Source organism: Castor canadensis, chromosome 4 (assembly GCF_047511655.1).
Source record: "Castor canadensis chromosome 4, mCasCan1.hap1v2, whole genome shotgun sequence".
Taxonomy (NCBI): domain Eukaryota; kingdom Metazoa; phylum Chordata; class Mammalia; order Rodentia; family Castoridae; genus Castor; species Castor canadensis.
The window spans coordinates 145,269,590-145,341,678 of record NC_133389.1 but is presented as its reverse complement, the minus strand read 5'-3'; positions in this window follow the sequence as shown (position 1 = coordinate 145,341,678).

The window sequence follows — 72,089 nt, the reverse complement described above, 5'->3', positions numbered from 1 at the left end:
AGATGGATTAAGAAGCAAGATCTGACAATTTGTTGCCTACAAGAAATGCATCTTACTGACCAAAACAAACATTGGCTTAGGGTAAAGGGTGGAAAGAGATTTTCCAAACTAATGGATCCTGAAAACAAGCAGAAGTAGTTACATTTATATTTGATAAAGCAGACTTCAAACCCAAATTAATCAGGAGAGACAATGGTCACTCCATACTAATAAAAGGAACAAAATCAAGAGAAAAATAACTATCATAAACTTAAATGAACCCAATGTTAGCACACCCAGCTTTACTAAGCAAATATTACTGGACTTAAAAGCACAGATAGACCCTAACACCATGACAGTGATGATAGTGGGAGACTTCAATACACCAGTGTCACAAATAGATAGGTTGTGCATTCAAAAAAATCAACAAAGAAACCTCAGAATTAAAGGACATCATAGACCAAATGGACTTAATAGATATCGACAAAGTATTTCATCCAGCAACAGGAAAATGCATAGTTTTCTCAGCAGCTCAATAAACTTTCTCCCAAATAGATCATAACTGAAAACACAAAACAAGTCTAAATAAATATAAGAAAATTAAAATAACTCCTTGTATCCTGTCAGATCACAATGCATAAAATAGAACTCAACAATCAAAGAAACTATACAAAATAATAAGACACTTGAAGACTGAACAATCCTTTGTTAATAACTAATGGGTCATCAAAAATATAAAGGATGAAATAAAAAAATTCCTGGAATCTAATGAAAATGAAATCAAAACCTATCAGAGTCTGTCTATATAACAAAGTCAGTGGTAAGGGGAAAGTTTATAACTATGAATGTCTACATTAAAATCACAAAGGTCTGAGATAAATGATCCAAGGCTGCATTCAAGCTCTAAGAAAAACAAGAACAAGCTAAACCCAAAATTGTCAGGAGAGAAATAATAAAAATAATGGCCAAAATCAATGAAACAGAACCAAAAAAGATACAAAAAGTCTAGGAAATGAAAAGTTTGCTCTTCAAGAATTAAATAAATTTGATAAACCCTTTACCAATCTAACCAGAAGGAGGAGAGAAAAGAAACAGATTTTTAAAATTAGAGATGGATGACAAGTCAGTGATATCCAGAGGATCATTAAGGAATACTTTGAAAACCCATACTCAAATCAACTGGAAAATCTAGAAGAAATTGATAAATTTCTAGATGAATTTAACCAACTCAAATTGATCCAAGAGGCTATAAACCACCTAAATAGATATATTACAGACAATGAGATTGAAGCAGCAATAAAGAGTCTCCCAACAGGGGAGATCCAAGATGGCAACTAGAGTGCAGAAGCAGACAGTGTGAGATCCATAAATCAAAAATCTTGCTGAGACACTGGAGACACACATGGCAGAAAAAAAGCACCAAGAAGAATCAAAACTTCAACACCCTGAACCCCCAGCCTGTACAAAGCTTCTCCACACCACATTAGACTGAGAAAATAGGACGACTCCCCTGCCACCAGACACCAGCTCCAAAGCTGCTTGGGAGACATCCGGCAGACCAACAGGTATCATGTGGTATTCCACAGCTACCCCTAGGATAAACCAGCATAGCACCTTGGGCAAACTGATCCCTCACCATGCAAAAAAAAAAAAAAAAAAAAGTGAATAATAAGCAAGGAAATGAGAAGGAACATGCAGCAGAGGGGAGAGAGTTCTGTAAGCATACCAGAGAAGAGGGGAGAGGCAAGGAGCTGATCTCTGTGGGAACTTTCAGTAAATAAATGGCTGGAAAAGCAGAAGGGCTGACACTAGGCGGGTGAGGAGCCCCTGCCTTAAATAGGGCAGATAGCAGTCTACAAAGTTCATCTCCTGAGCCTGTGAGCAACATCCAAAGTCAAACAATACTGCAAAATTGAAAAACAATCAGCAAAGCAGCATAACATGCTGACAGCAGGGAGCTGCTTGACCTTGCCCCAGAGAAAGGGGGTGAGGCAAAGAAACAAGCTCCCAATAAATCAACACAGAGAATATCCAACTCCAAAGCAGGATGGCTGGTGAACCACAGAGCTGATCTCCAGAAACTGAGGACAAGCCACCCTCTCTGAGGGAGGAGCTGACTAAGCAGCTTAAAGACAGGAAAAAAAAGCTGGTGAGATTCTCCAACCACATGGCAAGACCAAGACAGAGCTTCTGCTTAAATACCAACACAAGGACTGGATGCTGAAGGAGTAACACCAGAACTACTAAGACTGAAATTCTGTTGTTCCTGAACCTGGAATTTTTTTATGTGTTTGTTTTGTTCCCTGTTTGTTTCTCTGTGTGGGTTTGTCCACCTCTCCCTGTTGATTTCTTTGGTTTTATTTATTTTTTCTTTCTTTGTTTTGTTAGTTTTACTCTTATGAGTTAGCTAATACAAAATTGCACACAGACCAGGGACAGAAATAGCATACATACACTAACTTAAAACCCAACACACCCACAAAACAAAATTAAACCAAGGGAAAGAAAACAGGTTACTGAAACCACTAATGGCCTATCAAGAACATAGTTACATAGTAACAAGTGGAGCAATGGGATGATGAAAAAGGGATGTAAACCATTCTCCCCACCAAAATAATTTAATACAGGATTCAGAGGGAAATGAAGAAAACAGATGCCCAGTTCCAGACTCCAAAAAAACAAAGATAAACTATGCCAAGGAACCCAAGGAAGCCCACAAGAACATTCTGAAAGAAGAAATCCTGCAAGTAATCACTAAGAATCTCATGGAGATGTTGCTAGATGTGGTCAACCAAAATGTACAAGAGGCACTCAAGAAATTTCAAGACACCAAAAAAAAAAAAGAATACGAAAAGACACAGAAGCAAGTAAGTGAACTCATAGAGGTGTAAATAAACACCAAAGTGAAACAGAGAACACTATAAATAAAGAAATAAATGAGTTAAAGGTGAAAATTAACAATATTAAAGAGGAAGTGACCCATGATATGGAAAACCTCAGAAAAAAGAATGAAACAGAAATACAAAACACAATGGAAGGCTACTGCAGCAGACTAGAACAAGCAGAAGACAGAATCTCAGAACTTGAAGATGAAATGGAAATTAAAGGAAAAACTGAAGAGCTATTAATCAAATAACTTGAGACCTGTGAAGGGAATATGCAAGAACTCACTGACTCCATCAAAAGACCACACGTGAGAATCATGGGCATTGAAGAACAAGAGGTGCAAGCAAAAGTCATTTGTAACATATTCAACAAAATAATAACAGAAAATCCCCAAATCTAGAGAAAGCTATGCCCATTCAGGGACAGGAAGCCACCAAGACACCAAACAGTCTTGACTAAAATAGAACTACCTGAATCTAGTTTCAGTTTTTTGTAGACTTCTAACCAGTTTTCCCACAGTTTTTGTTGAACAGGCTGTCTTTTCTCCATCGTATATTTTTAGCACCTTTGTCAAAGACAAATTGGTTATAGTTGTGTGGCTTCATATCCAGGTCCTCTATTCTGTTCCACTGGTCTTCATGTCTGCTTTTGTGCCAGTACCATGCTGTTTTTATTGTTATTGCTTTGTAATATAGTTTGAAGTCAGGTATCATGATACCTTCAGAGTTGTTTTTTTACTGAGTATTGCCTGGGCTATTTGTGGCCTCTTGTGTTTCCATATAAATTTAATGATAGATTTTTCAATCTCCTTAATGAATGTCATTGGAATTTTGATGGGAATTGCATTAAACATGTAGATTACTTTTGGGAGTATAGACATTTTTACTATGTTGACTCTACCAATCCATGAGCATGGGAGATCTCTCCACTTTCACTAGATCCATATTTATCACCCTATACCAATATTAACTCAAAATGGATCAAGGATCTAATATCAGACCCCAAATTCTGAAGTTGGTACAGGAAAGAGTAGTAAATACTCTGGAATTAATAGGTATAGGTAAGAACTTTCTCAATGAAACCCCAGCAGCACAGCAACTAAGAGATAGCATAGATAAATGGGACTTCATAAAACTAAAACACTTCTGTTCATCAAAAGAAATGGTCTCTAAACTGAAGAGAACACCCACAGAGTGGTAGAAAGTATTTGCCAGCTACACATCAGACAAAGGACTGATAACCAGAATATATAGGGAACTCAAAAAACTAAATTCTCCCAAAATTAATGAACCAATAAAGAAATGGGCAAGTGAACTAAACAGAACTTTCTCAAAAGAAGAAATTCAAATAGCCAAAAAACACATGAAAAAATGCTCACCATCTCTAGTAATAAAGGAAATGTAAATTAAAACCACACTAAGATTCTCCCTCACCCCTGTTAGAATAGTCATCATTAGCAACACCACTAACAACAGATGTTGGTGAGGATGCAGGAAAAAGGAGCCCTCTTACACTGCTGGTGGGACTGTAAACTAGTACAACCACTCTGGAAAAATATTTGGAGGCTACTTAAAAAGCTACACATTGACCTACCATATGATCCAGCAATACCACTCTTGGGGATATACCCAAAAGACTGTGACACAGGTTACTCCAGAAGCATCTGCACACCCATATTTATTGCGGCACTATTCACAATAGCCAAGTTATGGAAACAGCCAAGATGCCCCACCACTGACAAATGGATTAAGAAAATGTGGTATTTATACATAATGGAATTTTATGCAGCATGAAGAAGAACGAAATGTTATCATTCACAGGTAAATGGGTGGAATTGGAGAACATCATTCTGAGTGAGGTTAGCCTGGCCCAAAAGACCAAAAATCATATGTTCTACCTCATATGAGGACATTAGATCAAGGGCAAACACAACAATGGGATTGGACTTTGATCACATGATAAAGCCAGAGCATGCAAGGAAGGTATGAGGATAGGCAAGACACCCAAAAAACTAGATAGCATTTGTTGCTCTTAACACAGAGAAACTAAAGCAGATACTTTAAAGCAACTGAGGCCAATAGGAGAAGGGGACCTGGAACTAGAGAAAAGGTTAGTCCAAGAAGAATTAACTTAGAAGGTAACACACATGTACAGGAAATCTGTGCATGTCAACTCTCTGTATAGCTATCCTTATCTCAAGTAGCAAAAACCCTTGGTCCTTCCTATTATTGTTTATACTCTCTCTTCAACAAAATTAGAGATAAGGGCAGAATAGTTTCTGCCTGGTAGTGAGGGGTAAGGGAGGATAAGGGAGGGCATGGTGGGGGGTAAGGGAGCGGGTGGGAGAAGGGGGGAGAAATGACCCAAACATTGTATGCACATATGAATAAAATAAAAATTAAAATATTAAAATAGAACTATCCCATGAAATATTATCATTAAAATAACAAGCACAGAGAATCGCGAAAGAATATTGAAGCCTCTAAGGAAGAAAAAACAATAACATACAAAGGTAAACCCATCAAAATCACAGCAAATTTCTCAATGGAAACCTTATAAGCAAGAAGAGCATGGAATGAGGTCTCTCAGGCATTGAATGAAAATAACTTCAACCATAGGATACTCTACTCAGCAAAACTATCATTCAAAATAGATGGAGCAATAAAAGCCTTCTATGATAAGCACAAACTAAAGGAATATATGACCACCAAGCCACCACTACAAAAGATTCTTCAATGAATTCTGCACAGAGAAAATGAAAGCAAACAAAACCATGAAAGGACAGGCAGTAGCAAACCACAGGAGAAGAAAGGACAAGGAAGTTGAGAGTAACAACAAAAACAACTAAATGGTAGGAATTACCACATACCTATCAATACTAACACTGAATGTTAACGGACTTAACTCCACCATCAAAAGACACTGTTTGGTGAACTGGATTAAAAAGGAAGATCCAACAGTCTGTTGCTTACAGTAGACCTATCTTATTGACAGAAATAAGTACTGGCTTAGGGTAAAAGGCTGCAAGAAGATTTACCAAACCAATGGCCCCCCCAAAACAGGCAAGGATAGCAATACTTATCTCGGACAAAGTAGACTTCAAACTTACAATGCTCAAACGAGATAAAGGACAGTCCATACTAATAAAAGGGAACTACACCAAAAGGAAATAGCAGTTATATGCACCCAGGTCAATGCATCCAATTTCATCAAACATACTCATAAGGACCTAAAAACATATGTAGTAGTGGGATACTTTAATGCCTCCCATCACCAATAGATAGGTCATCCAAAAAAAATCAATAAAGAAATTCTTGAACTAAATCACATCATAAGTCAAATGGACCTAGCCAATGTCTATAGAATATTTCATCCAACTTCTGCACAATATACATCTTCCCAGCAGCCCATGGAATGTTCTCTAAAACTGATCATATCTTAGGGCACAAAGCAAGCCTCAGCAAATATAAGAAAATAAAAATAATCCTATGCATTCTCTCTGATTGCAATGCACTAAAACTAGAACTCAACAACAAAATCAACAGTAAAAAAACATGCAAACAATTGGAAGCTGAAAAACACATTGCTCAATGATCAATGGGTCATTGATGAAATAAAAGAGGAAATTAAAATGTTCCTGGAAGTTAATGAAATGAAAACACAACCTACTGGAACCTATGGGACACAGCAAAGGCAGTCCTAAGAGGAAAGTTTATAGCCAGGAGTGCATATATTAAAAGGACAGAAAGATCTCAAAAAATGACCTATTGCTACATCTCAAACTCAGTCATTGTTCACAACAATATTCTTCAGCCATGGCTAGAATTTTAAATACTGCAGTAATGTTTTTGGTTTTGGTTCACTTGTTAAGGGGAGAGCACATATGGGAGCTATGGGGACAGGTAGGAAACCCAAAACATGAAAGTGTTTCATGTCCCCACAGCAGAGGAGCTAATGCAGAAACCTTAAAGTGACAGAGGTCAACTTGGGATGGTGATCAGGAACTAGTGAAAAGTTCAGGTAGAGATAACTCAATTTGGGTTGCAACACACTTGTGCATGGAAGCAATGCTAGAAATCTCTCTGAATAGCTAGCCTTATCTCAACTAGCAAAAACGCTTTGTCTTTCTTATTATTGCTTATATCTTCTCTTAAACAAAATTAGAGATAAGGGCAGAACAGGTTCTGCTTTGAAGCGAGGGGGTATGGAGGGGAGACAGAAGGGGCTGGGGGCAGGAGGGAGAAATGGCCCGAACAATGTATGCACATATGAATAAATAAGAAGAAGAGGGAGGAGGAGGAGGAGGAGGAGGAGGAGGAGGAGGAGGAGGAGGAGGAGGAGGAAGAAGAAGAAGAAGAAGAAGAAGAAGAAGAAATCTCTCAACAAAGAAAAGCCCAGGACCCTATAGATTCACTGCTAAGTTCTACTAGACCTTAAAGAACTAACGCCAATACTCCTCAAACTTTTCCAAGTAGAAAGGGAAGGAAGAACAAAATCAATATACAAAACTAGCAGCTTTTCCATATACCAACAACAAAAAGATTGAGAAAGAATTAAGAAAAAAATCCCATTTGTAGTACCCTCAGAAAGAATACCAAGGAATAAATTTTACAAAGTGAAAGACCTCCACCATGAAAACTGTAAATCATAGAAGAAAGAAATTGAGGAAGACATCAGAAAATGGAAAGATTTCCCATGATTATGGATTGGAATATTTAGCAGTGTGAAAATGGTTGTAACTACCATAAGCAATCAACATGCTCAATGCAATCTCCATCAAAATTCTAATAAATTTCCTTACAGAGACAGAAAAATCAGTCCTAAAGTTCATATGGAAGGGCAAAAGACCTCAAATAGCTAAGGCAATACTGACCAAAATAGCACCTCTAGAGGTATCATAATAGCAACACAAACAACATAGTACTGGTATAAAATGCACACAAAGATCAATGGAAGAGATAGAAGACTGAGATATAGTTCCACATTGCTATAGTCATCTGATTTTTGACAAAGTAGCCCAAAACATACTTTAGAGAAAAGATAGCCTCTTCAACAAATTGTGCTGGGAAAGCTGGATATTTGCATACAGAAGACCAAAAGTAGATCTCTGTCTTTATTCCATACTAATATGCATTCAAAGTAGATCAAAGACCTTATTGTAAGGCCTAAAATTTGAAGTGACTACAGAAAAGAATGGGGAATATACTGAAATATATATGTACAGGCAATAACTTCCTAAATTGAACCCCAGTAGTTCAGCAATTAAGATGAAGTATTGACAAATGGGACTGCATGAAACTAAAAAGCTTGTACAAGCAAAGGAACCAGTAACCAGACTGAAGAAGCAATGACAGAATGAGAGAAAATCTTTGCCAGATATATAACTGACAAGGGCTTAATAACCAGAATTTACAGGGAGCTCAAAAAGCTAAGCTCCCAAAGAATCAATGACCCAATGGAGAAATGGACAAATGAATTGAACAGAAATTTTTCAAAGGAAGAAGTATATATGGCCAAAAAACACATTAAAGAATTCCTCTACTTTACTGGCCATAAAGGAAATGCAAATCAAAACTACACTAAGATTTCACTTACTCTAGTTAGAATGGCTATCATTAAGAATATAAACAGCAAAAGGTGATGAGGATATGGGGAGAAAGAAACCCTCATACACTTATGGTGGGAATGTAAATACTACAACCATTATGAAAAGCAATATGGAGGTTCCTCATAAAAGTAAAAATCCAATTATTTATTTTATTAAACATTATATAATCATCAACACCAGATGGGAGTACTTTATTGATGGAAAGATGGTGCCAATCAAAAAGATAAACCCCTTATGTCATTATTGTTTGGTTATTACATGCACAGGAAAGTTTATAAAACTTTAATTATGATCTCCAGATGGTTAAAGGCATTTGTTTTGAAGACTGGAGAAAGAGTGAGAGAGAGAGAGAGAGAGAGAGAGAGAGAGAGAGAGAGAGAGACAGTAGGAGGGAGAGAGATTAGGAAGTTGGTAGGAAAGAAAGAAGCAAAAAGGAAGAAAGGAAGGAAGGATGGAAGTAGTCAGTCCCTCTCTGGCTAATGTTAAAATGCTTATTACCTCAGAGGAAATATGTGTGTTAGTTTCTCCACTAAGACACTTTGGAGAAACTGTGACTAAAGTACTGTATAAAATTTAGTCATTCACTTTCTTACTCTATTTAAAAGCTTCCCCTCTATAAAGTCTCCCCAAATGTCCTTAATCTCTTCTTCTGAATATGCCAAGGACATATTTGCTATTTGTTTCAATATAAAATAAAACTCTCCAAGCTTTAAGGATTAAGTCTTCTAATTCTTAGAGGCCTGAGTTTGTACCTAAAAATAATGCAGTGATTTTTGTCTCATCAAAATTGATTGAACAAAAACTGCTCTTCATGCAGAGTTTACTTGACTGTCCAAACTTAATTTCTCCATTGCCCAAATTTTCAACTATGATGTGCTAATGAGGAAGATTAATAATTTTATTTTTAAATATATAATTTTTATTTAACTAGGAATACTGAATTGATAATGAAATTTATCTATGCAGGAGTATAAACAACTGTTTTATATGGTAAAAACATTTGACACCTTAAAAAACACATGGAAAAATAAAAGTTTTACAAGTTTCTTGAATTTAAATTTTTGCTCAGAGGTAAAAGGTATTGTGAGATAATATAGCCTACACACACATGTGTACCTATGTATTTCCACATCTGAAATGATGTCATTTCTGGAGTGTTGTTATAGACATACATATAAAAAGAAAAAGTTGGAGTGAAATACATGAGATAAATTTTTTGATAGAATAATTAAATAATGTCCACATTCAAATAGTTATAATAACTAATTGTTTCACTTAGAATAGCAGTTTGTGGTTTTTTTTTTTTCTGTTTAAAAATTCTGTCCAAAATCAGGTTAATTTGTGACTATAAGCAAAAAAAAAAAAAAAAAAAAAAAACACAAGCCAAGCAACTTAAATAAAGGTTACCAAACCAAACCAACCCAAACCAAAACAATAGCAGCAACAACAACAAAGAACTTGGAACTGAGGCAAGTATCTTTAACTTGCCTCAAAAAGACTAAATCACAGAAAATAGGCAGGAATGGGTAGAGAGACCAAACTGCTCTCTTCTCTTAAAAAAACACTTGTTTTTGAATATCATTGCTTTTTCTGCCAAAGTACTTTAATTCACTATCAAATTTTTTCTTAAAAATCATATCTTAAAAATTCAAAAGGAGATATATGAACATATTATAAAGAAAGCATGTTATATTGCTAGGAAAGCAGAGACAGCACTACAACCCTGTGCTTGCCACAAAGGTGGGGTAAGCGCTAGGACTCTCTCTCTCTGTGTAGCTATCTTTACCTCAAATTAGCAAAAACACTATGTCTTTCTTATTATCTCTCATGTTTTCTTTTCAACAAAATCAGGGCACAAGAGAGTGGAACAGGTTCTGCCCAGAAGCAGGTGGGCGGGGGTGGAGGAAGGTGGCCCAAACAATTTATACATATATAAGTAAATGTAAAAACAATAAAATAAAAGAAAGAAAAAAAAACCCCAATAAATTGGAGAGTGCTTGCTTTATTTTAAATTTATTTTATAGATGAGCATATGGTAACTTGAGACATTAAAGAAATTTGTTAGGCCTACAAAATCATTCAGTGTTGGCTATCCTTTTTGTGTTCAGTCTATTAATTCCAGTGCTTACATAAGTATGACATTATAATAGTTTTTTCCCCAGTTGTGCTTATAATAGGACTGCAGCAGGGAGCATGGAGAAGAAACTGAATAAAAAAAAATGAACATAAGTCACATAGAGTGGTAATGGATAGTCCCCAGATCATAATGATAACTGTTTAGCTGAAGAAGCAGTCCAGAAGATTTTGAATTTTCTCTATAAATTAAAGCTGTGATATCTGATGAATTCTCTGATAAGGTACACTCAGATTCATATAGATGTATCATAAGCTATATTCTCATTCTGCTAGAGGGAACTGGAGTTTGGTAAAACTTAGCTTCCAGTCACCTAATCTGCTCTTTTTCTTCCCCCACCTTCTGATATAGCTAGTATTACCTGTTTGAATAAGGTTACTTACAGAAGTTCTATAAATTGAATTGAAAGTACTTTTTTTCCTTTTACTTAATTTATAGTTGTTTGATTGGTACTTTGTCCTCTCATGTAATCCAATACCATTTTTAAAAACAAATCCTTCAAAGCAAATAACTTCAGCTCTGACAGATAACTAAATGTTCTTATGTAAATTATTGCCCACCTTACCTACAAATCACCAGGAAAAGTCCAAATCCAGCCTTTGCACTAGAAAGAGCTTCCAAACATCCATCAATTCTCCACTGAACATATCACTTGGGTTTTCTCTTCCCATCTTTGATTTCTTTGTGAATTTAAAATTTACTCTCATGTAGATTTGCTGCATAGTCCATCATATGGTATTGAGTTTTAATATATTCATTTACTCTGGAAAGGTTACGGTTTTATATTCAGTCATCTATGAAATGTAATTATTCTGGCTATGTACCCCTCCAACAGCAAAACTGCAAGTTAGCATGATAAACTGTGGAATGATCTTGGAGCAGAGAGAAGATAAAATCAAGTGAAACATATTTGAATAGAAACATCTCAAGGGTAATTTTTGAAATCACAAACAAAGCATAGAACCTCAGTCATCTGTATTGATTTTCTCCTTTACCTGATTTAGTCAAGCATCTCTTCTTTGAAATAGTGTACGTTGTGCTCCATCCTGCAAATAATTATTTTTTGGTTAAAAAAATGCATGATTCTCATGGCTATCTTTCTTCCAGGTATAATCACTGGTAAACTTAAGGAGCAATACACTGTAACTCTGTGAAATGGATTAGTGGCAGATCTGTGAAATAATGTATTCTGAGATACTGTTGTGCAGTGATGGTGTGTGTGTGTGTGTGTGTGCACGCACTATTGTATGACACTAACCTAAACTATGATGTCCACACATTAATTTTTTATTGATTATGTTCAATACTAGAGAATCACTACAAGGTTATAGTTACTCTATTTTCTTAACCTAAATGCTAGTTATGAGAGTTTGCTGTTAATTCTGTTATGATCCTATCAAGGACTACTGAAGAGAAACTCCTGAAGGCTGTTCCAATCGTGACTTAGTCAATCTACAATCACATCTATATCTAAGAAAAATATAATTATGTTAAAATTAAATAGTATTATTAAATCTTATATCAAAATCGATATTGAAATAGTCTTGGTAAAGGTTCTCATCAGGGGCAAAAAAGAGGAATTATATCACTATCACTGTCCCCATAGTTCATTACTCAAATGTCACCCACTAGATGTCTTCTCTCATACACTTTCCAAACACACTATTCACTCTTTCTGGCAGCTGCTGGGGAAAATGGATTCTATGCACCAGCACTAGAGGCTTCCACAGCATAAGCTCTGGAGCAGAGGACAATCAGGATGAATGTAAGAATCAGATGTCCTCCTTCCTACTTCTAGCTTTAAGTTTGCAACCCACTAATCTAGCAGTGACAGCATGTGGTCATTAAGAATACGTGTACTATTTCATGCCTCATAAGGGACAAAGAATTCTCTGGAACTAGGCATGTTGCAAGGTGAGTGGTATAAAACCTGACAGCAGAAATGACTGGGCTATCCCTTGATGCTGTGGAACAAGCAGGCAGAGACCCCCACAGCCCTGGGGAACCTTCATGAAAGTGTTGTTTGAGCTTAGATTTTTCTTCACAGAATCAGACCCTTCCCTGTGTGGCTTACGCAGATGTGGTTGATATCAGGGAATCATTAGTTGTAAAATTAGAACACTACGGGTTGAATGAATCTAAGAAATGAGTAAGTTGGTTACACTTTAGCAATGTGAAGGATCCATGGTAGGTAGACTTACTTCACTTGATGGAGTGAGAAGGAAAAGTGAAGCTGAATATAATTCCCTTACTTGAACAACTACATGGGATAAATTATTGAGCACAATGGAGAGGAATATGAAATCTCTGATTTTAAACATGATGCATTTGAGGTCCTTGATAGTGGAAGGACAACACACATAGAGAGATGTTTTGAAATGAAAACTCAAGAACACCTTTAGGTTTTGTGGGGGAAGGGGGGGAGAAGGTGGGGGAGGGGGCCAGGGGAGAGAAATGACCCAATGTATGCACATGTGAATAAATGAATAATTATATATATATATATATAACATTATAGACAAACAAATAAACAAAATAAATTAATATACATTTTCTATTTGGGTCTTGTAACATCCTAAGGCCAGGGAATTAGGGATGAAAGTTGGTATGGTCCATGACACTGTGGGAGGAACAACCCATCCTGAAACAGCCGTGAAGAGTGTTCCTGAGACAGATCTGTATTCCAAAGGGTGCCAGCTAGGTCATAGTTACTCCCAACATCTTGCTATAATAAAGCCACTTTCACATAAAAAGTGAGCCACTGTTATGACCATTACCTAAAACAAAAGAAAAACACTGTTTTTATTAGGGACATTGACTTACAATCCATGTGGTATTGAAAAAGAAGTAGTGATCCCTAAGAAAAGAGGCAGTAAGGACTTGTATATAGACTCACTAAGGAGATAGAATGCTTTGGTTTAACAGCCAAATTCAGACTTTATTAGCCATGATCACACAGAATTTGGATCCATCACATCTACTTTCTGTTCTTTCCTTAGGGAATTCTTCTATTTTAGGGGTTTTGTTTAGTTAGAATTCTTGTTCTTACTCCTCAAGATATCTTAAGGTAACTCTACCTCTAGGAGGTGCAGATGTTAGATGGTGTAATGTTAATGAAATGTTGTTTCATTAACATGTTGGCAAGCTCCTCGTGACTACTTAAACAGGAGTTTTTCTTTTTTTGGTGGGGATGGAGGGCACTTCTGGAGTTTAAACTCAGGGCCTGTGCTTACTAGGTAGGAGCTCTGCCAAACTATTTTTTTTTTTTGGTGGTGGTGGTACTGGGATTTCAATTAAGAACCTCTAGCCTTCTAGCAAAGGGTTATGACATTAAGCTTTGCTTCCAGCCCTAAGAGGTATTCTAACAGTAAACTGTGCATTTGGACCACCTCAGCATGATTGTCAGTAGCAGAAAGGTGAAGAATCAAATGGAGCATCTTATAAAGACTACTACTTTGCAAGAACTCTATTCCTACCTAACACTGCACATTACTACCTGGGGCCTGAGTTCTGAATGATGACAAGCTAAGGAGGGATGTGTGCTGACAATCTGAATTACAAACATAAGTATTCTTTACCAATGGGGTAAGCAGAAATGTTGAGGAAATTGAGTCAAAGTGCCAATAGCCTTACACCATCATTCTCCTGGTTTCATCTACTGATTTACTAACATTATCAAACCTAAAAACCTGGTCCCATATATCTCCCATATAGAGATCATGATATGCAGCTAACTATAAGGACATTCTCGTATAGATACCCAAAGGTGATCTCAAACTTAGCATGTCTGTGACTTAACATACCATCTTTCTGCCAAAATGTTACTCTTTCTATTATATCCATTTCTTCTCAAATGATATCACTATTAAAGGGGCAAACCAACCTTGTGCTTCTACCCCAATTCATCACATATATTTAACCACAAGACCTTTAGGTTCTGCTTCATGGGTATGTTGTAGGTTTTTTTTTCACTATTTTTCCAATTGTACTGTCATTAACAATTCTATATTTCTGTACTTTAGGAGACACCTAATTGGTATCTATTTAAAATGTGATTTATTTCCTACCTGGTTGTTAAAATAATTTCCCTGAAATACCAATGTGAGCTTGCCATTTCTGTTTCTCATTTTCTTCACTGTCTTCCCATTGTTTACCAATAACTTCTCAAGCTGTGGTTATTACATAGATGACCTTTTCATTGATAGATTCTTGTTTACATTTCTTCCGTTATTAACTACTTATTAAATTAACAAATATTTAATGTGCTCTTATTAGAGAGTATAGCAAGCATTTTGTACACATTAGTGAATAAAACAGTCAAGATTTCTGCTATATAGTATGGGCATGCCTGAATGCAGTATCTTATTACCTTCAGACCTTTGAACAAACATTTTTCTCCTTGAAATTACTTTTCTGTATTTTCTTAGATAAAGTATTCTCCTCATTTGTGCCCTACTGCAAGAGGCCATGTGCTTCAGAAAACCTTCTCTGATATACACCCCTTACTCTGACCTCCATTTCGTAGCTTCAGACTGGTCCTCCCCTCCTGAGCTGACTTGTCTCACAATACTTATCTGACTGTTAGTGGCCTTTTGTTTTATTTTATTATTTTATTATATATTTAATATTTCACTATTTATATTAAAGTAAGACCTGAAGTAATTAAAACTTTAAAAAAATTTTATACCTCTATTATCTGCAATATTTAACATATACTCATCTTGAAGTATTTGTGAATGAAATTTTATCTGTTTTTGTCATTTCTTCTATTAATAGCTAGTCACATATGTATGCTTATGCTATGTTGCCCCTCAAAGCCATATGCTATTAAAAATTTGACCTCTAAAAGTATATAGTTATATTCCTTTAAAATAACATATAATCTATTAGAAAATTATTTCTAACCTTGAATTTAATAAATCTACTGTGCAAAATAAATGAGATAAACCATATTACTTGAGTTTTTTACATTCAGGAAAAATATTTTTAAATCAGGAAAAAACTGCACAATTAATTATAAATTCTAAAGTGGAAAAATATCTTCATCCACATTTAAGATATCTCAATTGTTTTTTCAGTACTTCCTTAACTCGGCTCTTATTTTCACATTGATTGATCAGAAATGGGAGTTATGGGTAAGAGAAGCTGCACCAAGCTTAGAAGACCAACTTAGAAATTTGCTAGTGAGGTAATTATCCATGTTATGTATGTTGATATCTTCTTCCTTTAGAAATACATAATTAATGACTTCATTAATGTGATTAAATTATAAGCTTCATAAAATGAGTTTTGCAAGATTAAAATCATTACGTCTTCCCACATTTGTAATAATATATTACATCAAATTTTTTATCAGCATTATGAATTAAATATTTAACAAGCAGAACAACCATTTTCTGGAACTGCCACTGATAATTTTGAACTTAACAGTAACGGTTTTATTTTCAAGATATTAATTAAAGCTTTTTGAAAAAGAATTGTCCTACTTTGGAAGCATCCTCTTTGGTCTCAATTTGTTCCTTAAAGTCTCAATGTTCCTTTCTTTTTCTTGGTAATTAAACTGATTAACCCTACTAAGGTTAGATGAAATGAGTATTAAATAAAGTAAGACAAAATTATTCTGGATGGTCATATTGATCAGATTTTAGCATTGCTCTATAAATCTTACTTGCTTTTGAAAAAATGGCTGAATTTAAATGTTAACAATCATATTTTTGTGATAAACGTTTAATGTTTTATGAGGATAAGAGTACATTGGTCGTCATTTGGTTGAACTGAATTCTTCTCCAATATTTATTAAGGATATCAGAAACAAACTTTCAAAACTCCTAACAACATTGGCATGATGTGCTTAATCGCCTCATTAAAGTTTATATCTTTTTGCTGACAGAAGTATAGTTAAAAATGTGCCCATGTAGCTTTTCCTTTCAAGTTCAAACTGTAGATTTAAATTTTTAGCAAGGCTTATTTTTTATATAAAACTTGTTATGTGTCTTTTAGAATAAAATTAAAGACATTTGTGACCAAGCACCAAAAATATGCTAGGCTAATTTACTTTTATCAATTCTTAAAACTTTGTGTTTAAAAACATGTCACTGACTGAAATATTAACAGATGGCATTTCAATTTATGTTGGCTTATAAATAAGAACAAAGAGATTAACATGCTAACAATAGTTGTCTTTCTATGAGGTAAACATTACCCTGCTCTAGTTCTGACGTCTCAAGCTCATTAAACATCAGCCTCCAGTCAGGTCAACTTTCAGTTGTCTAAAACAAGTGAATTGGTAAAGCACTTTCTCTTATACAAGCTAACACACTAAGTCATCACTAATATCTCACAAATTTGGCGTGGTCTAGTGTTAAAGATTTCTAACTTCTTATACTGATGTTCCCAGAATCTAATCTCATATATATTTCTAACATTTTTGTTGATACATACATTTTACAATTATTTTGTGCATAATGAATATAAATATAAAAGTAAATATGCATGTAGTCACATATACTTTATATATATATATATATGTTCACACATTGATGTATGTGTATAGTATATATATTATCATCTATCTATGTATGTATTTATCTTGTAATTCATTTAATGTGTAAGCTAGGTTCTTTTGGGCTCATAGTCTATACTTCATTCCCAAGATCAGACTTAAATGTCACCTAGTTAAGGGTTTAGTGGCAACACATTCTTAAGGAGAAAGTGCTTGCCCCTGCAAGGCATTTGCCCTATGTGATAGTGCTACAAAGTTTCTAAGAAAAGGTAGACCTTATCTTTGGGCACAGGTGGGCAAGCTATTTATACAAGCAATGAAAAGTCAGAGTGACTTGGGCATTCAAGTTTTTTAGTGTATTTGAGTCAAAACAGATGTTCCTAAAGTTTTAGAGTCTCATTCTTTCCCATTTATTGCTCTAACTTTCACATATGAAACATGGTGAGACATTTACTTCAACTACTCAATTTAATTTTGTATTTCATTTTCTGCAACATCAGCCCCTGGCTACACAATAAAAAAAGAAAGAAAAGGAAAATTCATTTCAGACTTTCACAGAAACTCCTTACTCCTCAGATCACTTTAGTTGAGAGTTAAATTATCTAAGTTTGTCACTTCTTTATCTATATGTACCCAGTGTGCTCAGGAAATTCCATTCATATCACAGGATTTGTTGCTTCTTTTTTATCATAAGTCAGGTATTGCAGTTATTTTGGCTCTTGAGACAGTTGCTTCTTAGGTAAAGTCAAGTATAGGAGATATATTGATTAATTGTGATACCAGTGAATGCCCTGAATTATTATCATCCTATTTTCCATTTACAAAATGACCAGAATTGTAGTCAAGACCAATGGCACAACCAAAGCAATTTATCAATCCCATCTTTCCATTCTATTTCTTGAGGACATTCCTGATTATAATTATGCATTTATTAAGTCCCAATCAGACAGAAATAACATAGTAATTTGAATGGGGAAATTGAAATAAAAAGAATGTAGCGAGTAGCAGTCCTTAAAGTGGCTTAACTTTAATAGGGATTACGAGAACTCTAAACAATTCAGAAATGACATATAGAGAGCAACCATTACCGAAAGGCTGAGCTTGAGGCATACAGGAAAAAAGAAATTTAGAAGGACGCCCTTCTGTGTCCAAGGCTTTGTTGGAGAGGGTGTGACTGTGGTTCACCAGAGGGTGGATAAGTTCAGTTATATGGTACAGACTGGCATCAACAAGGAGGAAACCACCTTTCAAGGTATTGGGAAAACTTATTAGGAAACTCATCACAGACTTTTTGTTCTTGGAGATTTCCTGAGAAGCTGGCTCAGAGATCCTGCACAAACTCACAGGGAATTCTCAATTACTGTATACTTTCAGAATTGCTGTGGAAACTTGCTGGGACATGCTCATCATTGATGTTACACATACCACTGGTTTCTACGTATCACAGGAGCAGACAGGAGAGAGTCCACTGTCACCAGCAAGAGAAGGTCTGTCTTTTTTCAGTGTCTTTTTCACATCTACTGTTAATTATGCTTACTGGTGTATACTATGCCAGTTGACAAAGAAGAAATGTTTATAAGGCCCAGTTCCAGCATCCCAAATCAGATTAAGGATAGATGAATGGATTACCGCAGAAGTAATTAATTATTGGCAATTCATCAAATAGGGAAACTCAAACAGCTGAAGGCAAAGGAAACATGGAATGTGCAATGGAAGAAAAAATTATAAATATGAACTCTGACCTCACTCCTAGTCACAGAAATGAGGACCGCTACAGTTCTTGGTTCCCCACCACCCCCTCCCCCTTGGGATGGATTAGATTTCCTTCCATTGCCACCTGTTTTAGTAGATTTTATTGAACACGGAAATTCAATTTAATCTTTAGTTAGCAGGATATTCAGATGGGACTGTGACTGAGTTTGAGGAGTAGTCAAAAGTGAACAGTACCATTATTTTCCAGAGATAGATACAGAAAGGGTTGGAAGTTTATAAAACTGTACTTTAGTGACTTTAGTTGAAAAAAGATTAGTTACATCTTGCTAAGTGGAAATAAAAGTTGTTTCTGATGCATTATGGAAATTCAAATATGTGCAGAAGCGGGTGTATGTATGCTGAGTAGCTGAAAGAGTAGACTGTCAGTTATTATGCTTTCATCTCTCCTCTCCAAGCCCATCCTCTAGTCTTTGTTTTGTGATGATTATTTATAATTTGTCAGCTGGCTCTATTGGCTCTGCCAAGGCTGGAGGAAGAAGGCATTTATTCCACTCTGTTTGTTTCCTTTGGGATTTTTGCTTCTTCTTCACCCTGACAGAGGTAGCATCTTCCCAAAACAGCAGCTGAATTCAGTTTACAAATTTCCCAAAACTTGTAGAAAAACCTCATCATGAGAGATACCAGCCAGGGACAGCTGGTATCCCTTCTTCAAAAGTCTGAGTCTCATTTCCACAGAGTTACCCCTCCAGGCTTCTCACTTGTGACATTCTCATCCTGTTCGCTTTATTTTCCTAGCTTATTGCAGTTGTAGCCAAGAATGACTTCAGTAATTAAAGACCTTCTATATTCCATTTCCTTGAGTACAGCCAGAAACTGACTTGCATCTAATCAACAAAATACCACAATAGGTAAAGACAGATGCCTTTAAGGTCCAAAACCTGTTGATTTTGAGTCAATCAAGTAGAAAACTATCTTGAGTCAGCCTGACTTAGTTAGGTGAACGTGCTTCAAAATGGCCCTGAGGCCCTAAGTGAGGTCAGAGACACCATCTGCTTACATTGAACCAGCCAAAAAAAATCATGTTGTAAATGATCCAGAGAGGGGTGACCTCAGTCCTTAAGTTGAAAGAACCTGAATTCTGCAAGGGACCCGAATTATGTTGGAGAGTTCAATGAGAAGGCCATCCAATGGCTACATGGAGAACAGCTTTGTGAGACAAAGCAGAGGATCCAATCGACCTACAAGAACTGTGAAACCATAAATGTGTGCTTATTTTAATCCACTAAATATGTGCTAATTTGTTATACAGCAGTGGAAGGCAAATACATATTCTCACCTTTAGTAACTACCTTCATCAATTTCTACCACTGTGATATTTTTAAATGTCCTTCTTAGTTTTATTTTATTAATAACTTTATACTTAATTAATATTTGCTATATGGATTTTAACTTTCAATTACTGATGTTATTTTTGCCTTCTGACTGGACTATTAATAGACTTCCTTAATAATTCTAGGACAATTTTAGTCATTGTTCATCCTATAAACAACAGTAACATCCATTGTTCATCCATCTTATAGACAAAAAAAGATAACATCCACTCACTGCCTTCTACCAAAATTTGTACTCTTAAGAATGGACTACTTGTCTTTTTATAGAACTAGAGAAAACATAAGTATATGTTGCATATACTATGGACACATCTTATATGTATTTTGACAGATTTCCTGTCCATAAAGGGTCTAGAAACATGCTATGAATAGGATCTAAAAGAAAGACACAAAATAATATAGCTTTTTAGAAATGTCTTAGCAACATTTAAAGTATACCCAAAATAAATTGAATTTTTACATATGATAAATTTAATGTGAATGAAATCACTCTTATTGTTCTTAAATAATTTTTGAAGAACTGTTTGTATCAATGTAGTTTGACCCAGAATTAGAACCAGTAAAGGAACAAGGGAAGGAAATACTGAAGTACGGCTTTATTCTGTTTTCCAAAGCAAGCAATAATTCTGTGTTGTTTGAGAGATATTCTTCCATGAATATCAGAACACATTCATGCTTTAATGCCACTTTGACTTATAACACTGACAGGCATAAACAGAAACCAGTTAAAGCAGCCTCCTGTGTAGAATGCCCCAAATTAATTTTTCTCCATACTCTTGGCACTAATAGCTTGTTCTTTTTAGAAGTCAGATTCAGTTCTTCTCACTTTTTTATCTATCTGTGGTAATATAGCAATGTGTTCTTTCAAATTTGGATTTTATAAAAGTGGCAAAAATAATGGAGAGGATTTTGGTCACTATGGATTCAGGAATGCATACAAAGAAGAATCCTTATATAGATTTGTACTTCTGCTTGACCTCCTTCTAACCTGACTGAGCTTTCACAATCAGCATGATCTGAATTCTCCCTCCATGTTCCCTGTCAGATTGCTGTGTATGTGCTATGCAAGTATGAGCCCTTTTTATAAATAACCAGTCACCAATTCATTTTTAAATAGAATATTTATTATAGAAGTAATTACTGAGAAATGTGGCTAACATTCTTTAAACATTCTTCTGAACATGAATGATTGATGTACTCTGCACCTTTCACCAGTGATTGACTTTGGAAGGTAACTAGAAGCCACTTTTGGTGAACTAGATGAGAAAAATAACTCTGAGTTTTCTGGAAAAAGTTTCTCTTTTTTTTTGTAATCCAATTATAAGACAGGATTGTAGTTGTTATATTATGAAAATAAAGCCTGAAACTGCTACTTATTTTGACACCAGTCTGAGAATGAAACCAATACCAAGGAGAGTACAGCAAAGAGATGAAACAGAAATAATTAGGCCCCTGAAGTAGAGAAGTCTAGAAAAATGTCCTATAGAGGGCATTGTGAATTCATCTAATTAATTATCTCAACTGACCTGTATCCAAAAAGGGCATTCTTATTAAATTAGATGATGCAAACTATGCAGAATTTATTGATGGTTCATGCCCTTAACTCTTTTCTAGATGTTAAAGTATCAAGGATAGGGAATCCTCTTAGTGAGAGTTTCTTTTTGTAGGAGAGATGGTGCATAATTTGCTTGGCCACCTTTAATTTCCTTTATATCTCACCTCTATTTCTCTTCCACTTCACCCATAAAAGTCCTTATTAAACTATAGCAATATTTTAAAGTATAAGAATAATGAAATATTAGAAAACCATTATTTATAGAAGTTCAATTGTGAATACATGACAGAATAATATAAAAAGCAGCTTCCAGAAACTATACCAAAAATATTTACTGCTTTTACTGCTTTAAATGTGGTGTTAAATTGTTTCTTGACTTTGTTTTTGAGTTCCATTGCTATTATGAATGATGAAAAGTTGCTTTATTTCATGAAGACTGTACAGCTCGGTTGTCTGAGTCTGAATTCTAGAAACACTACTTGCTACATGTGTGACCTGGACCAGTTACTTACACTCTCTTCTTCCTGGTTTTCTCACCTGTAATCTCTTATGAACATCATGAAATTGAGTAATAACTCTTATGACTGTTTGGTTTACTTTATTGCATTAGCTATAATAATGTGTTTCTTTTGTCTTGTTATCTACCTTCTCTTATCATATTCAAACTTTTATTTAAAGGGAACAGGGCTCCTTAATTTCACAGGACTCATAAAAAAGGCTATAATAAATTATTATTCATGAAGTAATTATTAGAGACACAATGTTTATTTCAATATATGTTATATGCAAAAAATGAAGAATTTTACTGTGTAAACTTTAAAAAACTTTAAAAAAGATTACTTATCCTGTCTATTTATTTTCATTAAAGATTTAGAGTATCAGCATATGGATTGGGGTTTGAGGGAGAAACGTTTATCTCTATTGTCATATAGCTTTTCAGATATATAATTTACCTCCTGGTTGGATCATGTTTTCATTCACTGATCTGTTTTATAATCTTCAATTTGAACAGGAGGTCTGACCAATTCATCATAAAATCCAACAAAGTATGGTGGAATTTCTCTGTGTCAGTTAGCATTTATTCTTTTAATTTATCTTGCCTTGCATATCTGTTGTTTACTGCCAAGTAGCATATTTGCATGAATTCTCATTCAGCTGGTCTGCTGATCTTCAGTATAAAGAAGGATTAAAGATAACTCAGGTTGTGTTTCTCTCATTTGCCCATATAATGTCTTTAGAAATAAGGGAAAGCTTCTTTTTCTTACTTTGAAAATATTGTATATTGTGAGTTGATTACTTAGGTTTACATATCACCTTGTCTGTGTTTCTCCATATTTCTCTCTGTTCCATTCTGTTTCTCATTATTTATCATCTAACTGTCCATCCTCTCTAGATTCAGTCCCTACATTATTCTATATGGTGACTAATATTTGTCATTTATGGTTTGAATTGTGATGGTCTCTTATTCCCATGTGCCTACCTCCTTATTCCTCTCTCTCTCTTCCTACCTCCTGTTTCTCTCCCTCTCTCTCTCTTGCTAAAAGCTAAAAAAAAGATATTACGGGTGGAATTATGCCATACAAAAAATGATATGGTGACATCCCAACCCCCTAGCACCTCAGAATGTGACATCCTTTGAGAATAGGTGGTTATAGAAGTAATTATTTAAGATGAGGTTACACTGGACTGATATTGCTAATCCAATATCATTGGTGTCCTCATAAATGTAATGCCATGTGTACACAGAGACATGGGGAGAATGCCTTGTAAAGAAGAATTAGAGTGATGCATCTGTAAGTCTTAAAATACTAAAGATTGTCAGCAAACCACTAAGAGCTGGGAAAAGGCAAGGAAGGATTTCCTTACAGGTTTCATGGGGAAACCTATGGTCCTGACAATGTTTTGGTTCATACTTACGGCCTTGAGAACCGTGAGACAATACATTTCTGTTTTTTAAGCCAGTTCATGGTATTTTATGATAGTAGGCTCAGGAAACTACTACATGCTGTCACTTGTATGAGTATTCTGTAATAGTGAAATTCAAAGAAGCAGAAAGGAGAATGGTGATTGCCACAGCCTGTGTTTTGTGGGGAGGAAGAAACAGGACAATAGGAGTCAAAAGGAACAGAGTTTCAGTTACACAAGATGAACTATTCTTACAGATATAGTAATGCCTACTGTTAAGAACACTATGTGACATACTTTAAAATTTACTAAGATTTTAGCAAGCTGGTGCAACCACTTGGAAAAAAATATGGAGGCTTCTTAAAAATCTAAACATAGACCTGCCATATGATCCAGTAATCCCACTCCTGGGGATATACCCAAAGGAATGCAACACAGGTTACTCTAGAGGCACCTGCACACCCATGTTTATTGCAGCACTATTCACAATAGCCAAGTTATGGAAACAACCAAGATGCCCCACTACTGAAGAGTGGATTAAGAAAATGTGGTATCTGTACACAATGGAATTTTACTCAGCCATGAAGAAGAATGAAATCTTATCATTTGCAAGTAAATGGATGGAACTGGAGAACATCATTCTGAGTGAGGTTAGCCAGGCTCAGAAGACCAAAAATCATATGTTCTCCCTCATATGTGGACTTTAGATCTAGGGCAAATGCAGCAATGTGGTTGGACTTGGATCACATGACAAAGGGAGAGCACATATGGGAGATATGGGAATAGGTAGAAAACCCAAAACATGAAAGCATTTGATGTCCCCACTCCAGAAGCACTAATACAGAAACCTTAAAGAGACAGAGGTTAATATGAGAAGGGGATCAGTAACCAGTGTAAAGATCAGTTAGAGATGAATCAACTTGGGTTGTAACACATTTGTACATGAAAGCAATGCTAGGAATCTTTCTGTATAGCTTTGTTAACTCAACTAACAACAACACTTTGTCTTCCTTATTATGCTTATGTCTTCTCTTCAATAAAATTAGAGATAAACGCAGAACAGGTTCTACCTGGAAGTGAGAGGGGGAGGGCAGTAGATGCTGGGGGAGGGTAGTAGGGGGTAGAAATGACCTAAACAATGTACACACATGTGAATAAATGAATAATAATTTTTTTTTTAAATCTGAGGAAAAAAGAATATAGTTTTTAGTAGGAAAAAAACTACCAAATTAGATTGCCTACAATGTTTTTTATTAATCCTGCATGATGAAAATCACCATATGCAAAAGACAGAAAATAAATGGGAAATATTTCAACTCTTAAAAAAACTTACCTAGATTTTAGATCTTATGTTAAATGTTCTTATCACATACTACTACTAATATTAAAATAAATAGGACAAGAGGAAACATTCGGAAGTGACTGATAAGTCTACAGTGCAGATAGCTTCATCAGTGTATATGTATCTCCAAAACCAAGCTGTATACATGAAATATGTACACAGTTTTGTATGAAAATCACATCTTAATAAAGCATTTTCAAATTAACAAAGAAACGCAATGTTTGTGACATCATCTCCAACTATAGTTGCCTAGGATTTTTGAACTTAAAAATCTGTAAAAGCTCTTTAAGGATGGTATCAAGATTATTGCTGTTTTATCACTAGCATCTCTATTAGAAATAAACCATTTAAGTAGGAGATAATTATAAACAATTATTTTTAAATCTTATGTCCTTTTACACAGTGCTTTTTGACTATAATAGATGTTTTTATTTGAATGTATCTCTAAGGACTATGCTTCAAATTCTCAGTGGGAGCATAAAAATTCTTCAACTTAAGTTGTAGCCTAACACTGAAATATGTGAATCTGCATGAAACCAGATCAAATTGCGCAAGACTTTTGGTAACTGCCAGTATTTTTCATCTTTATTAAAGTTGGAAAAAAATATAATTAGCACTTCATGTTTTAAGAACTAAGCTGGGTCCTTTGTTGTCATTGCGCCAAGAAGTTTATCAACACAGCAACTTTGGAAATTAATTCTCATAAAACCTTCGGTGTGCCTATAAATTTTGAGCAGCTTGGTGTTAGCATTAATCTATCAGTACAGCTGTGCAACACAGTTCCAGTTCAACTCCAAATCCCAATATTTGCAGTTGTTTCTGAAATTTTCAGAAAGGTTTTCAAATGACACTAAACAGATGTGATGTTCAATTTACCTTTTCAAACACTTCTAATATCTTAATATATGAACATAACTCCTACTGAAATCTTAAATTTTAAGCTACTTTTCAACCAGTTTTTAGCATTGACATGTAATAATTCAACGTTTACATTATTACTTTCAATACTTAAGCAACTAGTATTCACAGTTGCTTGCAGGTAAATTTTCACTTTTGCTTATGTTGCATCTGCATGGTCAAAATGAAGTAGTTTTTGTTCTTTTACCTTACTCCTAGAAAAATATGCCCAGTAAGCAAGGCGCACTAAAAACCATAAAGATCATGGTACAGTACTGGCATTTTTAATAACTAAAATTATTTGTAAATGTTCCAAATATTTATTTAATTGAAATAAAATGTACCTTTTGTTATTTTTACCCAGTATTGATGGTGCTAGATTGAGTTGTAAACTTGATCTGTCTTTGTAACCGTTCAAACACCTTGAAAATCTTGAACCACTCTTTGAGAACTCCTCTGATACTCTTTTATTAGGATAGGTTCACCAAGTATAGACAACTGATCCTCAAATGGTTTAATTCACTTCCTCGTATTTGTCAGAATCTTTCTGCTAAGACTATTGTATTTGTCCTAGTACACAAATCTTAGGTTTTCTTGGACTAATCCCAGTTCAATTATTTCATAGTCACAGTTATATAAAAAAAATCTAGTTTTAGTTATTAATTACTTCATTTAATTTCTGCAATTTTATATATTACGTCCCTTTATTATATTTTCACATTAATCAGAAATAAATGCTGATCTTCTGCTATGTGATAAATTTCGAGACTGCTTTTCCATCCTATAATCTACTACTCAAAAGAATATTAAAATTTTATTCAGTCAGTTTTCTTCAAGTCCCTGTTACTACCTGGAGTGAATTCCACCAAATTGTTAAAAAAAAATTATAGATTCCTATTATTTATACCCTTTCTTAAAATTCTTCACTTTCCCAAATTAGTCAAATATGAATCTACACGTTACCTACCGTTTCAACAATCTGGCACTTCAAGGTTGGACTTGTTACTCAATAGTAACTAAGTTTTCTTGTAACTCATTTGAAGTTTTCATTAAAATAAAACTCAGAACTTTGGTGAAACACTAGATTGCTGAAAGTCTGAATCTACTTGACCTCTTAGAACAAGAATGGGTTTTCTTTATCAGTCATGTTTTTAACTGGTTGGTTTTTTTTTCAAGTTATTTTAAATACGGTTTTGTCTCTCAAATTCTCATTTTATCAATTCATGTGATTTTTTTGGGTGATCAGATCTACAGCAATGGTTAGGTTGGTTCCTTCAAGGGGCCATGAGGAAGAATGTAACTCATGCCTCTTTTCCAGTTTCTGGTAGTTTCAGACTTTCCTTGGCTTATTGGCAACACTCACCCTATCTTTGCATGGTATTTATTTTGGGTGTGTTTGTCCCCTTGTACAATTTTTTTTTAATGAGGACACCTATCATATTGAATTGGGACTCTCCCTAATGATATTATTTCAGCTTGATTGATGTAATAAAGATTTTGTTTCCAAATAAAGTCACATTATGAGATATAGAGTTAGGATTTCAGCATATTTTTTTTGTAGAAACACAATTCAATGCACAATAACCTGTATCTTCAGATTTTGATGTACTGGTTAGTCTCGAAAACTTAATTTTATGGTAGGTTCAAGAATGGTCATTAATTCTCAATTTGTCCAGAATTTTCTGTAAGGATAAGAAAGATGGCTTCTAAACTCTTCACATGTTGAAAAAGTTCATTACTTTAGAATTTGCAACCTGGTAAAACCCAAATCTATTTTAGATAGTCTTCTTATTTCTGAACCATCAAATGGCTTACTGGAAATCTAAACCTGACTCAAAGATTTATAAAAAATATTATATGGACCAAAGAGATACTATAATTTTCTTTTACCTAAAACTGAATCTTTCTTATTTATGATTTTTCCTAAATAATGATTCAACTGTTAAATACAATGTCAAGACAGAAATATATAAAGTGCTTTATACCTTATTCCTTCTCTTATCCTTAGCATAAAACAAGAATGAATAAAGCAAAAGAAATAACACGGAGCAATAAAATGAAAAAAGTGAATAATAAAAAAAGTAATAGACACCTAATTATTTTTTGAACTTAGAATGCTTAGAAAGAATTGATAGGAAGCTAGGCGCTGGTGGGTCACACATGTAATCCTACTTTCTCAGTAGGCAGAGATCAGGATGATTGCAATTCAATGCCAGGCCTGACAAATAGTTGGTGAGACACTACCTCAAAATATCCAACAAAGAGAGTGGCTCAAGTGGCACAGTGCCTGCATAGCAAGCATGAAGCCCTGGTGGTAGATAAAGCTGGTTAGCTATAGTGGGACCAAGTTGCAATGGCCTAATTACGAGATTGAGGAATCTATGACCCAAGAGCAAACCTGGTGCACTACTAGTTTTTGTAAATTAAATTGAATTTTAACACATCTATGCAATTTAGCTAGGGACACTTTCATATTTCAAAAGTAGATTTGAGCAGTTGTGATGTTGAGCTACAGGACCCATAAAGCATAAAATTTTCACTCTCAGGCTCTTTACATAAAAAAGTTGCTAACCCTTCTTTTATTCTGTCTTGTTGAATAGCTGGAGGCATTTTTTAAACTAGTTTTATCTAGTTTTAAACTAATAAGACCCATCTTTACTCTAAAGGGAATGTGCAAGCGGGTTATAGAATTGTATTTTTGGTTTTGACAGAAAATTGTGGTGATAATGAAGATAAGTGTTAAATAATGGAAAGGGAAATAAAAGGAAGATCACAGAAGAAATGATGAAACCATCCAGTTATTAATGACTGTAGGCTGTAACCCACAGGACACAGAGAAAAGGATAGAGACTTTTACTAGTAATTTTTATATTTTTAGGGGAAAATGTTATTGTATAAGATTAAGAAAACACAAGAAAATTAAGACTTATAAAATTAAAATGATTGGGAATGTAACAGATTGTTATGGGTTATAAAGCATAGTTGTCTGATTCTGATTTTAAAGATCAAAGGATAAATTAGATGATATAAAGATAATGTTGAACTGATTAATGCTAAAGACAATCAATTGACAAAAATGTCTGCGTATACCTAGGTGATTTCAAAACAAATTTTACTAAACGAAGCATATAACACAGAATTAAAAAATACTAAATATATGATACTTTTTAATGTAAATTACCTATAGCCAATTTTTTCTCACAGAATGCTTTATTTGACTGTTGTTGAACTCTTGTATCTGTAGCTTGTAGTGGCAATTGACCCATGAATACAGTTCCAAAACACATGTTGATTGATATTTTTATACTAATGATTAGGGAGAATGTGAGATGTGAAGGTATATGTCAGAGCTTATTAATTACATGAGAAATTTATGAATTAGATTTGGTAATAATTCTTCATATGGAAGGATATCTCCTCATTTTTTGTCTAATTCATGATGTGACAGCTATATACAGGAGACACTTTTTAGTTTCACCTGAAATAGGAATATTTTCTCTGTTGCTTTTTTTTAAGTCTAGAAAATCAACAAGACAATACATCAAGCTCTGATTTGCCTTATTTGTTGATTTTCACGAAAAAAGATGCTCGCATCATGGCCAACTTTCATGTACCAATATGATGCCGATGAATAAAAGTTGGAAGAGATGCGCCATTTCCTACTATGAACAAAATAAGATATAAAAGATCTAACAATGTCAAGACCTTACATAGTAGTAACTAATAGTATAATAGTAGTAAAATAATTAAGAAATGATGAGTTTTAAGTATACATTATTTTCGTACTCTATTTAATTTCATATTTATATAATTTGATTTTTAATAATGATTGCATTGTATGACTCTGTCATGTAAAATTTGTGAAATTTTCAAAATCAGTTCTTGTAAACCAGGCCATGAGAGGCTCTAGCACATCAATGGCAAAGATAAAAAGAGATTTAAACAATTATTTCTCAGCTATTCATTTTAATATTCTTAATGCAAATGATAGAATTTTTGAATGATTCAGGTTCTTATAGAGAATTGAGACTCCTAGAGTGAGCCTAACACAGGCATGTGTGAGCCAAGTGTCAAGTCATTTGATCTCTGGATTTTTGTTTGCTTTCCTTTAAAGAGAATTTGCTGGTCTAGACGATGGTTCTATTTCTTATTTCCCTTTCTTTTTCTTGTTGCCGCCCTTCATTTGACTGGTACTGCTTAAAGAAATATAGATATATAACATTAATTTTGAAGGAATTAGATTTGGTTATGTGTTAACCTTGGATGAAAATATATCTCCCATTTAACATAATCCTGGTTATGGATTTAAAGTTATTTCTGTTAATGTTTCATATTAGTGATTTAAAAGACTATAAATCTATATTCCATTTCCTTCTTAAGCCAATGGAATACAGATAGATGTAATCTCCAAATTGGTTCAAATCTTTGCTTTTTCTTATGCTCAATAAAATTTGTGGTGCAATTCATCTTTTCCATTTCCCTATTGGATGAAATCAAGAAAGTGTAAAGGTCAGAACCTACTGAACTAAAACAATAAAATGAATTTCCCTCAAATGATTGTTTTTTCAAACAGAAATGAACACCTGATATGTCAGAAGCAAGAGAAAATATAAAATACTCAAATTTCTTTTAATTTATATTTTGTATGGTTTAATGAAACACTCTTCTACTTTTGTATTTAAAATTAAGCTAGTTGTGACCTTTTGTACCCCCTCCCTCAACAAGTGACTGCAATAAAATAAATGTGATTCATTGTATTTTTGAGTCAAGAATTTTACTGGTTCTTATGCTTCTTGATATTATTAGAAATAATCTCTACTATATTTTTTAATTTTGATAAATACTTTGCAAGACTTGTATCATTTTCTGATTGAATTTTTTCTAATCCACAAATTAACATCACGATTTAAGTGAATTTGGCATAGCACTCATTATATGAAGCAAGAATGAAAATACAAGCTGTAATGAAAATAAATTTTAATGACTCAGTCTATCATTTATTTTGTGTACTCATTTCAGTTTATTTATTTATTCACTCATTTATTTATTTATTTTGTGGTACTGGGGCTTGACTTCAGGGCCTACACCTTGAACCACTCCACCAGCTCTTTTTTGTGAAGGTTTTTTTTTTTGAGATAGGGTCTCCCAGAACTATTTTCCTAGGCTGGCTTTGAACTGGGATCCTCCTGATCTCTGTCTCCTGAGTAGCTAGGATTATAGATATAAGCCACTGATGCCCAACTCTATTTATTTATTATCATGGCTTGGTTTTTAATTTTTTTTTTGCTTCTACAGAAATGCTGGGTACATAAATTATACAAGAAGTTATTCTTAGTATATCTTTCTATCTTTCTTATTAAAAAATTAATACTCTGAAACAGATGAAAGTTTTCTTATAACATTTGAATTGTGGTCATGTTAAGAAGAATTTTCTGTGATGGCATTAAACTTGCCTAAGGTTTGAGGGAAAAGAAAAAAAAGCTTTGATTAAGATCAATTTATATCATGAGTAAATTATATTATCCAATATAAAAAAAGAATGAAGATTTAAGGGGCACATTTTTAAAAAGGGATCCTTTAAAAATATTGTTCAGTATTTCAGGGTCAATCTCTCTTTGGTCTTACAAATGACTGGAATAATTAATCATCTAACACATAAGATCTGTAAAACATCAATAAAATCTCTTTTCCAAACAATTTTATGAAAGTATTTGAATGAAACTATTGAAAATTTCCTTCTGGAAAAAAGAGGCAAGAAAAACTTTCTGTCTCAAAAAGGCACAAAAGAACTCTCAGAATTCTGTCAGATAATTGGTGAAATGGGAAGTCACTAGGAAGATGGAGCAAGGAGTTTGGAATATGATGGCAGATTATATCAGAGGAATCCAAGCATGCCATGTCAAATTCTGGATTGAGAGCCTCAAGCCTAATAAAAAGCTATTCTTTGATACTTATGTTTTCAGGAAACAAAGACTAAGCATGAAGTATTGCTGCTAAGACAAGACTTATGTCACTGAAAGGAAGTAACTCTTGGGGTATGTTTCTTGGATTGAATTAAGTGGATTCTCTGGTTGATTCCAATGGAAGACAAATTCTTGTAAGCAAAAGATAAATATTTGTAACATTAAAATCCGATCAACCATTACGCAAAGAACTGTTTTGGGTTCTTTACATAGTACTATTATAATACTACTCTACAATGAAGAAATCTTTATTTCTGGGTGATAAAGAATCTAGGGCTTTTAATATCACATGGCATATCAAAGTCCACGGGCATAATGTTAATAAGTGAATTAACTGGTGAGCAGTGAGGACTAAGTGAACTGAGGTCCTTTTTAGAGGCATGAATAATGCATTGTTTTCCTTTTTTATTTTGTGTAATTGTTTATACATTTATTCATATGTGTATACATTGTTTGGGCCATTTCTCCCCCATGCCACTTGACTCCCTCCTCCTCACCCCTACCCCACTTACCTCCAGGCAGAAACTGTTCTACCCTATTCTCGAGTTTTATTGAAGAGAAAACATAAGAGATAATAAGAAAGACATAGCATTTTTGCTAGATTGAGATAGCTATATAGAGAGATTCCTAGCATTGTTTCCATGCACATGTATATTACAACCCGAATTGATTCATCTCTACAGACCTCTTCATTACTTCCTAGTAGCCTCAGCCAGTATAAATAGGATCACTTTATTTGCTCCTCTACTATGGACATATCAAAAGCTTTCAAGTTCTAGATTTCCTTTCCTTTCCCTATTTTTCCTGTGTGTGTTCTCAGCTTACTGTGTGAACCGTGCCCAATAATATTACTGCATTTGTTTTGGGTCTAAAATCTGCATATGAGGGAGAACAAGTGATTTTTGGCCTTCTGAGCCTGGCTAACTTTGCTTACCATGATGTTCTCTAGTTTTATCCATTTACTTGCGAATCACAAAATTTCATTCCTCTTTGTGGCTGAATAAAATTCCATTGTGTGCAAATACCACATTTTCTTAATTCATTCGTTGGTAGTGGGGCACCTTGACTGTTTCCATAGCTTGGCTATTGTGAATAGTGCTGCAATAAACATGTATGTACAGTTACTTTAGTCATAACTTGAGTCACATGCTTTTGGGTATATCCCTAAGACGTTATTGCTGAATCACATGGCAGATCTATGTTTAGTTTTTTAAGAAGCCTCCATATTGTTTTCCCAAGTGGTTGTACTAGTTTACATTCCTACCAGCAGTGTATGAGATTTCCTTTTTCCCCACATCCTCACCAATATTTTTTGTTGGTATTGTAGATGATGGTACCAATTCTAACAGAAGTGAGGGGGAATCTTAGTGTGGATTTGATTTGCATTTCCTTTATGGCCAGGGATGGTGAGCATTTTATGTGTTTTTTGACTGCTTGGATTTCTTCCTTTGAAAAAGTTCTGTTTAGCTCAGTTGCCCACTTCTTTATCGGTTCATTGATTTTGGGGGAGTTTAGCTTTTTGAGCTCCCTATATATTCTAGTTATCAGTCCATTATCTGTTATATAGCACACTCTTTGGGTGGTCTCTTCAGTTTAGATATCATTTCTTTTGTTGTGCAGAAGCTTTATAATTTCACGTAGTATCATGTGTCCATTCTTTCTCTTAGTTGCTGGGCTGCTGGGGTTCTACTGAGTAATTCTTTGCCTATACCTATTGCTTCCAAAGTATTTCCTGTTCTTTCCTGTACTAACTTCAGAATTTTGGGTCTGATAGTAAGGTTCTTAATCCACTTTGAGTTGCTACTTGTACAGGGTGATAGGCATGGATCTAGTTTCAGTTTTCTGCAAGGCAGATAGCCACTTTTCCCAGCAACATTTGTTGAAGAGGTTGTCTATTCTTTATCATATGTTTTTGGCACTTTTGTCATAAATAAGCTGGGCATAGCTGTGTGAATTCATATCTGGGTCCTGTATTCAGTTCCACTGGTCTTCATGTCTGTTTTTGTGCCAGTACCATGCTGTTTTTATTGCTATGGCTCTATAATATAGTTTGAATTAAGGTATTGTGATGCCTCCAGCATTGCTCTTTTTTGCTGAGTATTGCCTTGGCTATTCGCGGTCTCTTGTGTTACCAAATGAACTATAGGATAGATTTTTCAATGTCTGTGATGAATGTCATTGGGATTTTGATAGGAATAGCATTGAACAGGTATATTGCTTTTGGTAGTATAGCCATTTTTACTATGTTGATTCTACCAATCCATGAGCATGGGGGATCTTTCCGCCTTCTGTAGTCTTCTTCGATATCTTTCTTAAGTGGTTTCTAGTTCTCCTTGAAGAGGTCATTTATATCCTTCCTTAAGTTAACTCCTAGGAATTGAATTTTTTTTGAGGCTATTGTAAATGAAATTATTTTCCTGTATTCTTTCTCAATTTGTTCATTGTTGGTGTATAGAAATGCTACTGATTTCTATAGGGTGATTTTGTATCCTGCTACATTGCTAAAGCTGTATATGGTATGTAGGAGTTTTTGGGTAGAGTTTTATGGGTCTTTGAAGTATAGGATCATGTCATCTGCAAATAGGGATACTTTACCAATTTCTTTTCCTATCTGTATTCCTTTTATTACTTCATCTTGCCTTATTGCTCTGGCTAGGAATTCCAGGACTATGTTGAATAGGTGTGGGGATAGTGGGCACCCTTGTCTCATTCCTGATTTTAAGGGAAATGGTTTCAGTTTTTCTCCATTAAGTATGATGTTGGCTACAGGTTTGTCATATATAGCCTTTATAATATTGAGATACATTCCTTTTATTTCTAGTTTTCTTAAAGCTTTCATCATGAAGTGGTATTGAATCTTATCAAAGGCTTTTTCTGCATCTATCAAGATGATCAAGTGGTTTTTGTCTTTGTTTCTATTAATGTGCTGTATTACATTTATAGATTTGCATATGTTGAACCATCCCTGCATCCCTGGGATGAAGCCAACTTGATTGTGGCATATGATCTTTCTGATACGTTGTTGGAGTCAGTTTGTCATTATTTTATTGAGGATTTTTACATCGATGTTCATTAAGGAGATTGGCCTATAGTTCTCATTTTTGGATGTATCTTTGTCTGGTTTTGGGATGAGTGTAATACCGGCTTCATAAAATGAGTTAGGCAATGTTCCTTCCCTTTCTATTTCTTGCAAAAATTTAAGGTGAGTTGGTATTTGTTCTTCTTTAAAGGTCCAAAAGAGTTCATCTGAGAATATGCCAGATTCTGGACTTTTCTTTTTTGGGAGACTCTTTATTGCTGCTTCAATTTCATTTCATGTTATAGATCTGTTTTGTGGTTAATATCCTCTTGGTTCAGTTTGTACAATCATAAATATCTAGAAATTTGTCCATTTCTTCAACATTTTCAAATTTATTGGAATATAGTTTCTTAAAATAGTCTCAAATTACTCCCTGGATTTCCTTGGTGTTTGTTTTCATTTCTGATTTTACTGATTTGGGTCTCTTCCCTTTTCACTTTAGTCAGATTTGAGAGGGGTTTGTCAATCTTGTTTACTTTTTCAAAGAACCAGCTTTTTTTTGTTGTTGTTGTTGATTCTTTGGTCTCTATTTCATTCATTTTGGCCCTTATTTTTATTATTTCTCTCCTGCTTCTTTTGGGTTTTGCTTGTTTTTGTTTTTCTAAGAGTTTGAGATGGTACGTTAGGTCATTTATTTGAGATCTTCTGTCCTTTTAATATATGCACTCATGGCTATAAACTTTCCTCTTAGGAATGCCTTTGCTGTGTCCCATAGGTTCTTGTAGGTAGTGTTTTGATTTTCATTAATTTCTAAAAACCTTTTTATTTCCTGTCTTATTTCTGCTATGACCCACTGATCATTGGGCAATGTGTTATTCAGCTTCCAATTATTTGCATATTTTCTGCTGTTGTTTTTGTTGGTGAGTTCTAGTTTTAATATATTGTGATCAGATAGAATGCAGGAAGTTATTTCTATTTTTTTATATTTGTTGGGGCTTCCTTTGTGTCCTAAGATATCTGTTTTGCAGAAAGTTCCATGGGCTGCTAAGAAGAATATATATTGTGTTGGATGAAATATTTTGTAGACATCAATTGGGTCTTTTTGATTTTTGGTAATATTTAGTTCTAGGATTTCTTTGTTGATTTTTTGTTTGGATGACCTATCTATTGGTGACAGAGGGTAATTAAGTTCTTCCACTCTCACTGTGTTGGAGTCTATATGTGCTTTTATGTCCTTTTATATATAGTTGATGAAATTGTGTGCCCTGATATTGGGTGCACATAGGTTGACAACTGTCTTTTCTTTTTGATGTATTGCAACTTTTATTAGTATGAAGTGTCCTTCTTTATCTCATTTGACCAATGTAAGCTTGAAGTATACTTTGTCTGACATAACTGTTCCTAGTCCTTACTGTTTTGGGGAGCCATTGACTGGGTAAATCATCTTCCAGCCTTTCACCCTAATCCAGTGTTCATTTCTGTCAATAAGATAGGTCTTTTATAAACAACAGATTTTCAGATCTTCCTTTTTAATTCAGTTTGCGAAATGGTAAACTGATGTCTTTTGATGGGGGAATTGAGTCCTTTAACTTCAGTGTTAATATTGATAGGCATATGGTGATTCCTGCCATTTAGTTGTTTTTGCTGTTTAAGGATTTGATTGTGACAGTCAAATCAATGCTCCTCTCTGTTTGCTTGTCTTTTCTTCTCCTGTGGTTTGATGCTTCCCATTCTCTCAAGGTTTTGTTTGTTTTCATCTTCTGTATGCAGGATTCCTTATAGAATCTTCTGTAGATGTGTCTTGGTGGTCCTATACTGTTTTAGTTTCTGTTTATCATGAAAGATTTTTATTGCTCCATCAATTTTGAATGATAGTTTTGCTGGGTAGAGTATCCTAAGGTTGAAGTTATTTTCACTCAGTGTCTGAAATACCTCAACCCATGCCCTTCTTGCTTTTAGGGTTTCCATTGAGAAATCTGATGTTATTTTGGTGCATTTTCCTTTATATGTTATTTGTTTTTCCTCTCTTACAGCCCCCAATATTCCTTCTCTGTTCTCTATGCTTGTTTTGATGATGATATGCTGTGGGGAGGTTCTATTTTGGTCAAGTCTAATTGGTGTCTTGGAGGCTTCCTGTACCTGAATGGGCAAAACATTCTCAAGATTGGGAAGACGAGTGTGGTGTGTGATGCTCACCTGTATCTTCTGCAGTTTCACGCATACAGGTTCGGAGCCAGGTGTGGGTGAGAAACAGCATTGTTTGGCATGGCACAGGGAGGTTTTCTATGAGTTAGGGGACCAGGATGTTACAGGGTTCGATTCTGATTGAAGCTCTCTCTTCTGCTTGTTGGGAGAAGAATGAAACAAAAAGAAAAAAAAGAAAAAAAGTTTCTGGGAGCTTTTTTCCCAGGGCTAGAGCCAGACACGGCTTGCTGGCTGTGCTGGATGGGATTTTGGCAACTGTTAAGTGCAATTAAAGGCTGATTTAAGGGTCAGTCTTTGAATTTTATCTGCACCTAATGTGGTGGTGGTTACTATTTTGGCTACAGGCAATCAGAATCTTACACAGGAGTGGCTCCAGTGTCTGATTCCCCACCTTAGCTGCCATTTAGATCTCCCTAAAGTGCATTTTAAACAATAATATTTATCATAAGTTCCATGATTATCTATGAAAATTTATAATTTAATCTTTTGAAATGTTTATGTAATATTGACAAATAATAATTGTATGTATTTATGCATACAATGTGGATTATGATACATATGTACATTGTGGAAGTTCTAAATAAAGTTAATATAAAAAATTGTTGAATAATACCAAAAAGAAAACCTAAAAATCGACATGCCATTCAATCCAGCAATACCACTCCTAGGATTGTGAGTCAGTTACAATGAAGACACATGTACACCCTTGATTATTGCAGCACCATTCACAATAGCTATGCTGTGGAAACAACCGAAATGCCCACTACTTACAAATGGATTAAGAAAATGTGTTATTCATATATAGTGTAATTTTACTCAGCCACAAAGAAGAATGAAATCATGTTTAATTGGGAGAAAATAACAGATTTTTAAGTTCATTTGAGAAAAGTAAGCTAATTTAGGAAGAATATGTGACTGGTTACCTGAACTATTCTAAATGCTAACCAATTGTTATTACTCTTCTTTTTTCTTCTTTTCTAGAATTACTAAATTTCAGAATATAGTTATAGATTGCACATTTCATTGTCATTAATTCCAGGAAACTTTTAATTTCTTCTTTTGCTTCATCTATGACCCACTTATCATTGTGCAATGAGTTATTCAGCTGACAATTGTTTGTGTATTTTCTGCTCTTGTTTTTGATGCTGAGATCTAGTTTTAATGCACTGTGATCAGATAGAATTCAAGGGATTATTTCTATTTTCTTATATTTGCTGAGGCTTGCTTTGTGCTCTAAGATATGATCTGTTTAGAAGAAAGTTCCATGGGTTGCTGAGAAGAATAGATATTGTGCAGGTGTTGGATGAAATATTCTGTAGACTTTAGTTGGGTCCATTTAATCTATGGTGTGACTTAGTTCTAGGATTTCTTTGTTTTTCTTTATTCATATAGTCATATGTGCATACATTGTTTGGGTCATTTCTCCCCCCTGCTCTCCACTCCCTCTCCACCCCCCTCCACCCCTCACTTCCAGGCAGGACCTGTTTTGCCCTTTTCTCCAGTTTTGTTTTGAAGAGAAGTCATAAGCAATAATAAGAAAGACAAAGTATTTTTGCGAGTTGAGATAAGGATAGCTATACAGAGAGATTCCTAGCATTGCTTCCATGCACAAGTGTGTTACAACCCAAATTGATTCATCTCTACCTGACCTCTTCACTACTTCTGTTCACCTTCCCATATTGACCTCTGTCACTTTAAAGTTACTTTATTAGCTTCTCTGCAGTGGGGACATCAAACACTTTCATGTTTTGGGTTTCCTACATATCCCTATTTCTCACCTATCTGCTCTCCCTTTAGTGTGTGACCCAAGTCCAACAACATTACTGCCTTTGCCATAGATCTGAAGCCCACATATGAGGGAGTACATATTATTTTTGGTCTTCTGGGCCTGGCTAACCTCGCCCAGGATGATGTTCTCCAGTTCCATCCATTTATTTGCGAATGATAAATTTCATTCTTTTTCATGGCTGAGTAAAATTTCATTGTGTATAAATACCACATTTTCTTAATCCATTCATCAGTAGTGGGCTATCTTGGCTGTTTCTATAACTTGGCTATAGTGAATAGTGCTGCAATAAACATGGGTGTGCAGGTGCCTCTGGAGTGACCTGAGTCACATTCCTTTGGGTTTATCACTAGAAGTGGGATTTCTGGATCATATGGCAGATCTATGTTTAGTTTTTTAAGAAGAGTCTCTATTGTTTTCCAGAGTGGTTGTACTAGTTTGCATTCCCACCAACAGTGTACAAGGTTTCCTTTTTCCCCACATCCTCACCAACACCTGTTGGTGGTGGTATTTTTAATGATAGCTATTTTAACAAGGTTGAGGTGGAATCTTACTGTGCTTTTGACTTGCATTTCCTTTATGGCCAGAGATGGTGAACATTTTTCATGTGTTTTTGGCCATTTGAATTTATTCTTTTGAAAAAGTTCTGTTTAGTTCAGTTGTCTGTTTCTTTATTGTTTCATTGATTTTAGGAGAGTTTAGTTTTTGAGTTCCCTGTATATTCTGGTTATCAGAGCTTTGTCTGATGTATAGCTGGCAAATGTTTTCTCCCACTCTGTGCATGGTCTCTTCAGTTTAAAGACTATTTATTTTGCTGTGCAGAAGTTATTAATTTTATGTAGTTCAATTTGTCCATCCTTTTTCTTAGTTTCTGAGCTGCTGGGGTTCTATTGCGGAAGTCCTTGCCTATACCTATTGCTTCCAGAGTATTCCCTGCTCTTTCCTGTACTAACTTCAGAGTTTTGGGTATGATATCAAGGTCCTTGATCCATTTTGAGTTGATACTAGCACTGGGAGATAACATGAATCTAGTTTCAGTTTTTTGCAGGCAGATAACCACTTTTCCCAGCAACACTTGTTGAAAAGGTTATCTTTTTGCCATTGTATGTCTTTGGCAACTTTGTAAAAAATAAGGTGGGCATATCTGTGTGGATTCATATCCAGGTCCTCTATTCTGTTCCACTGGTCATCATATCTATTTTTGTGCCAGTACCATGCTGGTTTTATTGCTATTGATTTGTAATATAGTTTGAATTAGGGTATTGTGAATACCTCCAGCATTGCTCTTTTTGCTGAGTATTGCCTTGGCTATTCACAGTCTCTTGTGTTTTGAAGTGAACTTTAGGGTAGATTTTTTTCAATCTCTGTGATGAATGCCATTGTGTTTTTGATGGGAATTGCATTAAACAAGTAGATTGCTTTTGGTAGTATAGCCATTTTTACTATGTTGATTCTACCAATCAATGAGCATGGGAGATCTCTCCACTTTCTATAGTCTTCCTCAATCTCTTTCTTCAGAAGTTTATAGCTTTCCTTGTAGAGGTCATTCACATCCTTTGTCAAGTTTACTCCTAGGTATTTGATTTTTTTGAAGCTATTGTAAATGGAATTTTTTCCATATATTCTTTCTCAATCTGTTTGTTGTTAGTGTATAGAAAAGTTAATGATTTTTGTAAGTTGATTTTGTATCCTGCCACCTTGCTATAGCTGTTTATGGTGTCTGAGAATTTTTGGGTAGAGTTTTATGGGTCTTTGAAGTATAGGATCATGTTGTCTGCAAATAAGGATACTTTGCCAATTTCTTTACCTATTTATATTCCTTTTATTACTTCTTCTTACCTAATTGCTCTAGCCATGAATTCCAAGGCTATGTTGAATAAGAGTTGGGATGGTGGGAACACTTGTCTCATTCCTGATTTTATAGGAAATGTTTTCAGTTTTTCTTCATTAAGTATGATGTTGGCTACAGGGTTGTCATATATAGCCTTTATAATATTGAGGTACATTCCTTCTATTCCTAATTTTCTTAGCGCTTTCATCATGAAATGGTATTGAATCTTATCAAAGGCTTTTTCTGCATCTATTGAGATGATCAAGTGGTTTTTGTTTTTGCTTCTATTAATGTGCTGTATTACATTTATAGATTTGCATATGTTGAGCCAACCATGCATCCCTGGAATGAAGCGATTTGGTTGTGGCAAATGATCTTTCTGATATGTTGCTAGAGTTGGTTTTTATTGAGGATTTTTGCATTGATGTTCATTAGGGAGATTGGCCTATAGTTCTCATTTTTGGATTTATCTTTGTCTGGTTTTGGGATGAATGTAATACTGGCTTCATAAAATGAGTTAGGCAGGATCCCTTTCCTTTCTATTTTGTGGAAAGGTTTAAGGAGAGTTGGTATTAGTTCTTCTTTAAAGGTCTGATGGAATTCAGTTTAAAATCCTTCAGGTCCTGGTTTTTTCTCTTTTGGGAGACTCTTAATTGTTGCTTCAATTTAATTTTGTGTTATAGATCTATTCACATTTTAATACCCTCTTGTTTCAGTTTTGTATGTTCATAAGTATCTAGAAATTTGTCCCTTTCTTCAAGATTTTCAAATTTATTAGAATATAAGTTCTCAAAGTAGTCTCTGATGATTCCCTGGATTTCTGTGGTGTTTGTTGTTATCTCCCTTTTTGCATTTCTGATTTGGGTTTTTTCTCTCCTCGTTTTAGTCAGGTTTGCCAAGGGTCTGTCATCTTGTTTATTTTTTGAAAGAATCAGCTGTTTTGTTTTCATTGATACTTTGTAGGATTTCTTTATTGATTTTTTGGTTGGGATGACCTATCATTTGGTGATGGGGGGTATTAAGGTCTCAAACTACCACTGTGTTCTGGAGTTTATATGTGTTTTTAAGTCCTTTAGTGAAGTTTGATGATATTGGGCACACTGACATTGACTGCATATAGGTATTTCCTTTTGATGTATTTCTCCTTTTATACGTATGATGTGTTCTTCTTTATCTCTTTTGATCAATGTAAGTTTGAAATCTACTTTGTCAGATATAATTATTACTACCCCTGCCTGTTTTGGGGGCCACTGGTTTGGTAAATCTTCTTCAATCCTTTCACCCTAAGCAAGTGTTTATTTCTATCAATGAGATTGGTCTCCTGAAAACAACAGATTGTTGGATTTTCTTTTTTAATCAACTTTCCCAAATGGTGTTTTTTGATGGGGAAGTTGAGTCCATTAACATTCAGTGTTAATATTGATAGGTACGTGGTGATTCTTGTCATTTAGTTTTTGTTGTTGTTGTTGTTTAAGGGTTTGATTGTGTAGCTGAATCAGTGCTACTCTCTGATTCCTTGTCTTTTATTCTCCTGTGGTTTGATGCTTCCCACCTTCTCATGGTTTTGTTTGCTTTCATCTTCTGTGTGCAGAATTCCTTGGAGAATCTTTTGTAGTGATGGCTTAGTGGTGATATTTTGTTTTAGTTTCTGCTTATCATGGAAGATTTTTATTGCTCCATGTATTTTGAATGATAGTTTTCCTAAAGTATCCTAGGGATGGAATTATTTTCATTCAGTGCCCAAAATACCTCACTCCATGCCCTTCTTGCTTTTAATGATTCTGTTGGGAAATCTGCTGTGATTTGATTGGTTTACCTTTATATGTTATTTGTTTTTTCTCACAACCTTCTGTATTCTTTCTCTATTCTCTGTGCTTGTTGTTTTAATGATAATATGCTGTGGGGAGGTTCACTTTTGTTCAAGTTTATTTGGTGTCTTTGAGGCTTCCTGCACTTTCTTGAAAGTTGGGAAACTTTCTGTTATTATTTTATTCAATATATATGAATCTTTTTTGCTTAGACCTCTTCTTCTTCTTCAATACCCATGATTCTCAGGTTTGGTCTTTTGATGGAATTGGTGAGTTCTTGAGTATTCCTTTCACAGCTCTCAGTTGCTTGATCATGATTTCTTTGTTTTTGCTTTAATTTATGCTTCGTTTTTGCATTCTTAGAGTCTGAGTTCCACTTGTTCTAGTCTGCTGGAATGGACTTTCACTGTGTTTTGTGTTTCTGTTTGATTATTTTTCTGAGGTTTCCCATATCTATGGTCACCTTCACTTTTATACATTTTATTTTCACCTTTTATTCATTTATTTCTCTTTTTATTGTGTCCTATGCTTCACTTTGGTGTTGTTTAGGGCACCTCTGAGTTCATTATTTGTTTCTGTGTCTTCTCATATTCTTTATTTTTGTTGTCTTCAAATTTCTTGAGTGCATCTTGTACATTTTGGTTAACAATGTTTAGTATTGTCTCCATGTAATTCTCTGTGATTTCTTTCAAGGCTTCTACTTTGAGGGTGTTTTATGGGCTTTGCTGGGTTCCTTCTTCATTTCCCTCTGAATTCTGTATTATTTTTTTGAGGAGAGTGTTTTACATCCCTTTTTCTTCTTTCTATCACTCCACTTGGTGCTATGCAACTATGTTCTTGATAGCCTAGTTGGTGGTTTTAGTTGCCTGTTTTCTTTCCCTTGATTTAATTTCTGTGTCGTGACTGTCTTGGTTGTTAACTAGATGGTGTACTTTTTCTGTCCCTGGCCTCGAGGTATAATTTAGCAATGACTAATTCACTACTTCAATGCCCAGCCAGTTATTTATATATTATATAGGAGACCCCCTGGTTGTATTATCTATAAACAGTGGGTGTTTGGGGGTTAATGTTTGTTAGGCTAGCTATAGAAATTTGGGAAATTGGTTAGGGTTGAACTAAAAGTGGAGGTGGGAAGTGTGGTGGGTGAGTGGGGGAAGCAATGTGAGGGCCACTGGATTTTGTGGCCCTTGTGTATGTTTGGATGTATTTCTGTTGTTTTAGTGTAGAGTGCTTATGTCAAGGATTGCGGGGGACTGGGGGTGTGTAAAGTTGATATAGTAGGTTGATCAGCAGGTGGTGAGTGTATAGGAAGGAGGGGTAGTGTGGTGATAGGTTGAGAGATGATTGGAGGAGGAGGTGTAGGTAGGGGAGAGAGTGAATTGGAAGGGGCATAAAGAGTATTTGGGAAGGAGAACAATTGTTTGTAGCATAGGAGACAGAGGGAGAGTGAAGGGGGTGAGAATCGGGATGAGAAGGTAGTCATGGTGAAGTACATAGTACAGAAAGAAAAAAGGAAAACAGGAATAAAAATAAAAATAAAAACCCCACAATAATATAACAAACAAATGAAAAAAACCCCACCAGGTTCAGGAAAAATAGAATTTCAATCTTAGTTTAAGTTCTGGAGTTATTCTTCTGGCATCCAGTCATATTCTGCTTATATGCCAGTTATATTGGCATATAAGCAGAAGCTCTGATGTGGTCTCACCAGGTGACTGGCTTGTGAGCAGTGTTTTATTTTTCTGTCCACCATTTAGTTGAAATTGTGAGGTGAGGTAGTTTTGCCAGATCATGCAGGGTGGTTTCCCCAGCCAACAGCTATGTTATCCTTCAGCAGCAGCTGTTTTGTCAGCTCCTCCCCCAGCAAAGTGGGGCAGTTCAGTTTTGAATGCTACCCTCTGGTTCAGGAGATCAGCTCGCAATCCAATACCTGCCCTGCTTTGGGAGATAGCTTGTCACTGTTTGCTTACTGAAAGTTTGGCACTGAGAGTTCAGTTCTTTGTCCTGCCCCCCTTCTCTGGGGCAGGTTCAGTGTTTTACCTGCTCCCTCCACTGTCTGTATTTGATTACAGTTTGCTGTTTGTTTTTCAGTTTTGTGGGGCAGTTCAGTTTTGGATGCTGCTCTCTGGCTCAGGAGATCAGCTCTGTCATCCACTAACTGCCCTGCTTTGGGCAGTGGCTTTTCACCCACCTGCTCTCAGCTTTTGCTGCCTTTCCTGTGTTTATCTGCTGAGAGTTCGGTGATGGAAGTTTAGTTCTTTGCCCTGCCTCTTTTCTCTGGTGCAGGTTCAGCATTCCACCCACCCCTCCACTGTCCATGCTAGGTTAGTTTGCTGTTTGTTTTTCAGTTTTGTTGTGGGTATTCAGTGTGACCACAGGCTTCCTTAGTTTATGTTCCCAGGGGTGGGTAAGGGAGTCCTGCATGATGCATGGTGCTCACTTGTTCATTCTGCCAATTGATGCACAGGCAGACTTGGAGCGGGCAGTGGCAGCAAGGAGAAATAGCACCAACTTTGCTCAGTAAGGCATGGTGTGGGGAGGCTTTCCACCAGCTCTGGGTTCAGGATGTCTTAGAGTTTGATTCTGGTTGATGCTCTATTTCCACTTGATGGAGGGAAGAGAAGAGAAGGATTTAAAAAAAAGAGAGAGAGAAATCACCATGTGGGAGGAGGGTTCACCAGGTTGGATCTGCCTTGCTGGCTGTGTTATGGGTTGCAGCTGGTAGGTGCAATTAAAGGCTCATTTGAGGGTCAGTCTTTGAATTTTTTTTTGCACCTAACATGATGGCAGTCAGAATAACCCAATGTGGCTCCAAAGTCTCAAGGAGGTTTTTGGAGTCACAGAGCTTAGGCTTTCTGCTTCCATACCTTAGTTGCCATCTTGGATCTCCTTATAATGCATTTTCCTTATGACCATTTAATAACTCTTCTGTCAAATTGTTGAGTGATGTGTGTGTATGTGTGTGTGTCAGAGAGAGAGAGAGAGTTATAATACAATGTGTCTGAAAATCACATGCTATATAATATATTAATTGTAAAGTAAATGGTATCTTATATGTACCTATAGGATAATCAGGAGTGGGGAAATTCAGGGTACTTAGGTTACGTTTGAAATATCTTTTTCTGGGCATGGTGGTTCATTCCTGTAATCCTAGCTACTCAGGAGGATTGTGGTTTGAAGCCGGCCCAGGCAAATAATTCATGAGACCCTATCTTGAGAAAATTCATCACAAAGAAAGGGTTTGTGGAGTGGCTCAAGGTGTAGTCCCTGAGTTCAAACCCAAATACCACAAAAAAAGATATACCTTTTTCAAATTGTTTTGACATCTTTGTTCATTTAATCTATCTATCTACTGATCTAAGATACTTTTTCCCCTGCCATAATCAATGAAGAGGCTTAAATAAACAGGAGTTTATTTTGTTACTTGATAAAGCTTGGAGGTTAGTATTTTGTGGGGTGTCATATTGGTTCAGAGGTTCACCACAAGGAGTGTAGTTGACATTTCATGGAATTTCTTGCTTTTTCCCTTAGGTTTAAAGGATGTTCCAAATATTATGTCCACAAATTGCATTCAAATGTAAGGAATAACATGGTTACGTGGGAAAGAATCTTCAAAGTAGCTGTTTATCAATGAGGAAAAACCACAATACTTTCTCTAAAACCCAATCTTCTTTCAGCATATTGTCCTGAAATGTATCAACTGCCCTATGTTGCACCTTACACAGGGATCAGGTATATATTTTTGACAATAAAGTTATCTCCCTTTACTACCTGAACAACAGAATTTTGCAGGTAAAGATGGAGAAATAATAGACTTAGGGTACTTAGACTGTCTGCAACATAATCTCTCATAAAAATGCTGGAGGAAAATATTTTCAAAGTCAGGCTATCAAAACAGTTTGTGGCTTTGTGTTTTATGTGATACTGGTGACCCTGTTATTATTTGGCATGCCAAATATGTTCTAATTTGTCTCTTTTCCATTAGCACAAAGTTGAATCCAAAGGCTCTTTTTTTTTTTTGTCAGAAAAATCTTTATCCTCAAAGCCATCTCTATTTCCAGGAGACAGAATAATGGACAGTCATTGCTAGGTTCCTCTGTTTCTTCTCGGACCATTATCTGTTTCTTTGTGATGCCATTCTGGACCCATCAGGACCATCACAAAGTGGATCTCTTAGCCTGGCCTGTGGGAAGCTGAACATCTACCTAGAGATTTTTCCACTTCATTAGTGACTCCTTCAAGTATTAGCCTCTAGGCAGGGTTCATCTGGAGTCTGAGAAATTCAGCTTTAGATTCTGCTAAGGCCAAAAACTGTCATCTTTTGTTAGTCTCAGGAAATACACAAATAATTAAAACCTGGACAGATGATTACCAATAAAATACCTTAATTCTCTGAAATGTGTCCCATTATTGAAGCCTTCATCTCACTGACATCCAAAGGGGGATGCATTCTACCCTCATGGGAGCATTCTTCTCTAACCCTTTTACCCAGGTTTCACAGGACAGTCTTTCAACCTTTACCTTGTTTCATCTCTGCAGTTCTCCTGAGTTAGCAAATTGTATGAAGATTTACCATTGGCATGACTAGCACGATTCTTTGCTCATGTCCTCATGGTTTTTTTGGCTTTGCTGTTCCAAAGTTTCCTAAGGAAACATGGAGCACAGTTGTCAATCGTATTTCTTGTCTATGATCTGATTTGTTAAAAGGCTGCACATGGTTTACCACTATGGTATTTCCTTCCTTCTTCCAAGGCACCTTTTGGTACTAAGTCTCTAGAGACAGTTTGTTCTTGCTGTTACATATTGCAAGAAACAGACATTCTCATAATATTTTGAGTGTTCCTGCTCTGCAGTGTTATGCTTTGCTACTGGAGCACACCCATATTTTTGAAGGACAATAATTACTTTTTGTTTGATATCTTTGATGTCATGGAGCAGATGTTCCACTGGTCATCTTGCCAGTGTGTCTTGACTGACTCCAAAATTTTTCTCAGAGTACCAGGTGGCTATTTCTGACTGGCTTATGCTCATTTCACTCATGCTGGTAGCAAAATTATGAGAATGGGTTATTAATACATCCTTAAGACTTTTAATTTCTTTTCCATCAAATTTTCAGCTTAGGGACATCCCAGGACAATTCCTATTTCAGAAACCTTCAATGATACAATTTTATCCTTAAATAACTGATCCACAAAGTAAACATTAAAAAGACAAGTCTATGGATGTCTGTGGTATGCTACTGGGTATGCTAAGAATGTGCTGTCTTCCTCTGGATGGATATTGACTTGCTGGATTTTTACTATTAAGTGGGCAAGTGCCAACTCTATTTTTGGCACTTTATCAGAAAGAATTCAATGTAAAAAAAGCTTATCTCCTAATACTTTAGATACTTTTCTTTCACTTTCTATTTTATATTTTTAATCAATTGGTTAATTAATTAATCTGTTTGGCTTGGATTATCTTCATGTGGTTGTAAATTGAGAAAAAAATTATAAAAAAAGCAACAAGAAATGCAAGACCAATGCACTCTCCCCAGTTTGTCCCATTATATCTGATGGCTTAAGGATTAATTTTATGCTTTCAAATTATTTGCAATTATCTTTCATATAATTTCCTGACCACATCTTTTTTTCATTGTTCAGGTTTTTCTTTTTTTCTTATTGATTTGTAAGATTATGTATGCCTATGTATATATACTTATATGAAATTTTATTATTTTTATTAATAGTCAGCTGTATGCTTTAGAATATCTTTTGCATGTTTATGGTGTTTTCTTCAGAATTTTATATGGACAAAAGTTCTTACTTTTGCTTTTATTGTTTTTCTTCATACTATAATTTTGCTTTGTATTTCTTTACTTAGTGAAGATGATCCTTAAATTATATACTGCAATGCCTAGTTTCCTGTCCAACTGAGATCACATGAAGTAAAAAGGCAAACCACATAGTGGAAAATGATATCTGTAATGTATATAAGAATGCTTTGTATCCAGAATATATAAAGCATTAATTAATCATAAATTAATAACCAAGAAAATTGACAAATAGAGATATATTAAGATAATCTGAAAAGTCACTTATAGAAAGAAAACTCAAGTGTCTGACAAAGATAAAAGTTTTCTTTCTTTGTTAGTAATCAGGTAGATAAAAAGTAAAACCACAAAATACTGTCATGCAGACAGCAGACTTGAAAATTACACAATTTAAGCACATGTTCAGAGAATGTGGAATAGTTGGAATCTTGAAACATCAATGTGTGATTGGAATGTCTACATTAGGAGAAGGTTAGGAGGTATCAACAAGCATACCCTGGGTATGTATAACACAGAAATGGAAGAAGATGACTATCCATAACATGCAGAGGTATGACACAGCATACTCTGTAATACATCAAGGCTAGAAACAAGCTAAATATTCATAGAAGGTGTAAATGAATTACAGTATATTGATGCAGAAAACAGCACTCATGAAAATGAAAGTATTGCATAAATAACATGAAACTGGAAGAATCCTAAGGACATGCTGTTGAAAGAAAATGTCAGATAGAAAGGAATTACATTTAAACAGTCCAAACTGTGTTTGGATATTAATGAAACAATTCGTAAGAACAAGGAAGTTAATGCAATTAATATTAAAACAGTGATTACCAGTAGAATGATAAATGTTATGATAAAAAACAGGCATGTAAAAGCTCATGAAATATATTAAAGAATTTATTATTTATTTTAAAATCATGGGAAAAATAATTTCCCTAATTCATTTAAATCACCTAGAAATAGAAATAAAAATAAATAAAAAATAATTTGGATGATATGTAATTTTTACTGTCTTATATCACAATAAAATCCATTTTAAAGATCATTTTACAAAACATTGTGATATGTTCAATCTAGTTATTTAAACAATTTAAATATGGATATTCATATATAAATTAGAATTTCTCTATTATAGGACATTTTCATATTTTTATTTTGTTATTAGTTTGTCTAGATGTATTTTTGATAATATATGACATGCTGTATATGGTATAGATATAATCAGATTTTAATTGTATACTGTTAAGCACTTAAAATATGGATCCAAAAGGAATGGGGCAGTTTATGATGTCTCACTATATTAAGTAAGCACTGAGCATGAATATATATTTTGTTTTTAATTAATTGTGTTTGGCTGGCATGAAGTTTTTTGGAGTATCTAAGATTTTAGGTAAAATATTTTAAGTCTACCAAATCCAGTGTGTTTAAATTATTTATCACAAAAATTCACTGAATATATTTGGTCCTATTATAATATACTTCAACCAACTCTATGCCCCAGTTTGCTGACATCTTGAGCATTTCCAATTATTTTCAGGGCATCTCTGAATTCTGCACACGTTTTATTTATAATTTATTTTTTTCAGTGTTGGCACTTTATCAGCCACTGGGATTCAGATATATCTGAGTAGTCTGAGAAATCAGTTGAGTTTCTAACCATCACTGTTATGAGAAACTGAGGAGTCCACTAGCAGGGAATACGAGCACTATGAGAGAAAAGTAAGATAAATAATGATTAAGAGTGCGTGTTCTCAATCAGAAGCAAGGGAGTTCAACTTGTCTCTTGCATTCCTCTTTTACATGACTTTAGGAATACTATTTAATATTTTGGGGTCAAATTTTCCTCATGTAAAAAATGATACATTAATAGTATCTAATATCATGAGTATTAAATGACACAATCATTGTAAGGCATAGCTATATATCAAGTATGTAGTAAACTCCGTTAAGTGCCAGCTCTTTTCATTCAATTTAAGACTTGTTCATATGCAATATTCTCAGTGTTCAGAGAGTTGGCCAATGTAGAAAGCAGTATACATACTCATTGATCCCAGTAATCCACACCTACTCCCAGACTGAAGAGGCACAATTGAGAGGCAGCGCCCCCAGGGTAGTGTGCAGACATTTAGATATCACAGGTCTTAAGAACACTTGAAGGACATTCTGAATGAGAGATTAATGATAGACATTACTTGGTACCTGCCAGAGTTTTTAAAAAATGTAAAGCGAAATTTTCAAAATGATTTATAAAAAACATTGAAAAGAGCTGGTATTATGCAGGAAATAGCCAAAACCTGTGAAGTATACCACATACACATATATCATAAAATACATAAAGCTGGAGGTGGTGTACATTATAGATGAGGATAGTCCATGAGAAATGACCCGTGTCCAAGTTCTTACATGAGCTTCTAAAAGTAGAAAGTATATGAAAGCCTGAGAAACATGATTCTAGGCTCACGTTCTTCCCCATAATACTAATTCCAATATTATAAAAGAAAAACACTGATGATGTTTTTCTTAGGACATGCATAAGGACAGTTTTCTGAAAAGACTCATCAATAATGTTGGTTTTAAAAAATGGAGTTATTGATTAATATCAGTATGTATATTATGGAATAACAGCTGAAATCAGCTAGTTTATACCAGAATAATAAATGAGGCAAAACATTAAGTAGTTTACAAAAGTGTAAGTTTCTCACTCATACTGGATGATTACTGTGAGTCAGCTGCAGTGCTCATATCTTTGTTGTAAGATGAAGGGCAAGGAGATTGTATTTTCTTTTTGCAATGTATACACACACACAAGCATGTATTAGGATGTGATAGTGTGTGCTCTCACACACACAAACATATATTAGGTTGTGAAAGTGTGCTCTCTCCCAATTCTTGTGCTGAAACCCAGCCTCTGAGAAGGTGGTATTAAGGGGGCCAGGGTATTATGGTTTGGATCTTAAATGTCTCTCAAAGGCCACGTGTCATAGGCTTTGTGGCTAGTCTGTGACCCTATTGAGAGTGGTAGTACCTTTGAGAGGTGGGATGTAGTGAAACCAAGTGAACTCACTGAGGACATGCCCTTACAGGGGTGTTGGTATCTGGACACCCTTTTGTCTTTCACTCTTTCTTTTCACAGAGATGAAGAAATTTCTCCCACCATGTGCTTTCACCATGATGTACTGTCTTACTATAGGCCCAAATGCAGCGGAGTCAAGGAACCATGGTCTAACGTTTTGAAACTGTGATGCAAAACAAAGCTCTCCTCCTTGTAAATTCATTACCTCAAGTATTTTGTAACTGTGAGGGAAAGCTGACTACACAGGGAGTGAGTTGAAAAGGGTGGAGCCTTTGTGAATTGGGTTACTCCTGTTGAAAAAAAAATTTGGGAGCTTACAAGTCTTCTCAGTCAAGTGAGGATAGAGCTAAATAACACCATCTATGAAGCAGGAAGCCCTACCAGGCACCCAATCTGAATGTTTCTTGATCTTGGACTTCTCAGCTTCCAGAACTAAAGGGAAAAAAGAATTCTCCATTTATAAGTTATCCGTTCTAAGCTACTTAGTTGTAGCAGAGCAGAGAGAAACAACATATGGGCATGTATCACTTAATGTAGTGATATGTTCTTAGAAATGCCTCCATAGGTATTTTGTGTTATGCATAGATCATAGAGTACACTTACACAAAATAATATAGCTGCTACATCATGAGGTGGCATGATCTTATGGTCCAGCCATAGTATATGACATCTTTCATTAACTAAAATGCTTTTATGTGCTGCAGACTATAAATTAAATACTGAGAAACATAGTATCTTCTATAGGTTAAATCTAACTTGTACTTTGTTGTTCCTTTACATTTGTTTAAAGTAGTAGAGAATTCAGTACACCAAAGCACTTAAATAGTAGGTAAAGGATCACTTTGTTCTTCCATTCGACTCAAAATCATATGTCATGGCATGAAGGTATTGCACATTGGTTTCAGTCCTCTGTGACATGTGTTCATCCTTCTTTATGTCCAAGGTAACTGGAAACTCCCTATCAATTTATTTCAATTTGATCATATATTTCAACAGAGGAAATGATTGTAGATCTTTTAAATAATTTATCTTAAAATGGACAATAATGATATCTAAGGCTAATTCAGTAATCTTGGTTTAGACAGTTACTTTAATATATGAATTTACCACTAAGTCAGCAAACTATTTGAGCAGATATTTTTCACAGAAATTTTTAGAATATTTTATACTTCATTTATTGGAATAATGTAAAAAGTATCTTTTTATGAAAAGAATACATGCTTCCTGAGACTTACTTGATAGCCATAGTTAATAGTCACAATTTATTTCTATCTTTTATTTCAGCCAGAGAGAAAAAAATGAATTACTAAATGTATGGTGAACTATGAAGGGACTTCAAAATCATGAAGTAGAATGTGAATAGAGGCCATTTGGAACAATGACTTAAACATTTTACTTTTTCACTTTAATAGCAAATTTGCTTAGGCAAGATTATAAATATAATTATGTCAAGGCTTTGCCTCACTTTTTCACTGTATCATTGCTAGTACTTAATGACAAACACTGAATGGGAGAATTGTGAACATGTTATACTTAAGAACATGAAAACAGGCTTTCTGTCTACTAGAGTCATTACACTTACATTTAGAGCAGGGATTCAAATTATAAGTCACTGGGGATAAAAGTTTCCTTGCTTTCAGATTCGGAAAATTCTTCAAAAAAGAATTCTAATTTCCCATCATAATTTCCAAACTCCAAAATTTTTAGATATAAATTCACTTTCAAAACAGAAAACTAGGAAAACTTGCATGATAAATGTAAGAGAATCAAAATTTCAACTCTTCAGCATTACATGAATTAGCTTAATAACAGTGTATAAAAATAAAACTAGGAACTCTGATAGTGATTCAGTGCTGCTCTTAAGAAACCTTAGCTGCTACCAAATTTGTCTGTAGTGAGCAGTACTGGCCCTGCCAATGAATAAGTCACAGTGTAAAATGGGAAAATCACTGAAAGATATTCAAAATGTTCTGTAGTAAATGCAAAGTCAATAGAGGCTTACAGCTGTGTGTAACTAACACACTTTCAAGTATTTCTGAAAATGTTAACAGTAAAATAATCATATAGCTCATAAACAAATTTTTCTTGAAATATGTGACATATAGTTCACATATTTGAATACTAAAACAAATTTTGCTTATGAGCCACAAATAAAATAAATGAAATCTGAAAAAGCATAGCCTATTAAAATATTAGATGATGATATAGTGACTTTTCTCCCTGTTCATTCTTCCCCAAATATTTCAAAATTCTAGTCTGAACAATGGAAGCAATTATTTTAAGACATGGAAACATTTAAAAAAACTATATAGAATATTTTCATAAACTAAAACATTGTTATCAATTTTACTAACAACTTTACTAATGTACTTTATTAGTTGCTCAGACTGCCATAAGATATCACAGACTTGGTGACTTAAAAATAGAATTCTATTTCTCACAGTTCTGGGTTCTGGAAGTCCAAGATCAAAGCAGATTTTGTTTTTTCTGAGACTTCTCTCCTTGACTTTCAGGTAATCACCTGTCTGTACTAAATATGGCTTTTTATTTGACTCTGGTGCCTTTCCTTATAAAGACACTGGTCCTATCAAGTGAAGATCCTACTCCTATGTCTTCAATTACCCTCATTACCTTTTTACAAGCACTATTCAGTCATATTCAGGGTTAGGGTGTTTGGAAGGACACAATTCATTTCATAATAAGTACTAAACCAACAGTGAAGGAATTTTTGGTACACCAGATCCATAAAGTCTGCCAATCATAAATAATAAATGAGGAAATGAAGAGAGTTATGTTAGCAAATCAATTTTCAAATTTCTAATTACATCAATGGTATTTAAAGCAAGACTTTCTCCATGGTTTTGAATATATCTTTTTTGCTTAATTACCAAAATAGTCTAAAGCAAAACAAATAAAAATAACCTCCATCATAAATGTCTCTTATTTGTTCAATATAATTTGAAATTTTATCAGTAAAGGAAATAAAAATTATAACCTAATCATATTTTTATTACAACATGATCATATTTTGATAAATTCAGAGGTTCTTTTATCATCTTATCCAGATGAGGATCTCATATAAAGAATTTTAGAATGCATTAGTATAAATATACATGAAAATGAGAAGAATAAGTATGAGCAAAAAATTCATTTTTTAGATGAAAATAAAGGAGAAGAAGTAGTGTGTTCACCACTACACATTAACATGATATTTTTCTAACAGTTGTGGATACTTTCACAAAATCAATGTCACAGTGCTTCAAATTCAATCCTTTTAAATTCAAATTTCATCCTCTACTACTTCTTCTCCTTTATTTTCATCTAAAAACTCAATTTTTTGCTCAACATACTTTTCTCAGTTTCATGTATACTTCTACTAATAGCAGTCTAAAATTCTTTAAATAAGACCTTCATCTGAATAAGCTGATAAAAGAATCTCTGTATTTATTAAAACATGATGGTGTTGTAATAAAAATTCCAGATTTCTCATTATAATATCTAGATGACAAAAATGAAAATAGAAAAATTGATATTAAAAGAATAAAAATAGATGTAATATGGAAATATCAACTGAAGAAATCCATTACATTTATATCAGACAAAACATAAACTGTAAAGCATTGCTATAATTAAGGAAATATATTTTTTCATGATAGTTTTAAAGTGTATCAAGGCTATATATTTTTGTATGTATAAAATGGATGTAAATATTTATGAAAAGCTCATACAATTCAAGGAAATAGAAACAAAACTCCATATGTGAAATTTTAAATACCCTTCTCAGGTATTGATAAAACAGGCAAACCACACATTGGTAATATTTTCAGCAGGATATTTGAGTGACACAATGAACAAAATTTCTCTGAATGACATGTAAAAGTCCTGTGGATAGCAACTACAAAAGATATGTTCTTTTAAAGTTTATGCTGAATCATTACTGAAATAAAACATCCTGTGCTATAAAGCAAGTCTCAGCAATTTTAAAGAATACATTCTTGAAAAAAGTTTTCCTGACTACAGTGGAATTTGGGTAGATATCACTTGGTAAATGATAACAAAGAAATGCCTAAATATTTATAAATTAAGCATTACATTCCTAAGTAAGAATTTATCAAAAATGAAAATATAGTAAAAGCTGGAAATATTTTGTATTGTATATAAATGGAAATATTACATATAAAAACTTCTGGGCTCCATATTCACTGTGGCATTATTCACAATGGTCAAGTAAGAGAGTCTGCTTCCATGCCTACCAATGGATTAATGGATAAAGAAAATGTATGCAAACGCAAAGGAGAATCACTCAGCCATTAAAAAAGAATAAACTGAGATTTTCAGGTAAATGGATGGAAACAGAATGATTATGTTAAGCTAAATAATCCAGAACAGAATGACAAGTATCACACCTTTTGTTTCATATGCATAAACTAGATATATATATTTTTTAAGGGCATGAAAGCAGTACAGAGACTATTCAGGAAGACAAAGGGAACCAGTGATAAGGAGGACCTGGAGACAAGAGAATATGATGGGGACTGAATATGACCAACATGTATTATCTACATTCAAGAAAATGTCACAATGAAACCATGATCTTGTACAATTAACATACATTCATAAATTATTTGAAAAAACTTACTTTAATAAAAATGATTAATAGCATTAAATAAATATATTAGGGAACTAACACAGATCAATATCCATCATGTAAGTGCATAGATTTTATATCTACATTGAAAATAACAATAATTAAAATTTCTCAGAAGGGAAAATTTTCAACCCATTGGCTTTCCCAAGTAAATTGTAATAGAAATATGCAGGCAAAAGTGCCTCCACCTTGGGTCCAACTGGTCTCCATTCTGATCTCCATTGTGCCCCCTGGTTAATGATAAAACCACCCCTCTGCTCCTGGAAAACACCCTGTTAGAATAACCATAATTAGCAACACCACTAACAACAGGTGTTGGTCATGATGTGGGGGAAAAAGGAACCCTCTTACACTGCTGGTGGGAATGTAAACTAGTACAACCACTCTGGAAAAAAATTTGGAGGCTACTTAAAAAGGTACACATTGATTTACCATATGATCCAGCAATACCACTTTTGGGGATATACCCAACAGAATGTGACTCAGGTTACTCCAGAGGCACCTGCACACCCATGTTTATTGCAGCACTATTTACAATAGCCAAGTTATGGAAACAGCCAAGATGCCCCACTACTGATGAATGGATCAAGAAAATGTGGTATCTATACACAATGGAATTTTATGCAGCCATGAAGAAGAATGAAATATTATCATTCGCTGGTAAATGGATGGAATTGGAGAACATCATTCTGAGTGAGGTTAGCCTGGCCCAAAAGACCAAAAATCATATGTTCTCCCTCATATGTGGACATTAGATCAAAGGCAAACACAACAAGGGGATTGGACTTTGATCACATGATAAAGGGAGAGCACACAAAGGAGGTATAAGGATAAGTAAGACACCTAAAAAACTAGATAGCATTTGTTGCCCTCAACACAGAGAAACTAAAGTAGATATTTTAAATCAACTGAGGCCAATAGGAGAAGGGGACCAGGAGCTAGAGAAAAGGTTAGTTCAAGAAGAATTAACTTAGCAGGTAACACACATGCACAGGAAATCAATGCAAGTCAACTCCCTGTATAGCTATCCTTATCTCAACTAGCAAAAACCCTTGGTCCTTCCTATTATTGCTTATGCTCTCTCTTCAACAAAATTAGAGATAAGGGCAGAATAGTTTCTGCCGGGTAGTGAGGGGGAATGGGGGGAGAGGGAGGGTCAGGGAGGGGAAGGAAGGGGGTGGGGGAAGGGGGAGAAATGACCAAAACATTGTATGCACGTATGAATAAAATGAAAATTAAAAAAAAAAAGAAAACAACCATCAGTTCTTAGAAGATACACACAAGAGACCCCTTGCTCAATTGAGAACTTTCCACCCCAATGACCTTAGTAAATTTTTCACATCACCCACTTCCTTGTTCTCTCATACAAAGTATATATAAAAACCTCCCTGCCTCAGAGTCAGCTGCTGCACAACTCTCATGGGCACCCTGGCAGCTTTAACCTGTCATTCAACTTTGCTTTCTGGACGTGAGATTCTCTCTTTTGCAAGCAGCATTTTCCTAACAAATTGTTCCAAGTATGTGAGAATTAATATCACTTACAAAACCTTTTAAAGTCATAGGAAAAGGAACATTTTAATCTACTTCATAAACATAGTACAATCTTGATAGCATAACCTGATGTTACAAAATTAAAACTAAATGCCTTTTTCTCATTGCCCTAGGTAAAAATTCAAAATAATATATCAACAGATAAGTGAAAAAGAACAGAATAAGTTGTAATGATCAAATTCACTTTGTTCAAATTATGAAAGTTTATTTAATATTCAAAATTAATCATTAGTTAACACATTTTCTTAATTGATGGAGGAATGTCGATAAAACAGAACTATTCATGATTTAAAAATACCTCAATAAACCTAGAAACAATGTAATATTCTTTTTTATTCTGACAATGGATATTTATGAAAAGCCTACAGCAAATATTACTTAATACTGAATTACTGAGTTCACTCTATCTGAAATCTGAAATGAGATTACAATTATTGGTAATTTCTATTCAACACTGCGTTGATGTCCCATTAGTGAAACAATACAATGATTTAAAAAAACATAACTATTCTCAGATAAAATAATTTTAGACACAGAAAATGAAGAATAAAGTATTAGTGTTAATATGTCAATTTAGTAAACAGAATAAACCTCATATTTTGATAGTCATAAATATAAAATGTAAGAAATACCAACATCATCTCAAAAATCATCAAAAATATCAAACTCCAAGGATCTCTAGACTTAAAAGTAACAAAAACAAGGACATGTACAAAGGTAGGCAAATAAACTAATAGAAGAAATAAAAAGGTTCAGGTAGACCCACACATATTAGGGTCACTTGGTTTAAGTTAAGGGTGCCTATATAATTTGGTGGATAAAGGGTGGCCTTTGAAAACTTATGGCATTTAAACTTACATATCTAAATAAAAATAAAGTGTTTCTTATGCAGTATACACAGAAATGAACTCAAGATGAACAAAAAATGTATATGTGAGATGTAAAACAGTCTCCAGGAAGAAAATCTGACACTATATTCATAAATATGAGGCAGAAACAAATTTCTTTAAAGGGAGATATAAAAATGATCACAAAACAAAAATTGAAAAATGAGGCCTTATTAAAATTCCTGATCAAGAAAATTTATCAATAAGGAAGTCTCAATATACACAAAGAACTTCTAAAAAATCAATAAAAAGTGACTTCACAAAAGAGGATACTCAAATATCTTTAGGTATGTATATATCTATTTAGCATCATTAATGAACAAGGAAATCCATAGCATACATGTGCTATATTGCACCCATATTTGAGCCTGCCCTGTATTGGCCTGGTAAGTCTCATGGCCTCAACTAATTGTAAATGAGACTGGAAAAGTTATTGTACTTCAACTCCCAGTGAAAGGAGGGTCATCTCTCAGGTTTCATATTACCATCAAAATTTCCTAAGAATTTCAAAAGCCTGGGTTTCAAAATGAATGACTCAATTTGCTGGTTTATCAATTATTATACAAAGCTCATAAGAACATTCCTATAGCTTCAACACTAATTACAAAATTTAATCTCAGTGTGACCCAGGTGTTTTTTTGTTTTTTTTTTTAATTTGTCTACTGTTTCGGAGATCAAGAGAAAGAAAAGTTATGCATATTTGTCAAAGTACTAATAATACAAACTGTGAAAAGTGAAGCAGAAGTCCCAAGAAGGAAAATGTTAATGCAAGTGAGCCAGGATCTATTTGAAGTCTTCAGCAATTAAAATATTTTGCATATGAAAGCCTTTAGAATATTTGCTGTTATTATTGTGCCTCAAATGCATCAGCTTTCATTTTCTAAACTGTAAAAAGGAAACAAACAAATGAAACTAACTCCACTGTGTTTCAGACAGATGTGCAGAGATGCTTAGACTATGTGTTTATTTTTCCATACCAGATGCTTAGAGATGTGGCATGGCTGGATGGTTTCTTTTTTATCAAGATGCACAGGCAGCCTAACTTTTTCATGGACTGCAGTGTACAGTAATAGGTAGGTATGTGGTAATATATAAAAATGATAGCTAGAAAAGTCTTATAAGTACAAAAAAAAGAACATATCTTTTAAAAGGGTTTACATTGTCAGTACTTAAAGCAACACAGAGAAAGAGAAACCTTATTTAGAATTTTTTTTAAGTAGAAGAAATGTCATTCCAACCAGAAGTGGTTTTCTGAATTAATATATAGGTATTAATAGCATTTTAATACTAATTCATTGAATCTTTTGAGTTATAAAGTTTTCTTTTGTGTCCTAACACTATGTAACATGTGTTTAATTTAGTCTGAGGGAAAAATATGAGTCTCAGGGGTATCCTACCCTACAACAAGCCAATGTAAAAAGATACATACAGGAGTATAAAGTGCAAAAATGGAGACTTTAGGAATATGACAGAACTTGCCATGTCTAACATAGCTAACATTTTCTGTAGTTCTACTTTTTCTTTTCCATGCTTACCAAATCATATGATGTTTTTATTCATACTCAGTGATTTTTTTTGCATTTTTTAAAAAATTGGGACATAAGTATAATGTCCATGTAGTTGTGACAGCAAGAAGATATGTATTTAGGCACACTCCAGTTCACTAAAATAGGGGTTCTTTTGCAAAAGGTCATCTTTTCCAAGTGAGTCTTAACCATAAACCAATAGTCTCACAGCCAGCGTGAGTAATTCCCTTGGTCTTACTGGGATTGACCTGGGTTAGAAAAAGGACACAAAGACACACATATAGAAAAGCTGGGATCGGGTGGGTCCAACACTCCTGATGGGAGATGCCAGTGACCATCTCTGCCTCCAAGTGCATTTATTTATACAGCATGTATGGGAAAGCAGGTGAAGTGCAGGTCAATTCTCATGGGTCCAGTTGCATAGGGAGCAGGAACAGAGCAGCTGTGGTATGTTGTTATTTAGTACAGACTATCCTGACTAGGTCAGTGTGCCCTGTCTTTCTTGCAAGGCAGCTTTGCTGAACCTTGCTTCCACTTGGCTGGGTCCATGCCTATCAGTCAAGAGGCCGTTTGTCAGAGCTGTGCCCATGACAAGGCTACGTCCACTGCGTCAGTCTCCCCTCTTGCAAGGCAGCCTTGCTGAACCTTGCTTACTTCCTTTGTGCAGCGGCCTTGACTTCTCAGCACAAAGGACCTTGACATGGCCTTCCTCATGTCAAAGTTTCTTCTCAGACTATTTAGTTACTGGTCTCCCATACAATAGCCTTTTCTTTTTAATAAGGCATTATTTTATAGGGAAAAGGTCTTCAACAAATGGATTGTTAGCCCAATAAATATCAAGTGTTTATTTTCTCTATATGAATATACTAATACAAGCTATCTTAATATGTGTTCATTATTTCATTTTGATCATTAACCAGTAATTATATCATTTAATATAACAATGGAAATGATTATCATTAAATCGATTGAAAAGTTCTAGGATTTACTATTCTTAATTTTACATTCTCAGTGAAATTTTTACTGTAAAGTGGTTGTATAGAAACTGGGAGCAAACTAAATGACCTTAAATGGGGAATATGATTAAGTAAAATATAATGCATTTTTATAGAATAAAGATCTTAGAAAGATAACTTAAACATAATAATTGACTCACATATTCTGCTGCTTGAAAAGAATGAAATGGAAAATATCATTTTTCTGGTACTTCCAGAACTTTTCTCTACCTCCTTTATTCTAAGACTCTAAGCATATTTATTTATTATTTTGGTTTTAGCTGATTAATTTTTCTATATATGAAGAGAAATTAGCATATGTTAAATTATGCAAAGGGTTTGTTATGATACATCTACAGATGTATATAATGTACTTTCATCGTATCATTTCTTATTTCCCCCATTTTTATCTCCCTTTTCTCTCCACCATTCATCTTCCTAGTAGTGCCCCCTTTACTTTCATGACCTTGTCTGCATCCTCTACCCTTGTCTTCTACAAATGAAAGAAAGAATATGATACTTATCTTTGTAGGTTTGACTTACTTCACTTAATGTGATAATCTCTAATTCATTTTCAAGCCAACAACATAATTCTATTCTGAATGGCTGATTAAAAGTCCATTGTGCTCTCGCTTTTATCATGTGCTCAAAGTCCAATCCCCTTGTAAGGGAGGGGTGAGGATAGGTAAGACACTTAAAAAAATTAGCTAGCATTTGTTGCCCTTAATGCAGAGAAACTAAAGCAGATACCTTAAAAGCAACTGAGGCCAATAGGAAAAGGGGACCAGGAACTAGAGAAACGGTTAGATCAAAAAAGAATTAACCTAGAAGGTAACACACATGCACAGGAAATTAATGCGAGTCAACTTCCTGTATAGCTATCCTTATCTCAACCAGGAACACTTGTTCCTTCCTATTATTGCTTATACTCTCTCTTCAACAAAATTAGAGATAAGGGCAAAATAGTTTATGCTGGGTATTGAGGGGGTGGCGGGGAGAGGGAGGCAGTGGAGTGGGTGGTAAGGGAGGGGGTGGGGGCAGGAGGGAGAATGACCCAAGCCTTGTATGCACATATGAATAATAAAACATTTAAAAAAGTCCATTGTGTATATACATATACCACATTTTCTTTATTCTTTCATCCATTGATGGGTTCGTTAGCTGATTCCATATTTTGTCAATTATGACTAGTGTCACAGAGTAAGCAGGTAACTCTAAAGTAAGATGATTTGATTTCTTTGGATATATACCCAGAAGTGGTATGGGTGTACCATATGGAAGTTCTATTTTTAAATTTTTTGAGGAATTTCCTTATTGATTTCCATAGTGGATGGACTAATTTACACTCCCATTAGCAGTAGGAGTTCTTTTTCACCCCCACATCTTTGCCAAAATTTGTTATTTGTTTGCCTGATGATAGTCATTCATATTGGAGTGAGGTGGAATCTAAATGTTTTAATTTACATTTCCCTGATTGCTGAAAGTGTCAAACATATTTTCATGTATTTATTGGTCATTTTTCCTCATTTGAAAAGTATCTGTTCAGTTCTATTGCCCGTTTATTGATTGGATTATTTAAAGAGCTCAGTTTATACTTCCTAGCATGGGTTTCCAAGCTTAGTTCTCAGATACCCAACAACAAATTACACAACTAACAAAATAAGAGCTAATTAGAGAACTTACCTGTCATTATTATTTTTGAAGTAGATTTAAAAGAAAAGTGACTCTCACTATAGTATGGTTTGGTGGATGTGAGCTGATGAATAATCAGAAGAGAGAAATTGAGATAAAATACAGGGCAAGCTGTGTTAAGGGCACATAAAACACTTGAAAATGAGGGGTCAGGTTTCTGTCTTAGACATCAAAGATGAGGTAAATTTGGAGAAAAGTACATGTGTGATTGCAAAAAGCAGGCTTCAAATGAAGATAGAGAATAATAAGATTATGAATTTTTGTGATTAGTTTAGAAAAATTTTATATAAGCACCAATTTAACATATGCACACAAGAAAGCCCAAAGCAATAAACACAACTGAATATAATTAATGTTGACTTGTTAGGAGGAATTGGGGACATTCAAGTAGCAATTTAAATTAATTATATTACATGAAATTGGTTACAATTATAGTGGAATCTTTACCAGTTTTTAGTTTTTCATTTTCTGTATTGTAAGTAAATGCCATATGCTTGTATATCCATTTGAATAGTGTTTCAGATGAAAACTATTAATATTGTGAAATTAAATTCTGTCTTTTGGGTTTGCTTACTTTTGTAGGTTCTGGTTTAGAATTGTATTAAGGAATTCTTCAACCATGTATTAAAGTAGGTAAAATAGCAGAATGAACTTCAGGAATGCATCAACTTAGCTTCAAATATTATAACAAATTTTGTTCTGTGTTTAACTCTATAAGCTACTCTTCCAATTACATTAATTTGAAACAAACTAATATATTTTAATTCTTTCAGCATCTTTGACTTCTGAAATAGCTTTTCATCAATGATATATTAGCATCAATAAGCAAACTTATTGTTCTTGTATTGATTTCTAAATATCATTGCTGACTTAAAGGAAATAGAATACCTTAGGGAAAATGATGGTTCTAGAACTGGTAAGTTCATTTTCTATAAAGTAGTGATAAAACAAACAGAACAAAATAAGTAAGAGAAGAGTACATCAAAAGAAATTAAAAAGTCCTCTTTTGGTCAAATTTAGGATATTTAAATAATGACTTATGCCTCACTAAATAAAATAAGAATATATAAGCCATATTGGTAATAAATTATGCATATGTAATTTATATATATATTTACATATATATGAAATTAAAGCTCTCATACAACAGGATGCTCATTCACTAAAGTAAAATTATAGCAATAGCAATTATTATTCTTTTAACCATAGTAATAACAGATTAAGGTAACATTAAGCAATGGATTCTAAAACTACTATGAAAAGGGTATTTACATACATTCCAAACTTCTTCATTCAAACTACTTATTAAACAAAATAGTAAAGAAGGAATAACTTTATGGTGGTGACATCTGTTAGACACAATCTTTGAGTAAAGAATGTTAACTTCACCAATAATGGTACCAGTAAACAATGTGGGCCCTAGTATGGTACTCTGAGAATGACACACTATTACTTCTATTGTATTCCTACCAGAAAGTTATAACATCAGCCTTCTCATGAATACTTCAGAAATACCACAGTGGATAGAAAGTGCTATAAAATTAAGAGTTAAAACAGTTTCTAGACATGAGCATGGTGGAAATCATTTAGCCTACTACAGTGCCACTGATTTAGCTGATAAGACACTGAATATGAGTAGATTTATACAGCTTATTATTTATGGAAAGAGAAACATATTCGTGCTAGTTTGCTAAACCATAATTCCCAGAGAATGACAATGTGGATCAGGAGTTTCCTTCACCTATAATGGAAATGTGTACAAAGAGGAATCCAGAAATTATGAGACTTTGGTTTTGTACATGTGGAAGTGGCTGGGAATCTTGGGCATCACTAGCCCTGGAGACAGAGCCCAAGTTGTCCGCAAGTATCTCCAAGAAAGGAGGGGTTTTCTATATTACTTGGTTTGTATCAGATGAAGATGACTTCTCAATCTTCACTACCTGGGGATGTAAATAAATTTCCTCAAGAAAAGTTACTTAGCCACATCTTCAGGGATTTCTGTCTATATATCCATTCCTGGGGAGATAGTCCTGGAACAAGTGCAATATTAAGTTAATGTTTACATTTCTGGAAAGTAAAAGATTCGTGGAGAATTAGCTTCCCATAATTTTAAAACACAAATGTCAGTTTCATTCAAGACAATGAAAAACTCAGGAAAAAAACAAATCCTATCCTCAGAAAACCAGTCTCCTTAATACCATTCAAAAAGGCAGATTCTGCTCTGTTCCTAACCTTGCTGTAAGTAGTGTAGCATAAACTTACAAAATTCCAACTGAATCTTAACTATTGTCTTCTCAGAAGAATGTTTCCCAAACAAAAACAATGTCAAAAAAGAAATTTCAAGAGAAAACACCTGTACAATCAAGATCAAATATTTCTAACATTATGGATAGTAACATTATAGGAAAAAGCCAAAATGCTCAATTAATGAAAACACTGACAAAAATAAATAGAATTTAATAGAGTAATCATGCTAATTCTTTTGTTGTCACATTATAACATTTCTAGTTTTCATTAAATTATGAGACATTTGATGAAGAAAGAAAGTATGTATAATACACAGAAAAACACTGGAAAAAAAATAGAAGCTCTCCCTGAGCAAGTCCAGATAGTGAACTTATAAGAAGGATCCTTTAAGTCAGTGATTATAAATGTATTCACAGAAATAAAAGAAACCATGTCTGCAGAATGATGCCTCACCAAACAGAGCAGAGCATATAAATATATAGAAATTACTAAAAATATTCAGATTGAAATTTTGTAGTAGAAATATAAAATAACTAAAAGGAAATACAAGTGGGCTAAAAGATAGATTTGAGCTGGCAAATAAAAGAGTCATAAAACTTTAGTGAATTAAAATTATTCAGTTTGTGGAACTGAAAGGAAAAATGAAGAAAGCCTCAGAGAACTGTAGGATTCCATTGAGCATCTTGGGGAGATATTTACTTTTTTATTTACTTCTGAACATCCAGAACATTGCTAGGAACAAATCTGCATTAGTCAGATTTAAAATGATACCTGTCAAGCCACACCAAAACTTCAGTGTTTTTATGCAAGAACAGTTCCATTCTTGTTTGTGAACATAAAATGTCAATGGTCCTTGTCAGTAGGGTTTCTGTAAGAAGTGACTCAGAGATACTGGAAACTTTTCCTATACCCCTTCTATCTTTACTGGAGGACAACATTGTCTCTACAAAAGAAGATAAGGGAGAGAAAAACTGCACATGGAGTTTTTTTTTTAATGTAATAGTTTGAGAAGTAGCTTACTTTACATACAATATGATCTTTGGCTCAAACAAGACATTTGAAATTAATATTATAAAATGCTTTCAAATTGAAATAAATAATAAAATTATTTTCATATGACATAATAGTAGAAAAATCTAAAGTATGCACAAACACACACACATGCACACACAGACACACAAACCTACTGGAGCTTACAGGATATATGATCAATGTAAAAAATGCACATGAATGTCCGCAGAAAATTGAAACTAGATCCATTTTTATCACCCTGTATAAGTATCAATTCAAAGTGGATTAAAGACCTTAATATTAAACCTGAAATCTTGAGCCTAGTGCAGGAAAGAGCAGGGAATATACAGGAAGCAATAGGCATAGGCAAGAACTTCCTCAGTAGAGTTCAAGTGGCTCAGCAACTAAGAGAAAGGATCGACGAATGGGACTACATGAAATTTAAAAAGCTGCACAACAAAAGAGATGGTCTCTAAATTGAGGAGGCCATCCACAGAAGGAGAGAAAATCTTTGCCACTTATACATAAGACAAAGGACTGATAAACAGAATATACAGGGAGCTTAAAAAACTAAACTCCTAATAAGTCAATAACCCAATAAAAAATGGGCATTGATCTAAATAGAACTTTTTCAAAGGAAGAAGTCCAAATGCTTGAAAAATACATGGAAAAAAAACCTCACCATCCTTGGCCATAAAGGAAATACAAATCAAAACTACATTAAGATTCCGCCTCACTCCTGTTAGAATAGCTACCATCAACACCAACAACAAATGTTGGCGAGAATCTGGGGAAAAAGGAACACTCATACACCACTGGTGGGGAAGTAAGAGAGTGCAACACCATGGAAGCTCCTTGATATATTTGATACATTGTAGGAACCTTTGTAAATTCTATATTGTACCCTGACATGGCCCAACAATAAAAATGATAATCTTTAAGGATTGTCCTTTTTTATTCTAAAATGAATTTTTAAAAAATTTTAAAACTTTTTCCTTCTTTAATTTTTAACATTTTTACATTTACTTACATGTGTATGCATTGTTTGTGCCACCTTCCCCTTCCTACCACCCATGCTCCCCAAACCCCCTCTTCCAGGCAGATCTTGTTTTGCCTTCTTCTTCTCTGATTTTGTTCAAGAGAAAACAAGAGATAATAAGAAAGACATAGAAATTTTGCTACTTTGGGATAAAGATAGCTATACAGAGAGATTCCTAACATTGCTTATGCATTTGTGTAGTGCAACCCACATTGATTCATCTCTATCAGACCTCTTCACTACTTCCTAAACTCCTTCCCATAGTGGCCTCTGCTTTATTTGCTCCTCAACAGGGAGCAATTCAAACACATTCAAATTTTAGGTTTCCTTTCCTTTCTTTATTTTTTTCTGTGCGTGTTCTCCCCTTAGTGTGTGACACATGTCCAATAACATTGCTGCATTTATTTTGGGTCTGTAATCCACATATGAGGGAGAACATGCGATTTTAGGCCTTCTGAGCCTGGCTAATTTTACTTAAGATGATGTTCTCTAGTTCCATCCATTTATTTGTGAATGACAAAATTTCATTCTTCTTTGTGGCTGAATAAAATTCCATTGTGTATAAATACCACATTTTCTTAATCTGTTCATCAGTTGTTGGGTATCTTGGCTGTTTCCATAGCTTGGCTATTATAAATAATGTTGCAATAAACATGGCTGTGCAGTTGCTTTTGTTATAACTTGGGTCTCCTTTAGGTATATCCCTAAGGAGCAATATTGTGGGATCAAATGGCAGATCTATGATTAGTTTTCTAAGGAGCCTCCATAATGCTTTCCATAGAGGTTGTATGAGCTTACATTTCCACCAACAGTGTATGAAGGTTCCTTTTTCCTACATCCTCACAAGCATTTGTTGTCGTTGTTGTTCTTGACGATAGCCATTCTAATAGGGGTTAGGTGGAATCTTAGTGTGGTTTTGATTTGTTTTTCCTTTATGGTCAGTGATGGTGAACATTTTTTCTTGTGTTTTTTGGCTATTTGGATTTCTTTCTTAGAACAAGTTCTCTTTGGTTCAGTTGCCCACTTCTTTATTGGTTCATTGACTTTGGGGGAGTTTAGTTTTTTTAGCTAACTGTATATTCTGGCTATTAGTTCTTTGTCTGATGTATAGCTGGGAAATATTCTTTCCCACTTTGTGAGTTGTTTATTTAACTTACAGACCATTTCTTTTCAATTTACAGACCATTTCTTTTGTTGTACAGAAGATTTTTAATTTCATATAGTCTCATTTGTCCATCCTTTAGCTTAGTTGTTGGGTTGCTGGAGTTCTACTGAGGAAGTCTTTGCCTATTCTTATTGTTTCCAGGGTATTCCCTGCTCTTTTGTGTACTAACTGCAAGGTTTCAGGTCTGATATTAAGGTCCTTAATCCATTTTGATTTGATACTAATACAGAGTGACAGGCATGGATCTAGTTTCAGTTTTCTGCAGGCAAATAATCACTTAGGTTGTTTACTTGAAATCTTTTAATATATGGACTCATGGATATAAATTTTCCTCTTAATCTGCCTTTGCTGTGTCCCATAAATTCTAGTTGGTTGTGTTTTGATTTTCATTAGCTTCCAGAACACTTTTTATTTCCTCTCTTATTTCTGCTATGACCCACTGATCATTGAGCAATGTATTAGTCAACCTCCAATTATTTGCATATTTTCTGCTGTTGTTTTTGATGTTGAGTTATAGTTTTAATGCATTGTGATCAGAGAGAATGCAGGGAGTTATTTCTATTTCTTATATTTGCTTAGACTTGCTTTGTGCCCTAAGATATTATCTATTTTGGAGAAACTTCCATGGGCTGCTAAGAAGAATGGATATTGTGCAGATGTTGGATGAAATATTCTGTAGACATAAGTTAGGTCCATTTGATCTATGGTGTGATTTAGTTCTAGAATTTCTTTACTGATTTTTTTGTTTGGATGACCTATCTATTGGTGATAGGAGATATTAAAGTTTCCCACTACACTATCACTCTGTTGGAGTCTATATACTCTTTCAAATACTTTAGAGTATGTTTGATGGAATTGGGTGCACTGACATTGGGTGCATGTAGGTTAATAATTGTTATTTCTTTTTGATGCATTGCACCTTTTATTAGTATGAAGTGTCCTTCTTTATCTCATTTGACCAATGTAAGTTTGACGTATACTTTGTCTGATATAAGTATTGCTACTCTGCCTGTTTTGGGGGCTCATTGGCTTGGTAAATCTTCTTCCAGCCTTTTACCTTAATCCAGTGTTTATGTTTGCCAATAAGATGGATCTCTTGTAAACAACAGGTTGTCAGATCTTCCTTTTTAATCCAGTTTGCCAAATGGTGTCTTTTGAAGGTAGTGTTGAGTCCACTAACATTCAGTGTTAATATTGATAGGCATGTGGTGATTCCTGACATTCAGTTGTTTTAGTTGTTTAAAGATTTGATTGTGACAGTCAAATCAATACTCCTCTCTGATTGCTTTTCTTTTCTTCTCCTGTGGTTTGATAATTCCCATCCTCTCACGGTTTTGTTTGCTTTCATCTTCTGTGTGCAGAATTCCTTGTAGAATCTTCTATAGTAATGTCTTGATGGTTCTATACTGTTTTAGTTTCTCTTTTGGGGAAGGATTTTCATTTCTCTGTCAATTTTGAATGATAGTTTTGCTGGTAGAGTATCCTAGGTTTGAAGTTATTTTTATTTAGTGCCTGAAATACCTCACTCCATGCTCTTCTTGCTTTTAAGGTTTCCGTTGAGAAATTTGCTGTTATTTATGTGTTTACGTTTATATGTTATTTGTTTTTCCTCTCTTACAGCCTTCAATATTCATCTCTGTTTGCTCTGCTTATTGTTTTGATGTTGATATGCCTTGGAGAGGTTCTATTTTTTGTCAAGTCTGTCTGGTATCTTAGAGGCTTCCTCTACCTGAATAGGCAAAACATTCTCAAGATTTGGGAAATTCTCTGTTACTATTTTATTGAATATGTTCTGTATCCCTTTGCACCTCTTCTCCTTCAATGCCTGTGATTCTCAGGTTTGTCTTTTGATGGAGTTGCTGAGTTCATGCATATTCCTTTCTCAGCTCTTGAGTTGTTTGACTAAGATTTCTTCTGTTTTTTCTTTAATTTCTATTTTATCTTCCAGCTATGAGATTTTGTCTTCTACTTGTTCTAGTCTGCTGGAGTGTCCTTCCACTTTGTTTTTTGTTTGATTATAGGGACTTTTAATTTCCAGGATTTCTATTTGATTCTTTCTTCTGAGGTTTTCCAAATCTGTGATCAACTCTTCTTTTATATTTTGTGTGGTCCTCTATAATTCATGTATTTCTCTTTTTACCCTTTGTTTCTCTTTGGTGTTTGTTGAGGTTCATGTATCTCTCTTTTTGTTTCTCTTTGGTGTTTGTTGAGGTCCTCTCTGAGTTCCCTTGTTTCTGGGTCATCTCGTGTTCTTTGTTTTTGGTGACTTTAAATATCTTGAATAAATCTTGTATAGTCTGGTTGATCATGTCTAATATCTTCTCCATAAATTACTCAGAGATGTCTTCCCAGATTTCTTCTTTAATGGATTTTTTTTAATAGGTATTGCTGAGTTCCTTAGTTACATTTATTGTTGTTTTGTTGAGGTGAGGAATGGGGTATCTTCCTCACCTCAACAAATTCTGTATTGAATTATTTTTTTGAGGAGAGTATTTCCATCCCTTCTTCTTCACATTGCTGCACTTTTTGCTGTACCACTATATTTCTGGTATGCAAGTTGGTGGTTTTGATTGCCTGATTTCCTTCCCTGATTTAATTTTTGTGTTTTGGGTAACTTAGTTGTTAACTAGGTTGATGTGCTCTATCTGACCCCAGTCTGGGAGTGTAATTTCACATTAACAAGTTCACAGGTTCAATTCCCATCCAGTTGTTAACATATTCTATAGAAAACACTTTGGTGATAAAATCTATAAACAATTGGAGTTGGGAGGGGTTAATGGTTATTAGGCTCATTATAGATTATGGGGAATTGGTAAAGCTAGCACTAAAAAGCAAAAGTGTGGGTGGGAAAAGGAGTAGGTGGGTGGATGGATTGAGAGTCATAGGTGCTGCTGGGTTTTGTGGCCCTTTTGTGTGTTTGGATGCATTTCTGTTGTTGTAGTGGACGTTGGTTGTGTCAGGGATTGCAGGGGGCTGAGGTTGTGTGCAGTAGGCTAGTCAGCTGTGTAGGAGGGAAGGACAGTATGGTGACAGGCTGAGGGAGGATGGCAGGGGAAAATGAAGAAAGAGGGAAAGGATGAGAAGGGGCAGCAAGAGTAGTTGGGAGGGAGAACAAAGGATTGTAGTACAGGAGAAGGAGAGAGTGAAGAGGATAAGAATAGGTATAAGAGAATAGTGATTATGGAGTTAATAATACAGGAATAAAAAAAGAAAAAGGAAGAAAGAAAGAAAAGAGAAAAAAATGATTCACAATAAAAAAAAAAAACAGGTTCAGGAACCTGGCTTTGTTCAGTCTATTAATAAAAGTTCTGGAGTTATTCCTTAGCTGTCCAATCCTGGTATTGGTGTTCAAGCAGAAGTTCTGATGTGGTCTCACTATGTGAGTGGTATTTGGATCTTCTGTCCACAAGATTAGTTGGAGTTGTGAGGTAAAGTAAGATTGCCACCTCATGCAGGGTGGTCAGAGCTGCTTTTAGCAGGCAGCAGCTGGGGGAGGGGGAGTTCTTCAGCTGCAGGTCTGATTGGTCAGTTCCTCTCCCAGCAAGATGGGGCAATTCAGTTTTGAGTACTGCCCTCTGTCTGGTTTTTGGCTCTGGTATCCATCTCATGCCCTGCTTTGGGAGGTTAGTTTCCCTTTCTTAGCCTTTATGACCCCCCTAATGTCTGCCGGGTGCTGGTTGCTCCTCTGAACAGTTGGCTTGTCAGCCTGCCTCAGCTTTCTGCCTTTGCTACTTTATGGCACTTCACTGAGAGTTCAGTGCTGAGAGTTCAGTTCCTTGCCATGCCCCTGAAAGTTCAGCAATGAGCTGGCTTTCACCTCTCCCTCATTCTCCAGGCCAGGTTCAGCATTCCACTCCCCACCAATGTCAGGGTTAGATTACAGGTCGCTGTTTATGGCTTTCAGTTTTGCTGGGGC